Source organism: Loxodonta africana, unplaced genomic scaffold (assembly GCF_030014295.1).
Source record: "Loxodonta africana isolate mLoxAfr1 unplaced genomic scaffold, mLoxAfr1.hap2 scaffold_184, whole genome shotgun sequence".
NCBI lineage: Eukaryota > Metazoa > Chordata > Mammalia > Proboscidea > Elephantidae > Loxodonta > Loxodonta africana.
In genome coordinates, this window is record NW_026974928.1 from 179,163 (window position 1) to 251,251 (window position 72,089).

General features: G+C 39.6%; 1 pseudogene; it reads left to right on the forward strand.

The window, feature by feature from the left end:
* The first annotated feature begins 33,619 nt into the window (after nt 1-33,619).
* LOC135229303 (PC-esterase domain-containing protein 1B-like) lies at nt 33,620-39,438 on the forward strand (annotated as a pseudogene).
* Nucleotides 39,439-72,089: the final 32,651 nt, after the last annotated feature.

Below are 72,089 nucleotides of genomic sequence, written 5' to 3' on the forward strand. Positions count from 1 at the left end.
ATTACAAATATGTATTTCCAGGATATTTTCCTCATCTCAAATAGTCACTCTGTGCCCATTAAACAATAACTCATTGGCCTATTCTAGATACCTAGTATAAATGGAACTGTAAAATAGTTATCAGATTTTGTGTGGCTTCTTTTACTTACATAACGTTTTCGTACTTCATCCATGTCATAACATGCATTACGACTCCACTCTTTTTGATGGCTGACTAATATTCCATTGCATATAAGTATCATATTTTGTATATCGGTTCATCTGTTGACGGAAACTTAAGTATTTCCACCCTTTGGCTACCGTGAATCATGCTTCTATAAACATTGGTGTACAAATACCTGCTTTAGTCCTTCAGTTCATTTCTTTGGAGTTTATACTTAGGTGTGTTATTGCTGCTTGCTATGGTAATTCTGTTTTGTCCATCTATTATGTTGTTACTTATTAATCCAGTTGTGAGGATTTTTGTTTTCTTTATGTTCAGGTGTAGCTCATACTGAAAGCTGTAGTCTTGATTTTCATCAGTAAGTGCTTCCAGTCATCTTTGCTTTCATCAAGCTGGGTTGTGTCCTCCCACTATTGCAGGTTGTTAATGGGTCTTCCTTCAATCCAGATGACACATTCTTCTTCACATAGTCCATCCTCTCAGCTTAGTCAACATACAGATTAAATACATATCATGTAAGGATACAACCTTGATGCATGTGTTTCTGATTTTAAACCACAATCGACACCCATGGAAGCAGCAATCAAGAAATCAAGCAGCTTATTGCCTTGAGCACATCTGCTGCAAAAGTCCTCTTAAAATTTTGAAAATCAAAGGTCATTTTTGAGGATTGAGGTGCACCTGAACCAATCCATGATGTTTTCACTTGCCTTATGTGCATGAGAATGCTGTACAATGAATAAAGAAGGTGGAAGAAGAATCAATAGCTTTGCGGTATGGTTGACAAAGAATATAGAATATCCCGTGGATGGCTAGAAGATCGAACAAATCTGACTTGGAAGATATACAGACCGAATGTTCCTTGACACCAAGGATAGAGAGGGTTTGTCTCATTTACTTTGGACATGATTTCTGTTGGGACCAGTCCCTGAAAAATGACATCATGATTATTAAGATAAAGAAACAATAAAAAATAGAAGACTCTTAGTCTGATGTATTGACACTATAAAGACATCAATTCATCTTCTGTCTTCCTTAATCATTTCCAGCTTTCCCATGCAAAGAGATGATTGAAAATGCCATGGGTTGGGTCAGGCACACTTTAGTTCTCTAAGCATCATCTTTGCTGTTAACACTTTGAAAAGGTCTTTTGCATCAGGTTTGCCCAATGCAATTGATTTCTTGACTATTGCTTCCATGGGCATTGATTGTGGATTCGAGTAAAATGAAATCCTTGACAACATCAATATTTTCCCCATTTCTGATGATGTTGCTTATTGGTCCAGTTGTGAGGACTTTTGTTTTCTTTATGGTGAAGTATAATCCCTACTGAATGCTGCAGTCTTTGGTCTTTTTTAGTAAGTGCTTAAAGACCTCTATGCTTTCATCAAGCAATGTTGTGTCATGCATATTCAGGTTGTTAACAAATCTTCCTTCAGTACTGTTGCTACATTCTTCCTAAGTCCAGCTTATGGAATTATTAGTTCAGCATACAAATTTAACAAATATGGTGAAAGAATACACTGCTGGCCCACAAGTTTCCTGATTTTAACCCACTCAATATCCACTTTTTCTGTTCTAACAGCTGATCTTCTCTCTATATACCAGTTCTGCATGAGCGCAATTAGTGTTCTGGAATTTCCATTCTTCACATCATTATCCATCATTAGTTATGATCCACAGAGTGCAATGCCTTTGCACACTCAAAAAAAAAAAAGTACACATTTTTGCGTTATTCTCTGCTAGCCAAGATCATTCTGACATCATCAATGATATGCCTCATTCCACACCGTCTTCTCAGTATAGCTTAAATTTTTTTTGCATTTCCCTCTCACAGTTCCACTACAACTGGTTTTGAATTCTTTTCAGCAAATTTTTACTTGTGTGTGATCTTAATGATATAGTCTGATAATTTTCACATTCTGTTGGATGACTTTGTTTGGAATGGGCACAAATAAGGATCTCTTCTAGGTAGTTGGCCCAGTAGCTTTCTTCCAAATTTCTTGAAATAAACAAGTGAGCACTTCCAGCATTTCATTTTTTTGTGGTATCATCTCAATTGGCGTTCTGTCAATTCCTGGAGCTTTGTTTTCTACCAATAGCTTCATTAAATAGTAAACGTTTCATTAAATAATAAATATTTCATTAAATGTTAAATGATGCAGGAAGCATCAAAAGAAGATGGAGGGGAGGCGGAGCCAAGATGGCGGACTAGGCAGACGCTACCTCGGATCCCTCTTACAACAAAGACTCGGAAAAACAAGTGAATCGATCACATACATAACAATCTACGAACCCTGAACAACAAACACAGATTTAGAGACGGAGAACGAACTAATACGGGGAAGCAGCGATTGTTTCCAGAGCCTGGAGCCAGCGTACCAGTCAGGTACGGCACAAGCACAGAGAGCTGCTCCACCCCCCTGAACTAACCCCGGGAGGGGGACCAGCCGGTTCCACGGGCGGCGTGGGACGCAGCCGGTAGGAGAAGTGCCCGGGAGGCAGTGACTGATCTTGGAGCAGAAAGAGCAGCATCCGAGCCGGGGAACCATCCCGCAGGGATTTGGACTGGACGCAGCGGATTTTCTGGAAAAACTAGTTTCCCAGTGATGGCTCGGAGACAACAATCCATATCAAACCACTTAAAGAAGCAGACCATGACAGCTTCTCCAACCCCCCAAACAAAAGAATCAAAATCTTCCCCAAATGAAGATACAATCTTGGAATTATCAGATACAGAATATAAAAAACTAATTTACAGAATGCTTAATGATATCACAAATGAAATTAGGATAACTGCAGAAAAAGCCAAGGAACACACTGATAAAACTGTTGAAGAACTCAAAAAGATTATTCAAGAACATAGTGGAAAAATTAATAAGTTGCAAGAATCCATAGAGAGACAACATGTAGAAATCCAAAAGATTAACAATAAAATAACAGAATTAGACAACGCACTAGGAAGTCAGAGGAGCAGACTCGAGCAATTAGAACGCAGACTGGGACATCTGGAGGACCAGGGAATCAACACCAACATAGCTGAAAAAAAATCAGATAAAAGAATTAAAAAAAATGAAGAAACCCTAAGAATTATGTGGGACTCTATCAAGAAGGATAACCTGCGGGTGATTGGAGTCCCAGAACAGGGAGGGGGGACAGAAAACACAGAGAAAATAGTTGAAGAACTCCTGACACAAAACTTCCCTGACATCATGAAAGACGAAAGGATATCTATCCAAGATGCTCACCAAACCCCATTTAAGACTGATCCAAAAAGAAAAACACCAAGACATATTATCATCAAACTCACCAAAACCAAAGATAAACAGAAAATTTTAAAAGCAGCCAGGGAGAAAAGAAAGGTTTCCTTCAAGGGAGAATCAATAAGAATATGTTCTGACTACTCAGCAGAAACCATGCAGGCAAGAAGGGAATGGGACGACATATACAGAACACTGAAGGAGAAAAACTGCCAGCCAAGGATCATATATCCAGCAAAACTCTCTCTGAAATATGAAGGCGAAATTAAGATATTTACAGACAAACACAAGTTTAGAGAATTTGCAAAAACCAAACCAAAGCTACAAGAAATACTAAAGGATATTGTTTGGTCAGAAAACCAATAATATCAGATATCAGCACAACACAAGGTCACAAAACAGAACGTCCTGATATCAACTCAAATAGGGAAATCACAAAAACAAACAAATTAAGATTAATTAAAAAAATAAATAAATACACATAACAGGGAATCATGGAAGTCAATAGGTAAAAGATCACAATAATCAAAAAGAGGGACTAAATACAGGAGGCATTGAACTGCCATATGGAGAGTGATACAAGGCGATATAGAACAATACAAGTTAGGTTTTTACTTAGAAAAATAGGGGTAAATAATAAGGTAACCACAAAAAGGTATAACAACTCTATAACTCAAGATAAAAACCAAGAAAAACGTAACGACTCAACTAACATAAAGTCAAGCACTATGAAAATGAGGATCCACAATTTACTAAGAAAAACGCCTCAGCACGAAAAAGTATGTGGAAAAATGAAATTGTCAACAACACACATAAAAAGGCATCAAAATGACAGCACTAAAAACTTATTTATCTATAATTACCCTGAATGTAAATGGACTAAATGCACCAATAAAGAGACAGAGAGTCACACACTGGATAAAGAAACACGATCCATCTATATGCTGCCTACAAGAGACACACCTTAGACTTAGAGACACAAACAAACTAAAACTCAAAGGATGGAAAAAAGTATATCAAGCAAACAATAAGCAAAAAAGAAGAGGAGTAGCAATATTAATTTCTGACAAAATAGACTTTAGACTTAAATCCACCACAAAGGATAAAGAAGGACACTATATAATGATAAAAGGGACAATTGATCAGGAAGACATAACCATATTAAATATTTATGCACCCAATGACAGGGCTGCAAGATACATAAATCAAATTTTAACAGAATTGAAAAGCGAGATAGATACCTCCACAATTATAGTAGGAGACTTCAACACACCACTTTCGTAGAAGGACAGGACATCCAGTAAGAAGCTCAACAGAGACACGGAAGATCTAATTACAACAATCAACCAACTTGACCTCATTGACTTATACAGAACTCTCCACCCAACTGCTGCAAAATATACTTTTTTTTCTAGCGCACATGGAACATTCTCTAGAATAGACCACATATTAGGTCATAAAACAAACCTTTGCAGAGTCCAAAACATCGAAATATTACAAAGCATCTTCTCAGACCACAAGGCAATGAAACTAGAGATCAATAACAGAAAAACTAGGGAAAAGAAATCAAATACTTGGAAACTGAACAATACCCTCCTGAAAAAAGACTGGGTTATAGAAGACATCAAGGAGGGAATAAGGAAATTCTTAGAAAGCAACGAGAATGAAAATACTTCCTATCAAAACCTCTGGGACACAGCAAAAGCAGTGCTCAGAGGCCAATTTATATCAATAAATGCACACATACAAAAAGAAGAAAGAGCCAAAATCAGAGAACTGTCCCTACAACTTGAACAAATAGAAACTGAGCAACAAAAGAATCCATCAGGCACCGGAAGAAAACAAATAATAAAAATTAGAGCTGAACTAAATGAATTAGAGAACAGAAAAACAATTGAAAGAATTAACAAAGCCAAAAGCTGGTTCTTTGAAAAAATTAACAAAATTGATAAACCATTGGCTAGACTGACTAAAGAAATACAGGAAGGGAAACAAATAACCCGAATAAGAAATGAGAAGGACTACATCACAACAGAACCAAATGAAATTAAAAGAATCATTTCAGATTATTATGAAAAATTGTACTCTAACAAATTTGAAAACCTAGAAGAAATGGATGAATTCCTGGAAAAACACTACCTACCTAAACTAACACATTCAGAAGTAGAACAACTAAATAGACCCATAACAAAAAAAGAGATTGAAATGGTAATCAAAAAACTCCCAACAAAAAAAAGCCCTGGCCCGGATGGCTTCACTGCAGAGTTCTACCAAACTTTCAGAGAAGAGTTAACACCACTACTACTAAAGGTATTCCAAAGCATAGAAAATGACGGAATACTACCCAACTCATTCTATGAAGCCACCATCTCCCTGATACCAAAACCAGGTAAAGACATTACAAAAAAAGAAAATTATAGACCTATATCCCTCATGAACATTGATGCGAAAATCCTCAACAAAATTCTAGCCAACAGAATCCAACAACACATCAAAAAAATAATTCACCCTGATCAAGTGGGATTTATACCAGGTATGCAAGGCTGGTTTAATATCAGAAAAACCATTAATGTAATCCATCACATAAATAAAACAAAAGACAAAAACCACATGATCTTATCAATTGATGCAGAAAAGGCATTTGACAAAGTCCAACACCCATTCATGATAAAAACTCTTACCAAAATAGGAATTGAAGGTAAATTCCTCAACATAATAAAGGGCATCTATGCTTTTATGCAAAGCCAACAGCCAATATCACTCTAAATGGAGAGAGCCTGAAAGCATTTCCCTTGAGAACGGGAACCAGACAAGGATGCCCTTTATCACCGCTCTTATTCAACATCGTGCTAGAAGTCCTAGCCAGGGCAATTAGGCTAGACAAAGAAATAAAAGGTATCCGGATTGGCAAGGAAGAAGTAAAGTTATCACTATTTGCAGATGACATGATTATATACACAGAAAACCCTAAGGAATCCTCCAGAAAACTACTGAAACTAATAGAAGAGTTTGGCAGAGTCTCAGGTTATAAAATAAACATACAAAAATCACTTGGATTCCTCTACATCAACAAAAAGAACACCGAAGAGGAGATAACCAAATCAATACCATTCACAGTAGCCCCCAAGAAGATAAGATACTTAGGAATAAATCTTACCAAGGATGTAAAAGACCTATACAAAGAAAACTACAAAGCTCTACTACAAGAAATTCAAAAGGACATACTTAAGTGGAAAAACATACCCTGCTCATGGATAGGAAGACTTAACATAGTAAAAATGTCTATTCTACCAAAAGCCATCTATACATTTAACGCACTTCCGATGCAAATTCCAATGTCATATTTTAAGGGGATAGAGAAACAAATCACCAATTTCATATGGAAGGGAAAGAAGCCCCGGATAAGCAAAGCACTACTGAAAAAGAAGAAGAAAGTGGGAGGCCTCACCTTACCTGACTTTAGAACCTACTATACAGCCACAGTAGTCAAAACAGCCTGGTATTGGTACAACAACAGACACATAGACCAATGGAACAGAATTGAGAACCCAGACATAGATCCATCCACATATGAGCAGCTGATATTTGACAAAGGCCCAGTGTCAATTAACTGGGGAAAAGATAGCCTTTTTAACAAATGGTGCTGGCATAACTGGATATCCATTTGCAAAAAAAATGAAACAGGACCCATACCTCACACCATGCACAAAAACTAACTCCAAGTGGATCAAAGACCTAAACATAAAGACTAAAACGACAAAGTTCATGGAAGAAAAAATTGGGACAACCCTAGGAGCCCTAATACAAGGTATAAACAGAATACAAAACATTACCAAAAATGATGAAGAGAAACCAGATAACTGGGAGCTCCTAAAAATCAAACACCTATGCTCATCTAAAGACTTCACCAAAAGAGTAAAAAGACCACCTACAGACTGGGAAAGAATTTTCAGCTATGACATCTCCGACCAGCGCCTGATCTCTAAAATCTACATGATTCTGTCAAAACTCAACCACAAAAAGACAAACAACCCAATCAAGAAGTGGGCAAAGGATATGAACACACATTTCACTAAAGAAGATATTCAGGCAGCCAACAGATACATGAGAAAATGCTCTCGATCATTAGCCATTAGAGAAATGCAAATTAAAACTACGATGAGATTCCATCTCACACCAGCAAGGCTGGCATTAATCCAAAAAACACAAAATAATAAATGTTGGAGAGGCTGTGGAGAGATTGGAACTCTCATACACTGCTGGTGGGAATGTAAAATGGTACAACCACTTTGGAAATCCATCTGGCGTTATCTTAAACAGTTAGAAATAGAACTACCATACAACCCAGAAATCCCACTCCTAGGAATATACCCTAGAGATACAAGAGCCTTCATACAAACAGATATATGCACACCCATGTTTATTGCAGCTCTGTTTACAATAGCAAAAAGTTGGAAGCAACCAAGGTGTCCATCTACGGATGAATGGGTAAATAAATTGTGGTATATTCACACAATGGAATACTACGCATCGATAAAGAACAGTGACGAATCTCTGAAACATTTCATAACATGGAGGAACCTGGAAGGCATTATGCTGAGCGAAATTAGTCAGAGGCAAAAGGACAAATATTGTATAAGACCACTATTATAAGATCGTGAGAAATAGTAAACCTGAGAAGAACACATACTTTTGTGGTTATGAGGGGGGGAGGGAGGGAGGGTGGGAGAGGGTTTTTTATTGATTAATCAGTAGATAAGAACTGCTTTAGGTGAAGGGAAAGACAACACTCAATACATGGAAGGTCAGCTCAATTGGACTGGACCAAAAGCAAAGAAGTTTCCGGGATAAAAGGAATGCTTCAAAGGTCAGCGGAGCAAGTGCGGGGGTCTGGGGAACATGGTTTGCGGGGACTTCTAAGTCAATTGGCAAAATAATTCTATTATGAAATCATTCTGCATCCCACTTTGAAATGTGGCGTCTGGGGTCTTAAATGCTAACAAGCGGCCATCTAAGATGCAGCAATTGGTCTCAACCCACCTGGGGCAAAGGAAAAGGAAGAACACCAAGGCCACACGACAACTAAGAGCCCAAGAGACAGAAAGGGCCACATGAACCAGAGACCTACATCATCCTGAGACCAGAAGAACTAGTTGGTGCCCGGCCACAATCGATGACTGCCCTGACAGGGAGCACAGCAGAGGACCCCTGAGGGAGCAGGAGATCAGTGGGATACAGACCCCAAATTCTCATAAAAAGACCAAACTTAATGGTCTGACTGAGACTGGAGGAATCCCGGCGGCCATGTTCCCCAGACCTTCTGTTGACACAGGACAGGAACCATCCCCGAAGACAACTCATCAGACATGAAAGGGACTGGTCAGCGGGTGGGAGAGAGATGCTGATGAAGAGTGAGCTAATTATATCAGGTGGACACTTCAGATTGTGTTGGCAACTCTTGTTTGGAGCGGGGATGGGAGGATAGAGAGAGAGGGAAGCTGGCAAAATTGTCAAGAAAGGAGAGACTGAAAGGGCTGACTCAAGAGGGGGAGAGCAAGTGGGAGTAGGGAGTGAGATGTATGTAAACTTATATGTGACAGACTGATTGGATTTGTAAACGTTCACTTGAAGCTTAATAAAAGTTATTAAAAAAAAAAAGAAGAAGATGGAAGGAATACACAGAGTCATTATACCAAAAAGAATTAGTCGATATTCAACCATTTCAAGAGGTGGCATGTGATCAGGGACCAATGGTACTGAAGGAAGAAGTCCAAGCTGCTCTGAAGGCATTGGCGAAAAACAAGGCTCCAGGAATTGATGGAATATCAATTGAGATGTTTCAACAAACAGATGCAGCGCTGGAGCTGCTCACTCGTCTATGCCAAGAAATATGGAAGACAGCTTCCTGGCCAACTGACTGGAAGAGATCCATATTTATGCCTATTCCCAAGAACGGTGATCCAACGGAATGTGGAAATTATAGAACAATATCATTAATATCACACGCAAACAACATTTTGCTGATGATCATTCAAAAACGACTGAAGCAGTATAATCGACAGGGAACTGCCAGAAATTCAGGCTGGTTTCGGAAGAGGACGTGGAACCAGGGATATCATTGCTGATGTCAGATGGATCCTGTCTGAAAGCAGAGAATACCAGAAGGATGTTTACCTGTGTTTTATTGACTATGCGAAGGCATTCGACTGTGTGGATCATAACAAACTATGGATAACACTGGGAAGAATGGGAATTCCAGAACACTTAATTGTGCTCATGAGGAAACTTGACATAGATCAAGAGGCAGTTGTTCGGACAGAACAAGGGGATACTGATTGGTTTAAAGTCAGGAAAGGTGTGCCTCAGGGTTGTATTCTTTCACCATATCTATTTCATCTGTATGCTGAGCAAATAATATGAGAAGCTAGACTGTATGAAGAAGGGGGCATCAGGATTGGAGGAAGACTCATTAACAACCTGCATTATGCAGATAACACAACCTGGCTTGCTGAAAGTGAAGAGGACCTGAAGCATTTACTAATGAAGATCAAAGACCGCAGCCCTCAGTACAGATTACTGCTAAACATAAAGAAAACAAAACTCCTCAGAACTGGACCTTTTAGCAACATCATGATAAATGGAGAAAAGATTGAAGTTATCAAGGATTTCATTTTACTTGGATTCACAATCAACAGCCAGGGAAGCAGTAGTCAAGAAATCAAAAGATGCATTGCGTTGGGCAAATCTGCTGCAAAGCACCTCTTCAAAGTATAGAAGAGCAAAGATGTCACCCTGAAGACTAAGGTGCACCTGACCCAAGCCATGGTATTGGCAAAGTTACTGCACATAACACTTTGATCCCTTGTGTCATACTCATAATGTTCTTTTGTACACTCTCAAGCCATTTGCCCACCCACTTAATGGAAAAAAATTACCTTCCAGTCACTTTTGCTGAAAGCATTCCTCCTGAGATAGGGAACCAGACAAGGATGCCCTTTATCACCGCTCTTAGTATTGTGCTGGAGGTCCTAGCCAGAGCAATTAGGCTAGATAAAGAAATAAAAGGCATCCAGATTGGCAAGAAAGAAGTAAAAGCATCTCTATTTGCAGATGACATGATCTTATACACAGAAAACCCTGGGGATTCCTCAAGGAAACTACTGAAGGTAAGAGAAGAGTTCAGCAGAGTACTGGGATACAAAATAAACATAAAAAAATCACTTGGATTCCTCTATGCTAGCAAAAAGAACATCGAAGAGGAAATCGCCAAATCAATACCGTTTACAGTAGCCCCCAAGAAGATAAAATACTTAGAAATAAATCTTACCAGAAATGTCAAAGACTTGTATAAAGAAAACTACAATACACTTCTGCATGAAACCAAAAGAGACCTACATAAGTGGAAGAACATACCTTGCTCATGGACAGGAAGACTGAACATTGTAAAAATGTCTATTCTACCAAAAGCTATCTATAGACACAACAAAATTCCAATCCAAATTCCAACGACATTTTTAAATGAGGTGGAGAAACAAAACATCAACTTCATATGGAAGGGAAAGAGGCCTCAGATAAGTAAAGCATTACAGAAAAAGAAGAACAAAGTGGGAGGCCTTACTATACCTGATTTTGACTACTGCCACAGTAGTCCAAACAGCCTGGTACTGGTATGACAACAGATACAAAGACCAATGGAACAGAACTGTCAATCCAGACATAAATCCATCCACACATGAGCAGATGATATTTGACAAAGTGCCCAAAGCAGTTAAAGGGGAAAAGACAGTCTTTTTAACAAATGCTGCTGGCATAACTGAATATCCATCTGCAAAGAAATGAAACAAGACCTATACCTCACTCCATGCACAAAAACGAGCTCAAACTGAATCAAAGGCCTAAATATAAAATCTAAAACGATAAAGATCATGGAACGAAAAATAAGGAACACGTTAGGAGCCCTAACGCATGGCATAAACAGTGCAAAACATTACTAACAATGCAGAAGAAAAAGTAGATAACTGGGAGCTCCTAAATATCAAACACCTATGCTGACCCAAAGACTTCACCAAAGGAGTAAAAAGATTACCTACAGACTGGGTCAGGATGCCCTACTGCCCTTCACCACCACGGGTTGGAAGCGGTGGGCAAAGCACACGGTCTTCATGATGACCCTGTGCAGGAAGTCCACGCCTTCTGCCACAAAGCCACCAGCTATTCTGGTTCTTTCTCAGCAGATCCCAGTGAAGCTGGAGAGAATTCTTGATGGACAGATTTTGTTTTCTTACTTTGAGAACTTTAAATGTGTCACCTTGCTGACTGCACGTTTCCAATTTTTTAATTTTTGTTTGTTTTGTCTGTGGTAAAAATACACATGACAAAACATATACCATCTCAAAATGTACACCTGCAATTTACCTCCATGGGCCCCGATATACATTCAGCCATTAATCTTACTGAGACTCTTCTGCACGACAAGTTGCTTCTCCCATGCTGCACTCAATACTCCCCCTCTGAGTTTTCACAATTTGAGTATAATGAATTTCAGTTTGGTTCCCTTTTGAGGTTACTTAAAGTGTGTTGAGTTTCTTAAATGTGCGTATTCATTTCTTCCTTAAAATGTGATGTTTTTGGTCATTAGTTCTTCAAGTTTTCTTTTGTTCCTTTTGTTCCTATTTTTGTCTTCTTTTTTTCCTATTTTTGTATACTCAATGATGATCCATAGGACATTTAAACAAACAAACAAAAATACTTGCCATCAGGTAAATTCCTACTCATTCTGAATGTTTAGGACAGAGTGTAACATCCCTGTAGGATTTCCAAAGATGTAAATCTTTATGGAAGCAGACTGCAATCCTACTCTTGCAGAGCAGATGGTGGGTTCAAAGTACAGACCGCCCACTCTTTGGCCAAACCCAGAGCCACTGCATTGCATTCTTCCTGCTTACGTTAATTTTTTTTTTCTATGAGCAGAAAATTTTAATTTTATGTCATTAAAAGTGTATTGATTGCTTTTTCTCCTGCTCAAATCTTCTGTTGAGACTCCCCATTAAAGTTTTCACTTTAGTAATATTACTTTTTAGCTCCCAAAAGCTCCCTTTTATATTTTCTATCACTTTCCTAGTATTCTCATTGTGTACATACATAGATTTTTTTTCGCTGTTTCTTTATTTCTTTGTCCATATTTGCCTTTCATTCTTTGAGCATATTTAAGAGTTCCTTTATTTTTCTAGTAAGTTCAATATCAGTACTTACTCAGAGTTTCTATCAATTTTTCCACTGTGAATTACCATTCTTTCCTGTTGTTGTTGTTGTTGTTGTTGTTCTTATCATTCCTTTGATATTGCTGAGTTTTAGCACTTTTAGTGTTAGCTTTGGGAAACAGAGTCTTTGCCCTCCTAAGCATTTGCCCTACTTGCTGTTGGGAGTTGCTTTATTCTTTCATTCTGTAACTTCTCCAAGCCTTTTTTATCTTTTTATGTCATTATGTTGCTGTTGAGAATATGCACAGCAAAATATACAGCTATTCAATAGTTTCTACATGTACAATTCAGAAGCATTCCTCCATTTGGATTCCAACTCATAGTGACCCTATTGGACCAAGAAGGCCTGCCCCGTAGTGTTTCCAAAGCTGTCATCCTTATGGAAGCAGAGAGCCACATCTTTCTCCTGTGGAGCCGCTAGTAGGCTTGGACCACCACCTTACAGTTATCAGCTGAGTGCTAAACCATTGAGACACCTTGGTTCTTATATACAATTGAGTGACATTGATTACATTCAAGTTGTGTAACCATTCACCTTCCTTTTCTGGTCTTCCTCCCCCATTTACACAAACTCACCCCTCCCTAATTTTCCTATCTACTCTTTCAAGTTACTATTGTCAGTTTGGTCCCAAATGTTGTTCTTGTTAGGTACACTCAAATCAGCTCCTACCCAAAGTGACCCCATCTACAACAGAACTAAACACTGCCTGGTCCGGCACCGTCCTCACCACTTTTGCTACGATTGAGCCCATTGTTGAAGCCACTGTGTCAGTCCATCTCGTTGAGGGTCTTCCTCTTTTCTGCTGGCCCTCTGCATTACCAAGCATGATGTTCTTCTCCAGGGACTGATTCCTCCTGACGACATGACACAGTCTCCTCATCCTTGCTTCCAAGGAGCATTCTGGCTGTACTTCTTCCATGACAGATTTGTTCTTTTTTTTTTTTGGCAGTCCATGGTATATTCAATATTCTTTGGGAACACCACAATTCAAAGGTCTCAATTCTTCTTTGGCCTTCCTTATTCATTGTCCTGCTTTTGCATGCATATGAACTTATTGAGAGCACCATCACTTTGGTCAGTGCATGTTAGTCCTCAAGGAGAGATTTTTTTCTAACACTTAAAAGAGATCTCTCGCAGCTGATTTGCCCAAAGAAATGTATCTTTTGGTTTCTTGACTGTTGCTTCCCTGGGTGTTGATTTGGATCCAGGTAAAATGAATTCTTCTACAACTTCAATCTTTTCTTCATTTATTCAGCCATATGTGAAGATTTTTCTTTTCTCTATGTTGACAGGTAATCCATACTGAAGGCTGCAGTCTTTGATCTTCATCAGCACGTGCTTCAAGTCCTCTTCACTTTCAACAAGCGAGGATATATCATCTGCATAACACAGGTTGTTAAGGAGTCTTCCTCCATTCCTGATACCCCATTCTTCCTCTTACAGTCCAGCTTCTCAGATTATTTGTTCAGCATACAGATTGAATAGGTACAGTGAAAGGATACAACCCTGAAGTGCACATTTTCTGACTTTAAACCGTGCAATATCCTCTCGTTCTGTTCAAACTACTGCCTCTTGATCAACTTACAGATTCTTCATGAGCACAACTAAGTATTGCCCCACAAAAATAAAATACTTAGGAATAAATCTAACCAGAGACAGAAAAGATATATATACAAAGAAAACTACAAAACACTACTGCAAGAAACCAACAGATACCTACAGAAGTGGAAAAACATACTTTGCTCATGGACAGGAAGACTCGACTTTGTAAAAATGTCCATTCTACCAAAAGCAATCTATAGATACAATGCAATTCTGACCCAAATTCCAATGACATTTTTCAGGGAGATGGAGAAACAAATCATCAACTTCACACAGAAGAGAGAGAGACCCCGGATAAATAGAGCATTACTGAAAAAGAAGAACAAAGTGGCAGACCTCATACTACCTGATTTTAGAACCTATTATATCAGACGGTGGTCAAAACAGCCTAGAACTATACAACAACAGATACATAGACCAGTGGGACAGAATTGAATACCGGGATATAAATCCATCCACGTATGAGCAGCTGCTAGCAGAAAAAGTCCCAAAATCTGTTAAATGGGGAAAAGACAGCTTTTCTAACAAATGGTGCTGACTTATCTGGATATCCAGCTGCAAAAAAAAAAAAAAGAAAAGAATGAAAGAAACAATACCCATACCTCTCAACATGCATAAAAACTAGCTTAAAAGGGATCAAAGACCTAAATATAAAATCTAAAATGATAAAGATCATGGAAGAAAAAATAGAGACAGCACTAGGAACCCTAATACATGGCATAAACAGTATACAAAACATTACTAAAAGTGCACAAAAACCAGAAGAGAAACTAACTGCGAGCTCCTAAAAATCAAATATGATCATCCAGAGACTGTACCAAAAAAGTAAAAAGATTACTTATAGACTGGGAAAACAGTTTCAGCTATGACAATAGTGATGAGAGTTTGATCTCTAAATCCTATGTTATACCTCAAAAACTAAACAAAAAAAGAGAGACAACCCAGTTAAAAAATGTGCAAGTAGTATGAACAGGCCCTTCACCAAAGAAGACAATCAGGCAGCTAACAGATACATGAGGAAATGCTCAAGATCATTAGCCATTAGAGAAATACAAATCAAAACTACACTAAGACACCATCTCATTCCAAAAATGCTGCCATTATCCACCCCTCCCCCAAAAAAACAACAAGATAATAAATGTTGCAGAGGTTAAGGAGAGGCTAGAACACTTATATGCTGCTGGTGGGAACGTAGAATTGTACAGCCACCTTGGAAGTTGATTTGGCACTTCCTTAAAAAGCTAGAAACAGATCTACCATATGATCCAGCAATTGCACTTCTCAGGATCTATCCTAAAGAAATAAGAGCCTTCACACAAACAGTTATATGCACACCCGTGTTCACTGCAGCACTATATACAGTAGCAAAAACATGGAAGCATCCAAGGCACCTATCAATGGATGAATGGATAATTAAGTTATGGTATATTCATGCAGGGGAATATTACACAATGATAAAACAATGATGAATCCATGAAACATTTCATAACATGGAGAAATCTGGAAGGCATTATGCTGAGTGAAATTAGTCAGTTGCAAAAAGACAAATATTGCAGGATACCACTGTTATAACAACTCAGGACATAATTGAAACACAGAGGAATTTACTTTTTGATGGTTAGAGGGTGGGGAGGGAAGGGAAAAGGGATTCACTAATTAGATAGTAGACAAGGAGTATTTTAGGTGAAAAGAAAGACAACACACAATACAGGAGAGGTCAGCAAAACTGGACTTATCCAAAAGCAAACAGATTTCTTGAATACAACCAAATGCTTCAAAGGCCAGAGTAGCAGGGGTAGGGGTCTGAGAACCATGATTTCAGGGGACATCTAGGTCAATTGGCATAGCAAAATGTATTAAGAAAACATTCTGCATCCCACTTTGGTGAGTGGGGCCTGGGGTCTTAAACGCTAACAAGCCACAACCTAAGATGCATCATCAATTGGTCTCAACCCACCTGGAGGAAAAGAGAATGAAGAACACCAAAGACACAGGGTAATTAAGAGCCCAAGAGACAGGAAGTGCCACGAAAATCCAAGGCACCATCAGCCTGATACAGGAAGAACTGGATGGTGCCTCGCTACCACCGATGATGGCCCTGACAGGGAACACAACAGAGAATCCCTGATGGAGCAGGAAAACAGTGGGATGCAGACCTCAAATTCTTGTAAAAAGACCAGACTTAATGGTCTGACTGAAACTAGAAGGACCCCAGAGGCCATGGACCCCAGACCTTCTATTAGCCCAAGACAGGGCCATTCCCAAAGCCAATTCTTCAGACTATAAGACAGAAAAATGATACCGGTGAAGAGTGAGCTTTTTGGCTCAAGTAGACACATAAGAGTATGTGGGCAGTTCTTGTCGGGAGAGGATATGAGAAGGCAATGGGGGACAGTAGCTGGCTAAATGGACACAGGGAATACAGACTGGAGGAGTGTGCTGTCTCATTAGGGGAAGAACAACTAGGAGTACATAGCAAGCTGTACATTAATTTTTATATGAGAGATTGACTTGTTTTGTAAACTTTCTTTTAATGCGCACACACACACAAGTTATGAATAGCAGATTAATATTGTCTTCTTTAGTGCTGGAAGGTGAGATCCTCAGGTTGCAAGGCACTCAAAATACAACTGGGAGAGAGTTGCCTCCTTAAAGTTGAGTGAACCTTATGGATGTGGATGGAGTCAAGCTTTCAAGGCCTTCATTGGCTGATGTGCCGCGACTCAAAATGAGAAGAAACAGCTGCAAAAATCCATTAATGATTGGAATGTGGAATGTATGAAGTATGATTCTAGGAAAATTGGAAATTGTCAGAAATGAAATGAAAAGTGTAAACATTGCTATCCTAGCATTAGTGAGCTGAAATGGTCTGGTAGTGGTGATTTTGAATGGGAAAATCATATGGTCAACTATGCTGGGAACAACACATTGAAGAGGAATGGTGTTGCATTTATCATCAAAAAGGACATTTCAAGAACTATCCTGAAGGACAATGGTGTCAGTTATAGGACAATATCCATACACCTACAAGGCAAGTCAGGTCATATGGCTGTTATGCAAATTTATGCACAAACCAGTAAGGCCAAAGATGAAGAAACTGAAGAATTCTACCATATTCTGCAGTCTGAAATTGATCAGACACGCAATCAGGATGATTTGATAATTACTGGTGATTGGAATGTGGAAGTTGGAGACCAAGAAAAGGATAGGTAGTTGGAAAATACGGCGTTGGTGATAGAAACAAAGCCGGAGATTGCATGACAGAATTTGGTAAGACCAATGAGTTCTTCATCGCAAATACCTTTCCTCAACAACATAAATGGTGACCTTACCAGGTGAAACACACAGTAATCAAATTGACTGCATCCGTGGAAAGAGACAGTGGAAAAGCTCAGTATCATCAGTCAGAATAACTCCAGAGGCCAGCTTGTAACAGACCTTCAAGTGAACATACACAAGTTCAAGTAACTGCTGAAGAAAATTAGAACAAGTCCACCTGAGATAAAGTATGACCTTCAGCATCTTCCACTTAAATTTACAGACAATCTCAAGAATAGATCTGACACGTTGAATGATAATGACTGAAGACAGAGGAATTGTAGAATGACATCAAAGATATACATGAAGAAACAAGATGTCATTAAAAAGACAGGAAAGAAGGAAAAGACCAAAATGATGTCAGAAGAGACTCTGAAACTTGCTGTTGAACACGGAGTAGCTAAATCAACAGGAAGAAATGACGAAGCAAAATAACTGAACAGAAGATTTCAAAGGGCTGCTCAAGAAGACAAAGTAAAGTATATAACAATATGTTCAAAGACCTGGAGGTAGAACATCAAAAGGGAAAAACACACCTGACATTTCTCAAGCTGAACGAATTGGAGAAAAAATTTAGGCCTCGAGTTGCAATAGTGAAGCATTCTGTGGGGACAATACTGAACTATGAAGGAAGCATTAAAAGAGGATGGTAGGAATACACGGAGTCACAATACCAAATAGAATTAGTTGATATTCAACCATTTTGAGAAGTATCATATGATTAGCATGTGATAGTTCTGAAGAAAGGTATCCAAGCTGCATTGAAAGCACTGGCAAAAAAGAAAGTTCCAGGAATTGACAGAATACCAGTTGATATGTTTCAACAAATGGATGCAGCACTGGAAGTGTTCACCCCTCTATGCCAAGAAATTTAGAAGACAGCTACCTGGCCGACTGACTAGGAGTAATCCATATTTATGCCTATTCCCAAGAAATATGATCCAACTGAATTCTGAAATTATAGAAGAACATCATTAATTTCACATGCAAGTAAAATTTTGCTAAAAATCATTCAAAACAGGCTGCAGCAGGATTTCGACAGGGAACTGCCAGAAATTCAAGCCAGGATCGGAAGTGGGTGTGGAACCAGGATATCATTGCTGATGTCAGATGGATTCTGGCTCAAAGCACAGAATACCAGAAAGATATTTACCTGTGTTTTATTAACTATGCAAAGACATTCAACTGTGTAGATCATAAAAAATTATGGATAACATTGCGAACTTCAGAACACTTTATTGTGCTCATGAGGAACCTGTACACAGATCAAGACACAGTCATTCTAAAGAACAAGGGGATACTGTGTGGTATAAAGTCAGAAAAAGTGTGTGTCAGGATTGTGTTTTTCCACTATATTCATTCAATGTGTACGCTGAACAAAGAAGCCGAAAAGCTGAACGACATGAAAAAGAATAGTGCATCAGGATTGGAAGAAGATTCACTAATAACCTGTGATATGCAGATGATACGATTTTGCTGAAAGTGAACAGGACTCAAAACACTTATTGGTGAAGGTCAAAGATCATAGATTCAGTATGGGTTTTACCTCAACACAAAGAAAAAAATCCTTCCAACTGGACCAATAACCAACATCATGATAAATGGAGAAAAGATTGAAATTTTCAAGGATTTCATTTTACTTGGATCCATAATCAACACCCATGGAAGCGGCAATCAAATGGTGGATGCATTGAGCAAATCTACTGCAAAATACCAATTTAATGTGTTGAAAAGCAAAGATGTTACCACAAAGACCAAAGCGCGCCTGACCTAAGCCATGGTGTTTTCATTCACCTCATATGCATGAGAAAGCTGGATGATGAATAAGGAAGACCAAAGAAGAATTGACAATTTTGAATTGTGGTGCTGATGAATAATATTGAAATTACCATGGACTGCCAAAAGAACAAACAAACCTGTCTTGGAAGAAGTACAACCACAATGCTCCTTAGAAGCGAGGATGGTGAGACTACGTCTCACATACGTTGGATATGTTATCAGGAGGGATCAGCCCCTTGACAAGGCCATTGTGCTTGATAAAGTAGAGAGCCAGTGAAAAATAGGAAGACCCTCAGCAGGATGGACTGACTCAGTGGCTGCAGCAATGGGCTCAAGTATAAGAATGATTCTGAGGGTGGTGTAAGGCTGGGCAGTGTTTAGTGCTATTGGGCATAGGGTCCCTCTGAGTCAGAAGCAACTCGAGGGCACCTAATAACAACATTGTAAATGACTCCCACACGTGTGTTATTTTCTCATACTGTATTGTCATCCATGTTGCTGTAATGCTAGAAGCTCTGCCACCAGTATTTCAAATACCAGCAGGGTCACCCATGGTGGACAGGTTTCACCTGAGCTTCCTAAGACAAACTAGGATAAAGGACCCGGTAGCCTACTGCTCAACATTAGCCAGTGAAAACTATATTAAGGGCAAAGGAACATTGTCTGATATAGTGCCGGAAAATGAGCCCCTCAGGTTGGAAGACACTCAAAATAGGACTGGGGAAGAGCTTCCTCCTCAAAGTAGAGTCAGCCTTACTGACATGGATGAAGACAAGCTTTGGGGGCCTTCATTTATTCATGTGACACAACTCAAAATAAGAAGAAATCCCTGCAAACATCCATTAATAATAAGAATGTACATTAATAATCAGTGTACAATGAATGACTCTAGGAAAATTGGAAGTTATAAAAAATGAAATGGAACACATTAACATTGATATCCTAGGCATTAAAAAAAAAAAAAAAAAAGAGAGAGCTTAAATGGACTGGTAAAGGCTATTTTGAATTGACTATTATATGATCTACTCTGCTGAGAACGACAAATTAAAGAGGTATGGCAGTGCATTCATCATCAAAAAGAATATTTGAAGCTCTAACCTCAAGCACAACGCTGTCAATGATAGGCAAATATCCACAAACCTACAAGGAAGACAAGTTAATATGACTATTTTTCAAATTGAAACACCAACCACTAAGACAAAAGATAAAGAAATTGACAGTTCGTACCACCTTCTGCAGTCTGAAATTGAACAAACATGCAATCAAGATGCATTAATAATTACTGGTGATTGGAATGCAGATGTTGGAAACAAAGAAGTAGACACAGTAGTTGGAAAATACGGCCTTGGTGATATAAACAATGCCAGGGACCGCATGGCCTGACAGAGCTTTTCACGACCAATGACTTCTTCATTACAAGTACCTTTTTTCAACAAAATAAACATCATGTATACCTGTCAATCTCACCAGAATAAATACACAGGAATCAAAATGACTAAGTCTGTGGAAAGAGACTATGGAAAAGCTCAATTCAGTCATAAGAAACACGGGGATGACTCCGGGAAACATCATCCATTGCTCATAAGCAAGCTCAAGCTGAAGCTGAAGAGAATCAGAAGAAGTCAACAACGGCCAAAGTATGAACCTGGGTATATCCCACCTGAACTTAGAGGTCATCTGAGAATATATTTGACTCATTAAACACTAATGACCAAAGGCCACACAGACAGTGGGATGACATCAAGGGCATGAAGAAAGTTGAGAATCCACTAAAAAGTAATGAAAGTAAAAGACCAAAATAGATGTCAAAAAAGGATCTGATCCTTGCTGTTGAATGTGGAGTAAATAAAGTAAAAGGAAGAATTGATAAAGTAAAAGAGCTGAAAAGAGGATTTAAACGACAGCTAGAAAAGACAAAGTGAAGTATTATAATGAAATGTGCAAAGACCTGTTGTTAGGTGCTGTCAAGTTAGCTCCAACTCATAGTGACCCTGTGCACAACAGAATGAAACACTGCCCAGTCGTGAGCCATCCTTACAATCCTTGTTATGCCTGAGCTCACTGTTGCAGTCACTGTGTCAGTCCAACTCCTTGAGGGTCTTCCTCTTTTCCGCTGACCCTGTAATCTGCTGAGCATGATGTCCTTCTCCAGGGACTCTTCCGTCCTGGCAACATGTCCAAAGTATGGAAGATGCAGTTTTGCCATCCTTGCCTCTAAGGAGCATTCTGGCTGTACCTCTTCTAAGACAGACCTGTTTGTTATTTGGCAGTCCATGGCATATTCAATATTCTTCACCAATACCTCAATTCAAAGGCATCAATTCTTTTTCAGTCTTCCTTATTCATTGCCCAGCTTTCACATGCATATGACGCGATTGAAAATACCATGGCTTAGGTCAGGCGCACCTTAGTCTTCAGGGTGACATCTTTGCTTATCAACACTTTGAAGAGGTCCTTTGCAGCAGATTTACCTAATGCAATGCATCTTTTGATTTCTTGACTGCTGCTTCCATGGATGTTGATTGTGGATCCAAGTAAAATGAAATCCTTCACAACTTCAAGCTTCTCTCTGTTTATCACGATGTTGCTCAATGGTCCAGTTGTGAGGATTTTTGTTTTCTTTATGTTGAGATGCAATCCATACTGAATGTTGTGGTCTTTGATATTCATTAGTAAGTGGTTGAAGTCCTCTTCACTTTCAGCAAGCAAGGTCCTGTCATCTGCATAACACAAGTTCTTAATAAGTTTTCCTCCAATCCTGATGCCCAGTTTTGCTTCGTATAGTCCAGCTTCTTGTATTATTTGCTCAGTATACAGATTAAATACTTATGGTGAAAATACACAACCCCAACGCACGACTTTCCTGACTTTAAACCAATCAGTATTTCCTTGATCTGTCTGAACAACCACCTCTTCATCTATGTAAAGGTCCCTCATGAGCACAATTAAGTGTTCTGGAATTCCCATTCTTCGCACTGTTATCCATAGCTTGTTATGATCCACACAGTCAAATGCCTTTGCATAGTCAATAAAACACAGGTAAACGCCCTTCTGGTATTCTCTCCCTTCAGCCATGATCCATCTGACATCAGCAAGGATATCCCTGGTTCCACATCCTTTTCTGAAACCGGACTGAATTTCTGGCAATTCCCTGTCGATATACTGCTGCAGCCATTTTTGAATGATCTTCAGCAAAATTTTGCTTCCATGTGATATTAATGATATTGTTCTCTAATTTCCACATTCAATTGGATCATCTTTCTTGGGACTAGGCATAAATATGAATCTCTTCCAGTCAGTTGGCCAGGAAGCTGTCTTCCATATTTCTTGGCATAGATGAGTGAGCATATCCAGCGATGCATCTGTTTGTTGAAACATTGCAATGGATATTCCATCAATTCCTGGTGCCTTGTTTTTCACAAATGCCTTCAGAGAAGTTTGGGCTTCTTCCTTCAGTACCATCGGTTCCTGATCATATGCCACCTCTTGGAATAGTTGAACTTCGACTAATTCTTTTTGGTATAATAACTCAGTGTATTCCTCCCATCTTCTTTTGATGCCTCCCGTGTCATTTAATATTTTCCCCATGGAATCCTTCACCATTGCAACTCGAGGCTTGAATTTTTCTTCAGCTCTTTTGGCTTGAGAAATGCCGAGTGTGTTCTTCCCTTTTGGTTTTCCATCTCCAGCTCTTTGCACATGTCATTATAATGTGCGTTTACTTTGTCTTCTAGAGATCCCCTTTGAAATCTTCTGTTCAGTTCTTTTACTCCACAAATTCTTTCTTTTGTTTTAGCTGCTCAATGCTCAAGAGCAAGTTTCATAGTCTCCGCTGACATCCATCTTGGTCTTTTCTTTCTCTCCTGTCTTTTCAATGACCTCTTTCTTTCTTCATGTATGATGTCCTTGATGTCATTCCACAACTCGTCTGGTCTTCAGTCACTAGTGTTCAATGCATCAACTCTATTCTTCAGATGATCTCCAAATTTAGGTGGGACACACTCAAGTTCATATTTTGGCTCCAATGCACTTGTTCTGATTTTCTTCATTTTTGGCTTGAACTTGCATATGAGCAATTGATGGTCTGTTCCACGGTTGGCCCCTGGCCTTGTTCTGATGGATGATATTGAGCTTTTCCATTGCCTCTTTCCACAGATGTAGTCAATTTGATTTCTGTGTGTTCCATCTGGTGAGGTCCATGTGTATAGATACCATTAATGTTGGTGAAAGAAGGTATTTGCAATGAAGAGGTCATTGTTCTTGTAAAATTCTATCATTCGATCTCTGGCATTGTTTCTATCACCAAGGCCATATTTTCCAACTACTGGTCCTTCTTTTTTGTTTCCAACTTTTACATTCTAAAAAAATTTCTAGTTGCCAGTAATTACCAATGCATCTTGATTGCATGTTCAATCAATGTTGGACTGCTGTAGCTGATAAAAATCCTTTATTTATTCATCTTTGGCCCTAGTGATTGGTGCATAAGTTTGGATAATAGTCATATTAACTCGTCTTCCTTGTAGCTGTATGCATATTATCCTACCACTGACAGCGTTGTATTTCAGGATAGATCTTGAAATGTTCTTTTTGACCATGAATTCAACACCATTCCTCTTCGAGTTGTCATTCCCAGAATAGTAGGCTATATGGTTGTCCGGTTCAAAATGGCCAATACCAGCCCATTTCAGCTCACTAATGCCTAGGATATCGATGTTTATGTGATCCATTTCATTTTTGATGATTTCCAGTTTTCCTCGATTCATATTTCATACGTTCCAAGTTCCAATTATTACTGGATTTTTGCAGCTGTTTCTTCTCATTTTGAGTTGTGCCACATCAGCAAATAAAGGTCTCGAAAGCTTTACTCCATCCATGTCATTAAGGTGGACTCTACTTTGTAGAGGAACTCTTCCCCAGTCATCTTTTGAGTGCCTTCCAACCTGGGGAGCTCATCTTCCAGCACTATATCAGACAATGTTCCGCTGCTATTCGAAAGGTTTTCACTGGCTAATGTTTTTCAGAAATAGAATGCAGGGTCCTTCTTCCTAGTCTGTCTTAGTTTGGAAGCTCAGCCGAAACCTGTCCTCCATGGGTGACACTGCTGGTATCTGAACACCAATGGCATAGCTTCCAGCATCACAGCAACACGCACGCCCCCACATTATGACAAACTGACAGACATGGGGGTGCAAAGACCTTGAGTACAAAAGCCAAAAGGAAAGAACATACTCACCATTTCTCAAGCTGAAAGAACGGAAGAGAAAATTCAAGTCTTAAGTTGCAATATGTATACTGAGCAAATATTTGAGAAGCTGGATTATATGAAGAAGGAGGGGACATCAGGATTGGAGGAAAAAAATATTAACAACATGTGTTATGTAGATGACACAACCTTGTTTGTTGAACGTGAATAGGACTTGAAGCACTTATTAAGATCAGAGACCACATCCTTTAGTATGGATTACACCTCAATAAAAACAAAAATATCCTCACAACTGTACGAATAAGCAACATCATGATGAATCGAGAAAAGTCTGAAGTTGTCAAGCATTTCATTTTACTTGGATTCACAATCAACAGCCATGGAAGCAGCAGTCAAGAAATCAAAAGACACATTGCATTAGACAAATCTACTGAAAAAAACCTCTCTTAAGTGGTGAAAATAAAAATTTTTACCTTGAGGACTAAGGTGCATGTGACACAAGCCATGGTGTTTCCAATCACCTCATATGCAGTGAAAGCTGGACGATGAATAAGGAAGACAGAAGAAGAATCGATGCCTTTGCATTTGGCTGTTGTAGAAGATAATCGACTATACCATGATGTCAAAAGAATGAACAAATCTGTCTTGGAAGAAGTACAACCAGAATACTCCTTAGAAACAAGGATGGCAAGTCTACATCTCACATACTTTGGACATATTTTCAGGAGGAATCAGTCCCTGGAGAAGGCCATCATGCTTGGTTATAGAGGAAGACCCTCAATGAAATGGATTGACTCAGTAGCTGCAACAATGGGCAAAAGCATAGCAACAATTGTGAGGATGGCACAGAATTGAGAAGTGTTTTGTTCTATCTATGAGTCAGTATTGACTAAATTTGCCTAGCAACAAGTTGCAATTTTGAAAGATTCTATGGGGAAAATATTAAATGACACAATGCATCAAAAGAAGATGGAAGGAGTACAGAGAGTCATTGTACCAAAAAGAATCTGTTGACGCTCAGCCCTTTCAGGAAGGACTATGTAATCAAGCACCGAAGGTGCTGAAGGAAGAAGTCCAAGCTTCACTGAAGGTATTGGTAAACAAAGAAAGAAAGAAAAAAACAAGGCTCCAGGAATAGACAGAATATCAAGTGAGATGTTCCAAGAAATGGACCCAGAGCTGGAAGCACTCACTCATTTATGCCAAGAATTTGGAAGATAGTAATCTGGCCAACCAACAGGAAGAAATTGATATTTGTGCCCAATCCAGAGCAAGGTGATCCAACAGAATGCAGAAATTATCAAATAATACCATTACTATCACACACAAGTAAAATTTTGCTGAAGATCTTTTGAAACCAAATGCAGTAATACATCAACAAGGAACTGCCAGAAATTCAAGCTGCAGACAGAAGAGGACATGGAATGAGGGATATCATTGCTGATGTCAGATGGATCCTGGCTGAAAGCAGAGAATACCTAAAACATATCTACCTCGGTTTTACTGACTGTGCAAAGGCATTCAACTGTATGGATCATAACAAATTATGAATAACATTACGAAGAATGGATATTCCACAACACTTAACTGTTTTGAGGAGGAAACTACATAGACCAACATACAGTCATTTCAATAGAATAAGGGGATACTGCATAGTTTTAAATCAGGAAGGTGCCTTAGGGTTGTATCCTTTCACCATACTTATTAAATCCACATGCTGAATAAAAAATCCATGAAGCTGGACTCTATGAAGAAGAAAAGGGCATCAGGATTCGATGAAGACTCATTAACTACTAGCGATATGCAGATGACACAACTATGCTAGCTGAAAGTGAAGAGCACCTGAAACACTCATAATATCAAAGACTACAGCCTTCAATATGGATTACACCTCAATTTAAAGAAAACAAAACCCTCACAAGCAGACCAGTAAGCAATGTCATGATAAAACAAGAAAAGATTGAATTTGTCAAGGATTTCATTTTACTTGGATCCACAGTCAATACCCATGGAAGCAGCTGTCAAGAAATCAAAAGAACTGTTGCACTGGGCAAATCTGTTGCAAAAGACCTCTTTAAAGTGTAAACAAGCAAATACGTCACTTTCAGGTCTAAAGTGCTCATGACCCAAGCCATGGTTTTTTCAGTCCCTCATGTACATGCGAAAGCTGGACAAAGAATAAAGAAGACTGAACTGTTGCATTTGAATTGCAGTGTTGGCAAAAAATATTGAATATACTGTGGATCCCTAGAAAAAGGAATAAATCTGCTTGGGAGAAGTAAAACACAGCCAGAATGCTCCTTAGAGGCAAGGATGCTGAGACTTCACCTCATGTACTTAGGATATGTTATGGAGGGACCAGTCCTTGAAGAAGGAAATCATATTTGGTAAAGTAGTTGTCATTGTTGTTAGGTGCCATCTAGTCAGTTCCAACTCATAGTGACCCTATATAAAACAGAACAAAACACTGCCTGGACCTGTGCCATCCTTACAATTTGTGTTATGCTTAAGCCCATTACTGGAGCCACTGTGTCAGTCTATCTTGTTGGGGGCCTTCCTTTCATAACAATTGTGGATAGCGTTGTAAAGTACGGGGATTTTAGAACATTTAATTTTGCTAATGTGGAACCTGTACATAGACCATAAATCAGTTCCTCAGGCAGAACAAGGGAATAGTGTGTGCTTTAAAATCAGGAAATGTATGCATCAGGGTTGTATCCTTTCACCGGACATACTCAATTTATATGCTGATCAAATAATGTGAGAAGCTGGACTATCTGAAGAAAAGTGTGCCATCAGGATTGCAAGAAGACTCATTAATAATTTGAGAGAGGCAGATGATACCGCCTTGCTTACTGAAGGCAAAGTGGACTTGAAGCACTTACTGGTAAAGATCAAAGACTACAGCCCTCAGTATGAATTACACTCCAACATAGTGAAAAGAAAAATCCTTACAATCGGGCCAACAAGCAACATCATGATAAACAGAGAAAAGGTGGAAGTTGTCAAGGATTTCATTTTACCTGGATACACCATCAGTGCCAGCAGTCAGTAAATAAAATGATGTATTGAACTGGGCAAATCTTCTGCATAAAGACCTCTTTAAAGTGTTGAATAGCAAAGGTGTTACTTTTTCGACTAAGGTGCACCTGACCCAAGCCACGGTATTTTCCATCACCTCATAGGCATTCAAAAGCTGGACAATGAATAAGGAAGTCTGAAGAAGAACTGATGCCCTTGAGTTATGGTGTTGGAGAAGAATACTGAATATACTATGAACTGCCAGAAGGATGAACAAATCTGTCTTGGGAGATGTGCAGAGTGTTCCTTGGAAGCAAGGATGGAAAAATTTCATCTCATGCACTTTGGACATGTTATCGGGGGGAAGAACATCATGCTTGGTAGAGGGCCAGCAAGAAAGAAGAAGACCCTCGACCAGATGGATTAGCACAGTGTCTGCAAACAATGGATTCAAACATAGCAGCCACCTAAGGTACAGCAGCAGAGCCCACCCACCAAAGTGCTTTAGGAATAGAGACATACCTACCTCACTGGCACTTGGGGGAAGCCTGTCAGCATCCTGCCCCCCCGGAGTATGAACCCCTGCTGCTACTAGAATCTGGTGTACAAAACTATCACCAGTACTTCTCTAGGTGGAAATGTAACAGTCTGTTCCACACACTTGATGCCCCAAAATCAGATTCTACTGAAGAATAGTGAATGGACTCTTAGGTTTACATATCTGGTAACAGCCCAAACCAGCTAGTAATAGGACATAAGTGAGTCAAGGGCTACAACATTCAAGACAGTGCAATCTAGTAGCCCATCTACGTACATTGAAAGAAAACAAAACAAGATAAGACTCAGTGACCAAATATAGATTAAATCACTGCAACATCTTAGTGATGGCTCAGAGACAGCAGTCGATATCAAAACACATATAGAAGCAGACCATGATTGCTTCTACAACTCCCCAAAGTAAAGAATCAAAATCTTTTCCAAATGAAGATACAATCCTGGAATTGCCAGATACAGAATAAAAAACAAACTAATTTACAGAATTCTTCAAGACATCAGGGATGACCTCAGAAATGAAATAAGGCAATTTACAGAAAAAGCCAAGGAACACACTGATAAAGCAGTTCAAGGTCTCAAAAAGATTATTCAAGAACATAGTGGAAAAGTTAATAAGCTGCAAGAATCCATAGAGATACAGCATTCAGAAATCCAAAAGATTAACAATAAAATTACAGAATTAGACAACGCAATATGAAGTCAGAGGAGCAGACTCGAGCAATTAGAATGCAGAGTGGGAGCTCTGAAGGACCAGGGAATTGACACCAATATAGCTGGAAAAAATCAGATAAAAGAATTAAAAAAAATGAAGAAATCCTAAGAATCGTGTGGGACTCTATCAAGAAGAATAACTTGCATGTGATTGGAGTCCCAGAACGGGGAGGGATATCAGAAAACATAGAGAGAATAGTTGAAGATTTGTTGGCAGAAATCTTCCCTGACATCATGAAAGACGAAAGGATATCTATCCAAGATGCTCATCGAACCCCATTTAAGACTGATCCAAAAAGAAAATCACCAAGACATATTATCATCAAACTTGCCAAAACGAAAAATAAAGAGAAAATATTAAAAGCAGCCAGGGATAAAATAAAGGTCTCCTACAAGGGAGAATCAATAAGAATAAGTTCAGACTACTCAGCAGAAACCATGCAGGCAAGAAGGCAATGGGATGACATATACAGAGCACTGAAGGGGAAAAACTGTCAGCCAAGGATCATATATCCAGCAAAACTCTCTCTGAAATATGAAGGTGAAATTAAGACATTTACAGATAAACACAAGCTTAGAGAATTTGTAAAAACCAAACCAAAGCTACAAGAAATACTAAAGGGGGAAATTGTTTGATAAGAAAAACAATAATATCAGACACCAGCACAACACAAGGTCACAGAACAGAGCATCCTGATATCAACCCAAATAGGGAAATCACAAAAACAAATTAATATTAATTTTAAAAAGAAAAAAACACTCAAAACAGGGAATCATTGAAGTCAATATGTAAAAGATCATAATAATCTAAAAGAGGGACTAAATACAGGTGGCATAGAACTGCCATATGGTGAGGGATACAAGGCGATATAGGACAATACGAGTTAGGTTTTTACTTAGAAAAATAGGGGTAAATAGTAAGGTAACCACAAAGAGGTATAACAACTCCACAACTCAAAATAAAAACCAAGAAAAACATAACGACTCAGCAAACATAAAGTCAGATACTATGAAAAAGAGGAACACACAATTTACGAAGAAAAATGTCTCAGCACAAAAAAGTAAGTGGAAAAATGAAATTGTGAACAACACACATAAAAAGGCATCAAAATGACAGCGCTAAACACATGCTTATCTATAATTACGCTGAATGTAAATGGACTAAAGGCATCAATAAAGAGACAGAGAGTCACGGACTGGATAAAGAAACACGATCCGTCTATATGCTGCCTACAAGAGACACACTTTAGACTTAGAGACACAAACAAACTAAAACTCAAAGGATGGAAAAAATATATCAAGCAAACAATAAGCAAAAAAGAGCAGGAGTAGCGATATTAATTTCTGACAAAATAGACTTTAACGTTAAATCCACCACAAAGGATAAAGAAGGACACTACATAATGATAAAAGGAAAAATTGCCCAGGAAGATAAAACCATATTAAATATTTATACACCCAATGACAGGGCTGCAAGATACATAAAACAAACTTTTTCAGAACTGAAAAGTGAGATAGACACCTCCACAATTATACTAGGAGACTTTGACACACCACTTTTGGAGAAGGACAGGACATCCAGTTAGAAGCTCAATAAAGACACGGAAGACCTAATTACAACAATCAACCAACTTGACCTCATTGACTTATACAGAACACTCCACCCAACTGCTGCAAAGTATACTTTTTTTTCTAGTGCACATGGAACATTCTCTAGAATAGACCACATATTAGGTTTTAAAACAAACATTTGCAGAATCCAAAACATTCAAATATTACAAAGCATCTTTTCAGACCACAAGGCCATAAAAGTGGAAATCAATAACGCAAAAATTGTGGAAAAGAAATCAAATACTTGGAAACTGAACAATAACCTGCTCAAAAAAGACTGGGTTATAGAAGACATTAAGGAGGGAATAAAGAAATTCATAGAATGCAACGAGAATGAAAATACTTCCTATCAAAACCTCTGGGACACAGCAAAACCAGTGCTCAGAGGTCAATTTGTAATGATAAATGCACACATACTAAAAGAAGAAAGAGCCAAAATCAGAGAACTGTCCCTACAATTTGAACAAATAGAAAGTGAGCAACAAAAGAATCCATCGGGCACCAGAAGAAAACAAATAATAAAAATTAGAGCTGAACTAAATGAATTAGAGAACAGAAAAACAATTGAAAGAATTAACAAAGCCAAAACTGGTTCTTTGAAAAAATTAACAAAATTGATAAATCATTGGCCAGACTGACTAAAGAAATACAGGAAAGGAAACAAATAACCCAAATAAGAAACGAGATGGGTCACATCACAACAGACCCAACTGAAATTAAAAGAATCATGTCAGATTATTGCGAAAAAGTACACTCTAACAAGTTTGCAAACCCAGAATAAATGGATGAATTCTTAGAAAAAACTACCTACCTAAACTAACACAATCAGAAGAACAACTAAATAGACCCATACCAAAAATGAGATTGAAACAGTAATCAAAAAACTCTCAACAAAAAAAAAACCCTGGCCCGGATGGCTTCACTGCAGAGTTCTACCAAACTTTCAGAGAAGAGTTAACACCACTACTACTAAAGGTATTTCAAAGCATAGAAAATGATGGAATATTGCCTAGCTCATTCTATGAAGCCACTATATCCCTGATTCCAAAGCCAGGTAAAGACATCACAAAAAAAGAAAATTACAGACCTATATCCCTCATGAACATAGATGCAAAAATCCTCGACAAAATTCTAGCCAATAGAATTCAACAACATATCAAAAAAATAATCCACCACGACCAAGTGGGATTTATACCAGGTATGCAAGGCTGGTTTAATATTCGAAAAGCCATTAATGTAATCCACCACACAAATAAAACAAAAGACAAAAACCACATGGTCTTATCAATTGATGCAGAAAAAGCATTTGACAAAGTCCAACACCCTTTTATGATAAAAACTCTCAGCAAAATAGGAATTGAAGGAAAATTCCTCAACATAATAAAGGGCATCTTTTTATACAAAGCCAACAGCCAACATCACTCTAAATGGAGAGAGCCTGAAAGCATTTCCCTTGAGAACGGGAACCAGACAAGGATGCCCTTTATCACCACTCTTATTCAACATCGTGCTGGAAGTCCTAGCCAGGGCAATTAGGCTAGACAAAGAAATAAAGGGTATCCGGATTGGCAAGGAGGAAGTAAAGTTATCACTATTTGCAGATGACATGATTTTATACACAGAAAACCCTAAGGAATCCTCCAGAAAACTACTGAAACTCGTAGAAGAGTTTGGGAGAGTCTCAGGTTATAAGATAAACATACAAAAATCACTTGGATTCTCTACATCAACAAAAAGAACACCGAAGAGGAAATCACCAAATCAATACCATTCACAGTAGCCCCGAAGAAGATAAAATACTTAGGAATAAACCTTACCAAAGATGTAAAAGACCTATATAAAGAAAACTACAAGTACTACTACAAGAAACTGAAATGGACCTAGTTAAGTGGAAAAACATACCTTGCTCATGGATAGTTAACATAGTAAAAATGTCTATTTTACCAAAACCCATCTATACATACAATGCACTTCCAATCCAAATTCCAATGACATTTTTTAATGTGATGGAGAAACAAATCACCAACTTCATATGGAAGGGAAAGAAGCCTCAGACAAGCAAAGCATTACTGAAAAAGAAGAAGAAAGTGGGAGGCCTCATTCTACCTGATTTTAGAACCTATTATACAGCCACAGTAGTCAAAACAGCCTGGTATTGGTACAACAACAGGCACATAAACCAATGAAACAGAACTGAGAACCCAGGTATAAATCCATCCACATATGAGCAGCTGATATTTGACAAAGGGCCAGTGTCAGTTAATTGGGGAAAAGATAGTCTTTTTAACAAATGGTGCTGGCATAACTGGATATCCATTTGCAAAAAAATGAAACAGGACCCATACCTCACAAAAACTAACTCCAAGTGGATCAAAGACCTAAACTAAAGACTAAAACAATAAAGATCATGGAAGAAAAAATAGGGACAACTTTAGGAGCCCTAATACAAGGCATAAACAGAATACAAAACATTACCAAAAATGACGAAGAGAAACCAGATAACTGGGAGCTCCTAAAAATCAAACACCTATGCTCATCTGAAGAGTTCACCAAAAGATTAAAAAGACCACCTACAGATTGGGAAAGAATTTTCAGCTACGACATCTCCGACCAGTGCCTGATCTCTAAAATCTGTATGATTCTGTTAAAACTCAACCACAAAAACACAAACAACCCAATCAAGAAGTGGGCAAAGGATATGAACACACACTTCACTAAAGAAGATATGCAGGCAGCTAACCGATACATGAGAAAATGCTCTCGCTCATTAGCCATTAGAGAAATGCAAATTCAAACTATGATGCGATTCTATCTCACTCCAACAAGGCTGGCATTAATCCAAAAAACACAAAATAATAAATGTTGGAGAGGCTGCAGAGAGATTGGAACTCTTATACACTGCTGGTGGGAATGTAAAATGGTACAACCACTTTGGAAATCTATCTAACGTTTTCTTAAACAGTTAGAAATAGAACTACCATACAACCCAGAAATCCCGCTCCTCGAAATATACCCTAGAGAACTAAGAGCCTTCACACAAACAGATATATGCACACCCATGTTTATTGCAGCTCTGTTTACAATAGCAAAAAGCTGGAAGCAACCACGGTGTCCCATTAACGGATGAATGGTTAAATAAATTGTGGTATATTCACACAATGGAATACTACACATTAATAAAGAACCATGACGAATCTGTGAAACATTTCATAACGTGGGGGAACCTGGAAGGCATTATGCTGAGCGAAATTAGTCAGAGGCAAAAGGACAAATATTGTATAAGACCACTATTATAAGATCTTGAGAAATAGTATAAACTGAGAAGAACACATACTCTTGTGGTTACAAGGTGAGGAGGGAGGGAGGGTGGGAGAGGGTTATTTACTGATTAGTTAGCAGATAAGAACTACTTTAGGTGAAGGGAAGGACAATACTCAATACACGGAAGGTCAGCTCAACTGGACTGGACCCAAAACAAAGAAGTTTCTGAGATAAACTGATTGCTTCAAACATCAGTGGAGCATGGCGGGGGTCTGGGGACTATGGCTTAAGGGGACTTCTAAGACAATTGGCAAAATAATTCTATTATGAAAACATTCAGCATCCCACTTTGAAATGTGGCGTCTGGGGTCTTAAGTGCTAACAAGTGGCCATCTAAGATGCATCAATTGGTCTCAACCCATCAGAATCAAACGAGAATGAAGAACACCAAGGTCACAAGATAACCATGAGCCCAAGAGACAGAAAGGGCCACATGAACCAGAGACTTACATCATCCTGAGACCAGATGAACTAGATGGTGCCCGGCCACAACCGATGACTGCCCTGACAGGGAGCACAACAGAGAACCCCTGAGGGAGCAGGAGATCAGTGGGATGCAGACCCCAAATTCTCATAAAAAGACCAGACTTAATGGTCTGATTAAGACTAGAGGAATCCCAGCTGTCATGGTCCCCAAACCTTCTGTTGGCCCAGAATAGGAACCATTCCCGAAGACAACTTATCAGACATGGAAGGGCCTGGACAATGGGTAGGAGAGAGATGGTGATGAAGAGTGAGCTACTTGTATCAGATGGACACTTGAGACTGTGTTGGCATCTCCTGTCTGCAGGGGAGATAGGAGGGTAGAGAGGGTTAGAAACTGGCAAAATTGTCAGAAAGGAGAGACTGGGAGGGCTGACTCATTAGGCGGAGAGCAAGTGGGAGTATGGAGTAAGGTGTATATAAGCTTATATGTGACAGACTGACTTGATTTGTAAACGTTCACGTAAAGCTCAATAAAAATTATTAAAAAAAACATAGCAGCCATTTTGAGGATGGCGCAGGGACAGGCAGTGTCTCATTCTGCTGTACACAGAGTCACTATGAGTCAGAATGGACTAAACAGCACCAAACAACAACAACAAAGATGGTAGTGTGGATACATATCCTGTTATGTAATCTTCAAAGAGTATTACAATCAGACAGCTAGAAAACTTATCTAAGGGAAAATAAGAGGCCAAAGTTCATACCAGCAGGAGCCTGCATTAATATCATAGCAAGAAACAGGTCATGGTTATTGCAGCCAGGAAATTAGCATCTATATCCAACTGAAGAAGAACTCAAGATATGTATACTTGGAAACTAAATCCACATCCCAATAGGAACCCTGGTGGCACAGCGTTTAAGAGTTACAGCTGCTAACCAAAAGGTCAGCAGTTCAAATCCACCAAACGCTCCTTTGAAAACCATGTGGCAGTTCTACTCCTTCCTATAGAGTTGCTGTGCATCAGAAACCACTTGATGGCAATAGTAATGGGCAGCAGTAAATACGGCATATTTATTACAGTCAAGAGGTTAGCATGCATACCCAAAGAAAAACACGATGGGTTAAAACAAGCTCTAAGACTAAATATTTACCTAGAATATAGTAATAATATTGAAGTCAAGGTCATTACAGCCATAAAGTTAGCACTTATAGCCAAAGAAATAAGAGGTCAGAATTAATAAAACCTGGAATTCATCCAAATCCTAACATAAAGTGAGGGGCACAATGTTACAACCTCCATATACAAGGAGAAAGGAGGTTAGGGTTCAAAGAATCATGAGCCCAAAATCATATTTTAATAAGAGATACATTATGCTTCTTAAAGCCAGGAAGCTACATTCACATACTACTTAAGAGAAGATCAGGGTTCATAAAGCCCTGGTCTGACTCAAATTGTGCTAAGAATTGTGTTATGTTTCCTACAAGCAGGTAAGTAGCAACCACGTTCATGGACAAAAACAGATTAGGGTTCATAAAGCTAACAGCCTACATCCATATTTTAGTGAAAATGGCCCATGGTTCTCATGGCCAGGGAGCTAGAATCCATATCCTATGAAACGTAAAGACAGAGTTTAAAGAATGCAAATCCGAGTAAAAATCTGAAACTGGATCTGAGTATTAAACAGGCCGTGGTTGTTAGAGTCAAGAAACTCCTATGTTGGGAGACTGAAGGTCAGGGTTCATTGAGCCAGAAAAATGCATCCATAAAACATAGCCAAGGGAAAAGGGGGCCACAGTAAGTACAGCCAGATAGGTAGTATTCATATTCATGATTAAAGATGGTCAGAGTTCATATGAAAGGAAATTTGCCTTAATAACCTACTTAAAAAAAGATACATGGCTTGTGAGGCCTGGAAATTAGCATCTATACCCAGAGAAACATGAAGGCAGGATTCATAAAGAAGAGCTTTAACGTATGTACTAGTGAGAAAAGGGTCATTTAAACAAAGCTAGAAAGGGAATATCCATAACCTTAAAACAATATCTATGTCTTTACTAAGATATTGACATAATAGTAAAGATTATGTCATGGTTGTTACAAAAAAGAAGTTAGCAACCATATCCAAAGGAAAAAGAATAACAAAAAAGATCAGGTTTCACAGAGCCAGGAGCTTGACCCATATTCTGGTAATGAAATAGTCAAAGGCAGTATGGTTAGAAAGCTAGCATCCTATTCAAGCAGACAAGAGGCCAGGGTTCACAGAGCTTGTTCCATGCACATATTTTTTTAATAAGGAATATGACGTGAGTGTTACAGCCAGAATCTGCTAATAGAGAAGTTCATGATTCACAGAGCCAAGAGACTAAATCAACACCCTATGAAGTAATGGGGCATGGTTGTTACAGAACCATGCCCCATACTGGCATCTATATTAAAGAGAGGGAAGGGAAGGGTTCTTTTATCAAAGTTGATGTCAATATCCTGTTGAGAATTAGGCCTTGGATTTCAGCCAGGAATCCAGCACCAGTATGTAAAAACAAACAGTTGTATGTAAGGGATAAGGAAATCATGCTACATCTTAGTAAGAATTAGGAATGGTGCTTTCAGCCAGGACGTCAACATTTATATTCAATGGAGAGGAAGTCATTGTACGTGGAGCAAGTACTGACCAGTACATCTGGCTCATAGCAACCCCAGATATTGCAGAGTAGTAATGTACTCCACAGGTTTTTTTGTTTTCTAAGTTTATGCCCTTTGGGAAGTAGATAGCCAGAACTTTCACTTGAGGGGCCTCTATGTGGACTCAAACTGTCAATCGTTCTGTTAGCAGTCATATGTTTAATGGTTTGGGCCACCCAGAAGATAGTGTCATAATTTAAGGAGTGAGCATGTTAAAATTAACAGATCTAATGGCTGGTGGAGCCACTGTGGAAAAGGGTCTGAGCATTTCCCAAAGCAACGATTGTTCTACCACCACACCAGCAGACAAGTGCAGCTCAGGGCTTTTACTGAGAGCTGGAGCTCTCTTTTTGCACAAGTCCACCTACAAAAGTGTAATAGGAGCCTAATTTGTAAGAGCCAGAAGTTGCATACTAAGCTTACCCTGCTTGAACCACACCAGAGGCCGTTTGTTAGTGCAAAAAGGTGGTGGACGGCAGGAGTTCTACACTGGACACCCCGGGGGGATCCCCAGAGAAGCAGAATGACTGCCCAGAAGGTGGTGCCCAGGAAGGGTAAAACGTCCACCTACGTTACATACCGTAGGGTTCCTTTGCTTCGATTCTCCAAAGGGCAATGCTGGATAAATGCAGAGGAGCTGTGTGGTGGCCAGGCCTCAGCTCAGGAGCACTGGGTGTGCAGATGGAAGCGTGAAGGGTGGACTGCTTGGGGATACCATCATGGCCAGTACCTTGTGGGTATGGATTCCCACACCCCGGTTGTAACACTGTGTTAGAAGGGGTCTCCAGACTTTACCCTGGGACAAAGACAGTGATCAGGTCATGGGATGTGTTCTTGTCATTTCTCAGGAGGGCTGGGGTACTCACAATGGGATTGGGAAGAGAGAGACAAAACGAAAACAAAAACGAAAGCACCGTGGAACTAAGATGAGTATGTTTTCCTGAGTATTCTCGCCTACACTGCCTGGAAATCCTGGGTGTGGATCCACCACCGACTGGGCCACGGCCCTGGAAGTGGCCTGGTTCTTCCAGTGGACAGACTTTCTCCCAGTGCCTGGAGCACAGGTGGTGGCTGAGGCGGAAACAGCCTACAACCATCCAGACCAACAGCATCAGTGTCAGCACCGCTGCCCTCCACCAAGGGGAGCCAAGCCAGGCACAGGGGGAGGGCCATGGGTTCAGAGGTCACACCGTGGGCCTAAGGATTGGCAGAACGCTTTCAGGGCCCCGGACGCTGCCCCCTTTCTCCTCCCCGTCCAGGCCCAGGCCAGTCCAGCGGCATTAAACAGCCCCCGTCTGCCCGCCCGGCCGCCCCACAACCGCCAGCCAGCCAGCCTGCCTGCCTTCTCTCCGTCTCTGGCAGCAGCCCCTCAGCCCTCGGTCCAGAGCTCTTTCGGGACCCGCCCTGAGGGAAGGCAGGAGCTAGGCCACCTTCACCCAGCCACCATGGTCCACGTGAGGGCGTCCGAAGTCCGGCAGCTGCGGCACAACAAGTTCGTGGTCGTCATGGGGGACTCGGTGCAGAGGGCCGTGTACAAGGACCTGGTGCTCCTGCTGCAGAAGGACTGCCTGCTCTCAAGCAGTCAGCTGAAGGCCAAGGGCGAGATGAGCTTCGAGCAGGACAGGCTGCTGCACGGCGGCAGGTGGGGCCGTATGCACAACGGGACCCACTACCGCGAAGTCCGCGAGTTCTGCTCCACACACCACCTTGTGCGCTTCTACTTCCTCACGCGCGCCTACTCCCGGTACGTGGAGAAAGTCCTGCTGGAGCTGCTGAGGGGCGAGCACGGCCCAGACGTGGTCATCATGAACTCCTGCCTCTGTGACCTGTCCAGGTATGGCCAGGATTCCATGTGGAGCTACAGGAGGAACCTGGAGACCCTGTTCTGGTGCCTTCGCTAGGTCCTGCCCGAGTCCTCTCTCGTGGTGTGGGACACTGCCATGCCAGTGGCTGAGACGGTCTCGGGGGGTTTCCTCCCGCCTGAGGGCATGCCCCCGACCTCGTGCCTGCGGGATGATGTGGTGGAGGCCAACTTCTACAGCGCCGCTGAGGCCAGCAGGCTCCGCTTCAACGTGCTGGACTTGAATTTCCACTTCCGGCACTCCGGCAGCACAGGCAGGCAGATGGCGTGCACTGGAACCAACACGCTCATCGAAGGCTCTCGCAGCTGCTGCTGGCCCACCTGGGCGACATCTCGGGCGTGGACCTGCCCTGCGACAACCCGGTGGGCAGGTGGATCTGGGAAGGCCCTGGGAGCCGTCTCAGAGGGCCCGCGGACGACAGACTGCTCCAGCACCACTGAGGTGAATCCAGTGAGGTAGGCCCCGCCTCGACGCCCGCCTAGACCCGCGTGCCCTATCGCTTAGTCGCGGAGACCCCCTATTTCCCTGCCCCAGGTTCCCAGGTGCTTCCGGCGGCACCGCCATGGCTCCAGTTTGCCCTGGAACCAATCCCTGCAGCGCCAGTCATGCTCTGGCGACCCCTCTGCACTGCACACTAGGTATGGCGAGGAAGCAAACCTGACAGCTGGCCGGCTGCCCCGCAACGCCGGAATACATACGGCCTCTGATAAGCACCAGCGCCGCGTGGTTCACCGGGCTTCTCCGCCTTACCCTCCAGGTACCCCCCGCAGAGCCACAGAGGTGCAGGGGGACGGACCGCAGCCACCAGTATGACCAGTGCCAAGACTTCGGTAACCACCCCCCCACGTAGGTCGTCCTCTCCCCTTTGAACCCTTGCCTGGGGGATGGCCTAGGCATGCAGGTCTGGAACACCTCCAGCCACCCCTCCACCCCTCTCAGCAAGGACAAGCCTTACTCGCTGCGAGTTGGGGAAAGGAACAGATATCAGACGTGCACACTCACGGTTGTCTCCTCCTTGCCTTGATGCACAAACTAACTGCGAATTAAAAAAGTGCGTTCAGAAACACAGTGTCTGTCTCTGCGAAGGCCTTGTGGGGCTGCGCCCTGGCAGTGTGTCCATAATGGATCAGTGTAGCCTGTCACTCCCATTATGTTCTGGGTGCCTTTCGGGGCAAGGAGCAGGGCGCCCAGACGCCTCCTCGGGGGCTTCTGCTGCTTTCAGGGCCAAAGAGGCAATCAGGCGAAATCCATTCCTTCCAATTACCTGTAGTTTCTGTAGAAGAGTTATTTGTTCAGAAAAGCCCCGAGGTTGAGCTGCGCTTCACCACTTAGCAAGATCCAATGCTCAATTCAGCGACCTGAAATTAAGTGCCTCTCAGGCCTCTCAAGGCTGGTGTAAAAACAAGCCTCCCAGACCTTTTTCTATACTATTAAAGTGAATTAATTTATTTGCACACACTTGGGAGACTCTGAGAGCTTTTCCAGAGGTCGGGGGTTTCCTTGGCAGAGGAACCAGCTTCTCTTTCCTCATATGAGGAACAATGCGCCTTAAAGACAAACGGGGATGGAAGGTAGCCAGGGAGGAGATGGGAATCAGAGTGATCTCAAGCATGCTAAGAATGAATGAGCAAATCCAGGGCTGGTTACGGAAAAGGAGAAATGACACATTTTGGGCTTGAAATGATTTAAAGTATTGTTAAAGGAGGTGTCAAAAGTTTGGTGTAAGAACCCCTACAGTACGTCAAACTGACAGACATGTGGGGGAAGCCAAGCATGCGCATATGCTTATATACAGAGCCCTGGTGGGGCCCTGGGTAAGCATTGCGCTGCTAACGAAAAGGTGGGCGGTTCACATCCACCAGCCCCTCCTTGGAAAACCTATGGGGCGCTTCTACTCCGTCCTATAGGGCTGCTATGAGTTCAACCTAACTCAATGGCACCTAACAACGACAGACATAAACATACATACATAGATTTATATATATATATATATATACACACACATATACAAAAAAGGAAAAAAAACCCACTGCTGTTGAGTCAATTCTAATTCATAGTGACTTGAGAGGATTTCCAAGGATGTAAATCTTTACAGAAGCAGACTGCTGCACCTTTCTCCCAAGGAGCTGCTGGTGCTTTCAAACTGCCGACCTTTCATTTAGCAGTTGAGTGCTTTAACCACAGTGCCACCAGGGCTTCTTATACATATACACACACATATATATATACACACGTACATAAAATATACATGCATACAAATGTATATCCTGTCGTGTCACGCAGGAACTCCACCTATGTCACCTAAAAAAACAGAAACAGTTGCCAGTTGACACTGACTCTTGGCAAACCCAGGGTAGAACTGCCCCACAGTGTTTTCTTGGCTGTAACCTTCTTGGAAGCAGAGTGCCGGGCCTTTCTTCCACAGCAGTGCTGTGTGGGCTTGAACCACAAACCTTTAGGTTGTGCCAGAAGGAAACTTTGAAACTTTAATCCAAACTTGCATAAAAAAAAATTCATGTAATTCTATTGTTATTGGAAAAAAAAATTGTTTAGAAACAAAGAATTGCATTGATAAAAGCATCTTGAGAATGTAGGGTCTATTCTGATTATTACAGTGAACAAGCAGCCCTCTCGGGTGGCCAGGGAGCCGGGGGCCACGATTGTATTTAAGTCTGTGTGAGAACTGTCTCTTTTTTCCTTTTACAGACATTTACTTTCCTCTTTTCTCAAAAAGTCTCCTAGATATGCCATTCCTAATGGCAACATTTTTATTTCACCTCTCAGGAACACAGCCTCTAACCGTGAAGCCCATCATAATGAAAAATCTCGCAAAACACGTCTGCAGCAGGTGATATGCTTTTCTTCATTTTGGCTGTAGAATTTTTCTACAGAAAATTGAATTTGCTCACTTAGAATTAAAATGACCCTGCAGATCATGTTTAATTTTTCCAGCATGAATAAACCCAGCCTCTGTCTTTTTCCTCTGTCTCTCTCTCTCCCTATCTATATGCACACACACACACACACACACACACACACACACACACACTCCAGACTTACATATAAGTTTCCTCATTGGTCAGACATTTTCAAAGTCTTTGAATCTTGCTTTCCCTGTGTAGATGGCTCTAGCAGATTCTAAAGCAACCAGGCCTTCCTGCATTGCTAGCGGGAGTGTAAAATGCTACAGCCACTGTGCAGAACAGTTTTGGCTGTGCCTCAAAAAGTTAAACATATGATGACCCCAAGATCCAGCAAACCCAGTCCTAGGCATGCACCCAGAAAAAGCCAAAACAAGAATGCAAACAGAACCCTGTAAACCAATGTTCACTACAGAGCTTTTCATAACAGCCGAAAGACAGAACTGCCTAAGTGTTCATCAACAGATGAATGGATAATCAAAATGTAGTCTCCCCTGCCCTTGCTGGCCCTCTACTTCACCAAACATGATGTCCTTCTCCAACAATTGACCCCTCCTGATGACGTGTCCAGGCAAGCAAATTGGACAATGTTCTGTGTTGATCTATATGGTTTTTCACTGGTTCATTTTTGGAAGTAGATGGCCAGGCCTTTCTTCCTAGTCTGTCTTAGTCTGGAAGCTCTACCAAAATCTATCCACCATGGGTGGCCCTGCTGTTATTTGAAATACTAGTGGCATAGCTTCCAGCATTTCAGTAACACCCAAGCCACTACAGTAGGACAGACTGATAGATGGGTAGTAGACTATTCTGTACACACATCCTTCCTCAGACTATACTACCTATTCACGACCTTCAAGCATTTCCTTTGTTAGTCTCTCTGAGTGGTTTTGTTCTTCCCCTTGGCATGTTCTTGAGAACCTTCTGCTCTCTCGTCTAGACCCGTTACATGCTCCCCCTTCCAGGACACCTTTCTGACCGTCCCCAGGAGATTTAGCAGCATTGTAGATGGCACGCTTGTATTCCAGGTGGCATGCACTGTACATTTGGAAAGCCTAGCTCCCCTGCTAGACTTTTACCCCTTCCTGTTTATTTCTGTACAGTCTTCTAGTGCATCCCAGAATATGGTAGGCTCTGAGTCAAGGTTTGTAGAATGAAGAATTATTAATACAAATTAAATAGCAGACTGATGATAAATCATGCTGTTGAATGTCAGTAGTGAAAAGCTTACATAATTATTATGCTTGGTAACCTTGGTGGCGTAGTGGTTAAGAGCTGCAGCTGCTAACCAAAATGTTGGCAGTTTGAATCCTTAGGGTCGCTATGAGTGGAATTGACTGGACTGCAACAGGTTTGGTTTCTTTTTGGTTAGCAGTGAAGGACCTCTGGAGGCATAACAGTTAAGCACTCGGCTGCTAACAAAAAGGTTGGCAGTTCAAACTCACCATGTGGCTACAAGGGAGAAAGGCCTAGCTATCTGCTCCTGTGAAGACAATTGTTATTCAGTGCCGTCGAAGCACTTCGGACTCATAGCGACCCTATGTGCAACAGAAAGAAACACTGCCAGTCCTGTGCCATCCTCACAAACGTTGTTATGCTTGAGTCCATTGTTGTAGCCACTGTGTTAATCCATCTTGTTGAGGACTTTCCTCTCTTTCACTGACCCTCTACCTTACAAAACACGTCCTTCTCCAGGCACTGGCCCCTCCTGATAATATCTCCAAAGGAAAGATGACAACCTAGGAAACCCAATAGGGCAGTTGTATTCTCTCACATGGGGTTCCTGTGAGTTGGAATCAACTCCAAAACACCCAATAACAACAGCTTAGCAGTGAACCAAAAGTTGAGCACTTTTCTTTGGGGCTAAAGGATCCTGTTGAGAACAAAAGCAGAAAAAGACAATGAAATTTGAATATTGATGGGGCATTAACTGGCTGAGCCTAAGCAGGCAGAAGAGGACTGGCTGAGAGAAGCACAAGGCAACCCCAGGGGGGAGTAAAAATCAACCCTCCAGTCTGTAGAGGTAGAGCTAATTTTCTGTAAGTGATACTGTGAGTTGCAATATCAACGGTAAGCACAAAGAGCTTCCACTAGAGTCTTGGACCTTTGAGGATGGGGGAGATTTATGACGTGCTCTATTTTTTTTTTTTTTTTCTAAGGTGAAGGCTCTGTGGGTAAATTAGGTCTGGAAATTGTCCTCGGATGTCACCCTGGCTGGTTTTGAGTTGGGTCTTTGACAAAAGTAGTACTTTATCCAGAAGAGTTGCTTACAAGGGCAATAAAAACCATTTGAAATAACTCCAGGTCAGTTCTCTAAATTGGCCTTTCGTAACCTTCCTACCAGCTTAAAGTTCCAGGAGGAAATGTTGACATTTCCAGCATTGAACTAAGAGAATCTCAGCTCCCTCAATAGTTTACCAATTAATTTGTTACTTCAAGGGCTTCATAGGAGTCTCTGAGTGGTGCAAATGTTTACATTCTTGACTAGTGGCCGAAAAGTTGGTGGTTCAAATCAACCCAGAGGTGCCTTGGAAGAAAGACCTGGCAATCTGCCTCTAAAAGTTCACAGCCATTGAAAACCCTTTGGAGGCCAGTTCTTCACCATGATTCGGAATGATCTGAGGGCAACTAACAACAAGAAGGGCTTCATAAACTGTGCAAGCTGGGTATTATCATTATTGTTGTCATAACAAATTACCACCCACTTAATGGCTCCAAGTGGAGTCCCTGAGTGGAGCAAATGGTTAAGCATTCAGCTGGTAACACAAAGGTGGGAAATTCAAGCCTACTCAGAGGTGCCATGAAATAATGGCTTGGTGATCTACTTCTGAAAAACCAGCCACTGAAAACTCTATGGAGCACAGTTCTACTCTGATACACATGGGGAGCCATGAGTCAGAATCCACTGGAAAGCAAAAAGTTTTGATATTTTTTTTGATTCCTAATATCTATGGAGTCCCTGGATGGTTTAAACAGCTAAGGAAGTTGGATGCTAAATCAAAGGCTGGAGATTTGAGTCCACCCAGAGGAACCTAGAAAAAAGGACTGGTAATCTACTTCTGAAAAATCAGCCACTGAAAACCCTACAGAGCCCAGTTCTACTCTGACACACATGGGGTCACCATGAGTCAGGCTCGACTCCAGGGCAACTGGTTTGGTTTTTGTTTTTAGAGGTTACCTTAGTTATCTAGTGCTGCTATGAGAGAAATGCTACAAGAAGATGGTTTTAACAAAGGGAAGTTTATTCTCTCACAGTCTAGTAAGGGATAAGTTCAAATTCAGGACATTAGCTCCAGGGGAAGGTTTTCTCTCTCTGTAGGCTCTGGTGGAAGGTACTTCTCATCAATCTTCTCCTGGTCTTGGAGCTTCTTATCACAGTAACCCCGGGTCCAGAGGATGCACTCTACTACCAGCTTTGCTTTCTTGGTGGTATGACTCTCTGCTCAATTCTCTCTTTTATATCTCAAAGGAGATCGACTCAAGAAACAACCTCATCTTATAGATTGAGTCCAGCCTCACTATAGTAACTGCCTCTAATCCTGCCTCATTAATATCATAGAGGTAAGATTTACAACACATTGGAGAATCACATCAGATGACAAAATGATGGACAATCGCATAATACAGGGAACCATGGTGTAGCCACGTTGACACATATTTTGGGGGAGCATCACAATCAACATCCATGGAAGCAGCAGTCCAGAAATCAAACGATCAAATGATGCATTGCATTGGGCAAATCTGCTGCAAAAGATCTCTTTAAAGTGCTAAAAAGCAAAGACATCAATCTGAGGGCTAAGGTGTACCTGACCCAAGCCATGGTATTTCAATATATTATCTTACATAACCATCATAAGTACATACTCCATTGTTTGCATTTTGTTGGTAATGTTTTCACATTCTTTTTTGGAATCCCTTTTTTTTGTGTCTGGTCTTCAGCAATGCTTTCTAAGGCATCTAGAATCTTAGCGTAGGATTTCAGACTTGCACTTGTTGCTACAATATGTGCATTCCAACAAGTATTAGAAAGACGTTTTAATACTCAGCCATTGTCTAAATATGTTTTAAAAACTGTCCATTGGTAAGTAGAGGAGGCAAAAAATATGTAGAGTAACTGAACAGTAGAAAAAACTCAACTATATCTGGACAACCATCTACTGAGCTATGTCCTACAAGATTAAGTGAATGAATAGAATGTGGCTAGAAAATGGCATATTCATTACGTTCTAAAACTTTCTGTTGCATATCTTTATAATACCCTGACATACTGGCAGAATTGTCATAGGACTGGCCTCTGCACTTAGAAAAACTGATTTTGTAAACTTTGCATACATAGTGAAGTACTTGATTTGCCACTCCTTCACTGGTATGAATTTTTAAGCTAGTAATTGTAACAAATCACTCAATAGGTTTTTCCATCTCTTGTAGATATGTATCTTAAAACAATACTTAGCTGCTCTATATGAGAAAGATCATGAGTGGAATCTACTGATAAACTGAAGGATTGAGCTATACTTATTTTGCTGAAAATAGTTGATCAAACTTTATCACTTTTTACATTTATTAATTTCTCACACATTTTTGTAGACATACGATGGGTTGCTTTCCTGTGTTATTATATTTTGAGATCTGACCTACTAAAAGTGCATCAAACTGAACAACAAGTTCAAGTAAACCCCCAAAATTTCCATTTTGTGGTAACCCAAACACTTCATTTCTTCTTCAAAACGGTGGTCCGAATTCAGCGATTGTTAGAATGACAACAATAATGCATTGCAAAATGAGTTTCCAGTATTGACAATCTTCGTTAATTTATGTTTCTAGTCCATGAGTTAAGCCAAAGCCATGTCTTCAGTTTAAATACGACAACATACAACTTCTGTGCATTGAACTGTTTTCATGTTTATCGATCATATTTGAGTTGTGCCAGTTGCTAAATCCACTCTTAGCAAATCAGGAATTAAATGATTTAGGACTGAATAGTTTGCAAACAAAACAATATGCAGAACCCACTGATGGAGAAGACGGTAGCCACTCCCTCTCATAATTTCTACTACTAGCTTTGCACCCTAGAAATATCTTCTGGCTACAGATATTTGTTTACCACCCAGAAAATTTTGGCATGAATTTTCAAATGGACCACTGTGATGCTGACAATCACTTGGCCTTCTTTCATTCTGATAATTTACATCATTACAAGAAAAGTTATTCCCCAAAGTAGGATCTGTGTTTCTGTTATTTTCGTGGTCTGCAGATGCAACAATTTCAGATGCTAAGATCGTTTCACTTTCTACACCATTATTAATTTTTTACTACCTCAAGGAATGCATGCAGAATTTGGAACAAATTCTGTTACAGTTGTATTGCTATTTGTAATTTCAGAACCATTGGTGCAAGTACAATGATCTGCACCCACTAAACTCAAGTGTTCAAGGAAAGAACTCTCTTCTCCTTCATTATGTTTTAAAAAGGGAGTTAATTCTGGAATTGTCTTTAGGGATTCACAAATTATTTTCTTTTCATCTTCTCAGGTTTTCATTTTTTGCACTCTAGTTAGATGTTGCCATTTCATTTTACATGGTATATCCATATTATGGCATTTAAAAAAAATTTCTGTTCTGCCACTATTGTTGTTAGGTGCTTTCGAGTAGGTTCTGACTCACAGGAACCCTAAGTACAACAGAACGAAACACTGCCCAGTCCTGTGCCGTCCTCACAATAATTGTATACTTGAGCCCATTGTTACAGCCACTGTGTCAGTCCACGCTGTTGAGGGCCTTCCACTTTTTTGCTGACCCTCTACTTTACCAAGCAAGATATGCTTCTCCAGGGACTGATCCCTCCTGATAACATGTCCATAGCCAATACATTTAAATAATGGAAAATAAGGAAAATTTATGAAACCAGTAAAATTTATAAAATAAAATTTACGTTCGAATTTGAAAGTTAACACAAAATTTTATGTTTGAAAATGAGTAAGTAAAAAAAGAAATTTTATTTGGACCATGTAATTTCTTCTTCAGTTGTGAGGTAATTAAAAGGAATAGTGTTTACAATGTAGTGAGAAATAATTTTATTAGTTTATCCTATGATGTTTGTCGCCAGGCCCTTCATAGAACACCACGGGTTTCATTTTGAAATACTTAAAAATTTGTGCACTCTCTTTCTGGTCTTTGATGCCATGTCTTCAAAGTTAATTGGACTATTGCCAATATCCGTCAGCAGTGAGAGCAATCTCAAAGACCTTGACACAAATTCAAGGGTATACTCAATCTTACGACACGTTTTGGCTCGCTTTGCACAGGACCAGACGAGCCACGTCGTGAGTCACGGTGAATGTGAGGCTATTTATACCTGACTGATCTGAAATGAAAAGGAAAATATAATTACTATCGTATGCAAGATTTATAAAATGTGTATTTTTTTCTTTGCAAAATTCTTCAACACCCATAATGGATATAGCAATAGCAGCATCTCTCAACTGGAAAGTTTGTTTTGCAAAGTCATAACGATATCAGTTTCTTAAAATAAAGACAGAATATGGGTTTTTGTGTGAGAAACTGATTTGATTTGTAAACTTTCACTCAAAGCACATAAAAATTATTAAAAAAAAAAAGGTAGAAATAGAACTACCATACGATCCAGCAATCCCACTCCTTGGAATATATCCTAGAGAAATAAGGGCCTTTAAATGAACAGATATATGCAAACCCGTGATTATTGCAGCACTGTTCACAATAGCAAAAACATGGAAGCAACTGAGTTGCGCATCAACAGGTGAATGGATAAATAAATTATGGAACATTCACACAATGGAATACTATGCATTGATAAAGAACAGCAAGGAATCTGTGAAACATTTCATCACATGGAGGAAACTGGAAGGCATTATGCTGAGTGAAATTAGTCAGTTGCAAAAGGACAAATATTGTATAAGACCACTATTATAATAACTTGAGAAACTGTTTGAGCCGAGAAGAAAACATTCTTTTGTTGTTACGAGAAGGGGGAGGGAAAGAGGGTGGGAGAGGGGCATTCACTAACTAGATAGTAGATAGGAACTACTTTAGGTGAAGGGAAAGACAGCACACAATACAGGCGAGGGCAGCACAACTGGACGAAACCAAAAGCAAAGAAGCCTGAATAAACTGAATGCGTCGAAGGCCAGTGTAGCAGGGGCAGGAGTCTGGGGACCATGGTTTCAGGGGACATCTAAGTCAATTGGCATAATAAAACCTATTAAGAAAACATTCTGCATCCCACTTTGAAGGGTGGCATCTGGGGTCTTAAACGCTAGTGAGCAGCCATCTAAGATGCATCAATTGGTCTCAACCCACCTGGATCAAAGGGGAATGAAGAACACCAAGGACACAAAGTAATTACAAGCCCAAGAGACAGAAAGGGTCACGTGAACCAGAGACTACATCATCCTGAGACCAGAACTAGATAGTGCCTGGCTACAACCGATGACTGCACTGACAGGGAACACAACAGGGAACCCCTGAGGGAGCAGGAAAGCAGTGGGATGCAGACCCCAAATTCTTATAAGACCAGACTTAATGATATGGTTGAGACTAGAAGATCCCCGGTGGTCATGGCCCCCAGGCCTTCTGTTGGCCCAGGACAGGCACCATTCCTGAAGCCAACTCTTCAGACATGGATTGTACTGGACAACGGGTTGGAGAGGGATGCTGGTGATGAGTGAGCTTCTTGGATCAGGTGGATACTTGAGACTATGTTAGCATCTCCTACCTGGAAGGGAGATGAGAGGGTGGAGGGGGTTAGAAGCTAGTGAAATGGACATGCAACGAGACAGTGGAGGGAGAGAGTGGGCTATCTCATTAGGGAGAGTAATATGAAGTGTGTAGCAAGGTGTATATGGGTTTTTGTGTGAGAGACTGACTTGATTTGTAAACTTTCCCTTAAAGCACAATAGAAATTATAAAAAAAGGAAAGTCCAGGGGAGCATCTACCACGGCCTCCACCAGATTGAGTCCAGTAAAGCTAGATGGACCCGGCAACCACCACTGACTGCTCTGACGGGGATCACAGTACAGGGGTCCAGGCAGAAATGAAGAAAAATGTAGAACAAAATTCTAATTTGAAAAAAAATCACCAGACTTGCTGGCCTGACAGACTGGAGAAACCCTGAGAGTATGGCTCTCAGACACCCTTTTGGCTCAATAATGAAGTCACTCCTAAGGCTCACCCTTCAGCCAAACATTACACAGAGCCATAAAACAAAATGAGACTGAAGAGGAGCACCAGCCCTGGGGCAGGAAATGGAAGTCAGGAGGGGACAGGAAAGCTGGTAATAGGGAACCCAAGGTTGAGAAGGGAGAATGTTGACAAGTCATGGGCGTGTTAACCAATGTCATAAAAGAATATGTGCGCTAAATGTTTAAGGAGAAGCTAGTTTGTTCTGTAAGGCTTCATCTGAAGTTTGATAAAAAGAAAATCGCAGCCTTGGAAACACTATGGGGCAGTTCTACCCTGTCCTACACGGTAGCTATGAGTCAGAAAGGACTAGATGGCTGTGGGTTTGGTTTTTTTGTTTGTTTGTTTCTGGCATCTTTCTGGGAAAAAATGTGGGCAGGTAGTGGGGGCAGCCAATGGGAGAGTGAAGCAAGAAAAACAAGGAAGCAAACGCTTCCCATTACAAAAAAGAAAAAGGTTTTGGCCCTTCAATAATCCCGTTGTTCCATTATAACACTAGGTAACAGTTCAGATTTTAATTATGTGCTTGCTTTCCCAAAGGGGACGTAGTTGTTATCTATAATTACACAAGGTTTATCTTTTATCAGAGGAGGCTGAGTGGTACAAATGATTTGCCATCAGCTGCTAACTTAAAGGAAACTTGGTGGCTCAGTGGGTAAGTGCTACAGCTTCTAACCAAAAGGTTGGTAATTCGAATCCACCAGGCACTCCTTGGAAACTCTATGGGGCAGTTCTACTCTGTCCTATAGGGTTACGATGAGTCAGAATCGACTCAATGGCAACAGGTTTGATTTTTTATTTTTTGGCTAACTTAAAGAGTGGCTATTTGAACTCACCCACAGGTTCTGTGGAAGAAAGGCCTGTGATCTACTTTGGTAAATATTACAGCCAAGAGAAGGCTGTGGAGTAGTTCTACTCTGTAATATATAGGGTCTCCATGAGTCGGGGGATGACTCGACGGCAGCCCACAATGACATCTACATATCTTTTATCTTCGTTCCTTGAATGCTCCTGTTGTTGCTAGCTGCCGTCGAGTTGGCCCCCAACTCACAGGGATCCCAAACACGGCAAAACAAAGCGCTGGCTGGTCCTGTACCAGCCCCATGATGGGTTGCAAATGGAGCTATTGTGATCCACAGGGTTTTCACTGGCTGATTTTTGCATGCAGATTGCCAGGCCTTTCTTCCTAGTCCATCTGGTCTGGAAGCTCCTCAGAAAACTATTCAGCATGACAGCAACACTCAAGCCTCCACTGACAGTCAGGTGGTGTCAGCCTTCCTTGGACACGCAAAGCAAAAGTCAGAACTTGATTTTTGTTAAGTTCTTGTTTTCGATGACAAGGGCAATCAGTGGGGGTCTTTCACAAATAAAAGGATGTGACTGTGATACGGCTCCGAATATCATGCGGCTAGAAACCCTGGTGGCATGGTGGTTAAGTGCTACGGCTGCTAACCATAGGGTCCACAGTTCTAGCCTCCTGGATTATGACAGCATAAATTTCTCTTCATTAGAGACATTCACTTGTGGTATTTCTGTTGTAGCAGCACCAGATAACTGAGATAGCTGCTAACCAGAAGATTGGTGGTTCAAGTCTACCCAAAGGCACCTAGGAAGAAAGTCTAGTCAATCTACGTCTGAAAGATCAGCTATTGAAAACCATATGGAATGTGGTTCTACTCTGAAACACATGGGGTCACAATGAGTTGGAAATGACTTCGCAGCAACTAGCCCACACACACATACACACACATACACACACATACACACACACACCTGTGGGCATCAATTCCAACTTGTAGACCCTATAGGACAGAGTAGAACTGTGTCATAGGGTTTCCAAGTAGCTGCTGATGGATTTGAAGGACCGACCTTTTGGTTAGCAGCCGAGTTCTTAACCACTGGGCCAGTACTTCACAAATTTAGTCTTCTCTGTGTATGCTATGCCTCCCGTTCAGACATAACATAGTATTCAGACTGAGCACTCTCTGTCCCAGCTTCTAGTCTTGGCTTACTTGTTCTTCTTCTGACGGCATTTCATTCATTGTTCACTGACTTCATGAAACAATGTTTTTCACTGGCCAAATCTTATCATAGCTCTAATGGGCCAGGATACAGGCTTCTCCTGATTCACACAGCTGCAGGGCCTGGCAAACCCAAGGTCGAAAGGCCAGAGAGCAGGGCTCTGGATCACAGGCTGCAGAGGGTGATGAATGCCAAGATCAGCTGGCAAGACAGCAGGTAAGTTGCTAGCTCAAGTCACAAGAGCCAGAGATCAGACCAACAGGAGGCAGCTGAGGGATTCAGAGTGAGCGAAAACTTTGAGCCTTGCCAGGAAGTCTACCTAGACTGGATGCAGGCCACATTCCCAAGGAAACTCCCTTTCCACTAATCAGCTGCTCACCGCAGATCCCACCATGGAGGTGATCATGTTATATCGAATCTCATCATGGAGGTGATCACATCATCGTACGACTGCCCAACTACGTCATAACTGCCAAACCACTGAAAGTCATGGCCCAGCTAAGGTGACACACAACTTTAACCATCACACTAATAGAGTTGGTAATTACCATCTCTAAAACACTTTTCTGTACTACTTACCCTCATACAGCATCCTTGAATACGCGAACCACCGATAGTTCAATTAAAAATTGATCTACTAAATGACAGAAATTCTTAGATTATCTTTGATATCAAAGCTCATCATGGAGGTGATGACATCATCACTGTTGTTGTTCTGTTATTAGGTGTGGTCAAGTCAGTTCCAACTCACAGCAGCCCTATGCACAACAGAACCAAACACACTGCCTGGTCCTGCACCATCATTACAATTGTTATTATACTTGAGCCCATTGTTGCAGCCACTGTGTCAATCTACCTCATTGAGGGTCTTCCTCTTTTTTACTGACCCTGTACTTTGCCAAGCGTGATGTCCTTCTTCAGGGATTGATCCCTCCTGATAACAAGTCCAAAGTATGTAAGACGCAGTCTCGCCATCCTTGCTTCTAAGGCGCATTCTGGTTGTACTTCTTACAAGACAGATTTGTTTGTTCTATTGGCAGTCCATGGTATATCCAATATTCTTCTCCAACACCACAGTTCATAGGCTTCAATTCTTCTTTGGTCTTCCTTATTGATTGTCCGGCTTTCACATGCATATGAAATGATCGAAAATACCATGGCTTAGGTCAAACCCACCTTAGTCTTCAAGGTGACATCTTTGCTTTTCAACACTTTAAAGAGGTCTTTTGCTGCAGATTTCCCCAATGCAATGTGTCTTTTGATTTCCTGAGTGTTGTTTCCATGGGTGCTGATTGTGGATCCAAGTAAAATGAAATCCTTGACAACTTCAATCTTTTCTCCGTTTATCATGATGTTGCTTCCTGGTCCACTTGTGAGGATTTTTGTTTTCTTTATGTTGAGGTGCAATGCATACTGAAGGCTGTGGTCTTTGATCTTCATTAGTAAGTGCTTCAAGTCCTCTTCACTTTTAGCAAGGAAGGTTGTATCATCTGCATATCACAGGTTATAAATGAGTCTTCCTCCAAACCTGATGCCCCGATCTTCTTCATATAGTCCAGCTTCTCGTATTATTTTCTCAGCATACAGATTAAATAGGTATGGTGAAAGAATGCAACCCTGGCACACACCTTTCCTGACTTTAAAATACTCAGTATCCCCTTGTTCTGTCCGAACAACTGCCTCTTCATCTATGTACAGGTTCCTCATGAGCACAATTAAGTGTTCTGGAATTTCAATTCTTCGCAATGTTATCCATAATTTGTTCTGATTCTCACAGTCGGATGCCTTTGAATAGTCAATGAAACACAGGGAAACATCCTTCTGGTATTCTCTTCTTTCACCCACGACCCGTCTGACAACAGCAGTGATATCCCTGGTTCCACATCCTCTTCTGAATCTGGCCTGAAATTTGGGTAGTAACCTGTCGATATACTGCTGCAGCCACTTTTGAATGATCTTCAGCAAAATTTGTTTGCATGTGATATTAATGATATTGTTCCATAATTTCCACATTTGGTTGGATCATTTTTCTTGGGAATAGGCATAAATATGGATCTCTTCCAGTCAGTTGGCCAGGAAGCTGTCTTCCATATTTCTTGGCATAGACAAGTGAGCACTTCCAGTGCTGCATCTGTTTGTTGAAACGTTTCAATTGATATTCCATCAATTCCTAGTGCCTTCTTTTTTGCCAATGCCTTCAGAGCACTTGGACTTCTTCCTTCAGTACCATTGGTTCCTGATCATATGCTACCTTTTGAAATCATTGAACATCGACTAATTCTTTTTGGTATAATGACTCTATGTATTTCATCCATGTTCTTTTGATGCTTCCTGCGTCATTTAACATTTTCCCCATAGAATCCTTCACTATTGCAACTCGAGGTTTGAATTTTTTCTTCAGTTCTTTCAGCTTGAGAAACGCCGAGTGTGTTCTTCCCTTTTGGTTTTCCATCTCCAGCTCTTCGCACGTCATTACAATATTTTACTTTGTCTTTTCAAGAGACCCTTTGAAATCGTCTGTTCAGTTCTTTTACTTAATCAATTCTTCCTTTTGCTTTAGCCGATGTTGGAGAGCAAGTTTCATAGTCTCCTCTGACATCCGTCTTGGTCTTTTCTTTCTTTCCTGTCTTTTCAATGACCTCTTGCTTTCTTCATGTCTGATGTCCTTGATGTCATTCCAAACTCATCTGGTCTTCAGTCACTAGTGTTCAGTGAGTCAAATCTATTCTTCAGATAAACTCTAAATTCAGGTGGGATGTGTTCAAGGTCATATTTTGACTCTCGTGTACTTGCTCTGATTTTCTTCAGTTTCAGCTTGAACTTGCACATGAGCAATTGATGGTCTGTTCCATAGTTGGCCCCTGGCCTTGTTCTGACTGACGATATTGAGCTTTTTCATCGCCTCTTTCCACAGATGTAGTCAATTTTATTTGTGTGCATTCCATCTGGCAAGGCCCATGTGTATAAAGAAGGTATTTGCAATCAAGACGTAATTGGTCTTGCAAATTCTAACCCCTATGCTTATAAATGAAATCCCATCTAAGGATAGGGTTTTCTTTGTTATGTGAATAAGGTCATATCAGTGTAGGGTGTGTCTTAAACGAATCACTTCTGAGACATAAAAAGAGCAGATGTGGTACACAAACAAGCACAGATGAGGAAAGACAGATGTCATGTGGAGATCCCCAAGGAACCAGGTATAGAAGCTGAAAGAGACAAGGACCTTCCCCAGCACCAGCAGAGAGACAGCCTTCTCCTAGAGGCAGTGCCCTGAATTCAGGCTTCTAGCCTCCCCAACTGTGAGAACACAAATTTCTGTTTGTTAAAGCCTCCCACTTGTGGTATTTTTGTTACAACAGCACACGGAGACTAAGACAAGGGTGAACAGGGAAATAATCCAGCTGCTACAACAATGCGGGGCGAAGCTGTCGTAGACATAAGGGCAGGGAGCATCTGTGGAAGCTTGCAAAGGACGTGCACGCTGGACACAGGCAAGGGAGAAACATCCACACAAGCTCAGGGTGAATGTCAGTTATATGAAGGAAAAAGGGGAGAAGGAGAGCTGTCTCAGGGAGAAGGTGAGAATGTTTGTGTGCTGGGGAACCTCACATGCAAACCCTGAGAAGCAGGATCTTAGGGTGCAAGGGGAAGCCCTGGTGGCACAGTGGTTAAGCTGCCAACCAAAAGGTCAGTGGTTCAAATCCACCAGCCACTCCTTGGAAACCCCATGGGGAAGTTCTACTCTGTCCTACAGGGTCACTATGAGTCAGAATCGACTCAGAATGGGTTTTTTTTATGGCTGAAAACATGATGTTGAGGGAAGTGAGATGAGCCCCAAGGAGGACAAGCTCGTTACAGCCAGACAAGGGGTAGTGGATGGGGAACACCAACAGATGTGTCTAAGGGTGTAAACTTTGACTCCTGGAAAAGCAGCTAGAAATACAGCTGTCCAGAAGTAGTCACTGCATGCTTCTCTGGGCGAGAGGTGGGGGTGTCTCAGAGTCCCTGAGTTCCTACTGAGATTGTGATGTCGCTAACTGAGCTGAGTAAGCTGTCTTGATGCTCTCCGTGTATCTAGCTGAACATTAGGTGAAAGCTTCATTAGGTGGCGATAATATGATTTTGTTGTTTTTGTTGTTAGTTGCTGCTGAGCTGCCTCCGACTCATGGTGACCCCACATATGACAGAATGAAATGCTGCCCATTCCTGTGCCACCTTCATCATCACTGGTATGTTGGAGTCCAACGTGAAGGCTACTGTGTTACCCCATCTCATGGAGGGGCTCCCTCTTTTTGGCTGACCCTGTACTTTACGAACCAGGATGTTCTTTTCCAGTGACTGGACTTTCCTGATGACGTGTCCAAAGTAAGTGAGCCAAAGTCTCTCCATTTCACTTCCAAGGAGCAGGCTGGTTGGATTTCTTTCTAAGACTGATTTGTTCGTTCATATGGCAGTCCACGGTATGTTCAATATTCTTCATCAACATGACACACAAATGCACTGATTCTTCTTCTGACTTTTTTTTTCATTGCCCAGTGTTCGCACACATATGAGGCCATTGAAAAGACCATGGCTTGGGTCAGGCACACCTTAGTCATCAAAGTGACATCTTTGCTTTTTTAAAACTTTAAGACTAGGCAAAACAAATCAGCAGCCCTTACCAGACCCAAGCTTTAGGCCACACTGAACCTCATTTCTGCAATAAGGAGGCCAGGAGACAAACCAAGAAACCTGTTGCTGTCAAGATGATTCCCATAACAACCCTGTAGGACAGAGTAGAACTGCCGCATAGAGGTTCCAAGACTGTAATAGTTACAGAAGTGGACTGCCACATCTTTCTCCTGCTCAGTGGCTGGTGGTTTCAAACAGCCGAACTTTTAGTTAGCAGCCAAGCATTTAACCACTGTGCCACCAGAGCTCCCTCCAAGTGAAGGGCAGCAAGTTATAATTGTTAACAATGAGAAGGCAGTTACCATGTGCCAGGACTGGTTTGTGTTAGTCAGGCTAGGACAGAGATGGTGCAGTAACAAACAAGCCATCACAACTCAGAGGGGTAGCATGTTGTTATGGATAGAATATGTGTCAACTTGTCTAGGCCGTGATTCCCCAGTATTGTGTGGTTGTCTACCATTTTCTCATCTAATGTGATTTTCCTATGTGTTGTAAATACAACCTCCATGATGTTAATGAGGTGGGGTAGGTGGCAATTATGTTAATGAGGCGGGACTCAATTGCAAGGTTGGATTGTGTCTTGAGACAATCTCTTTTGAGATATAAAAGAGAGAAGTTAGCAGAGAGACATGTAGACCGCATACCACCAAGAAACAAGAGCATGGAGAATAGCACGTCCTTTGGGCCCAGCGTCCCAGTGCTGAGAAGCTCCTAGAGCTGAGGAAGATTGATGACAAAGACCTTTCCCCAGAGCTAACAGAGAGAGAAAGCCTTCCCTTGAAGCTGGTGCCCTGAATTTGGACTTGTAGCCTCTTAGACTGTTAGAAAATAAACTTCTGTTCATTGAAGCCACCTGCTTTTTACAGCGGCACTAAGTGACTAAGACACATGGTAAGTCTGTTCACTTGAACCATCCTCATACTGCAGCCTACAACACGGCGGAGCTCCATTTACTAGTAAATCTTTCCATCTAAGTTGCGATAGCCACCCAAGATAAATTGCATTTCAAGATCTGCATCTTTGGCTTGCATTTAACGCACAATACATGTTGTTATCACTGGGTACCATGGAGTCAATTCCGACTCATAGTGGCCCCGTGTGACAAAATAAGAATCACCCCACAGTGTTTTCCAGGCTATAATCTTCTACAGAAACAGATCGACAAGTCTTTTCTCCAGCAGAGCTGCTGGGGAAGGTCACACTGCTAACCTTTCAGTTAGCAGTCGAGTGCTTCACCGTTGCACCACCAGGTTCCTTCAGAGTGCATAGTACGTCGTTAAAATAAAACATTTTACTCCGAGGGCATTGTCTGAACCTGCGCTGCTGAAGTGAGTCCTAGATAACTACATAATGGACAAACCCAAACATTCAAAAGGCAAGACACTCCCTGATCACACAGTTTTGCCGCCATACGTTTACTTCAGCTATTAGTGCAATTCCTTTGTCTTGGAAATTAATTTATTTGCATTTATTTTTAAATGAGTGTTTCATCCTTCTCTGCAGCTAAGAGTATCTAGATGTTCCAAGTAGCAGGCCAGCCCTGGTGTAACAGCTTTATTTATTCAGGGAGGCTGGTCAACCTGTCCAGTTGTACACGCAAAATACAGGGTATCAGCCTGGAGGAGGCTCAAGAACTAATTTAACCTCAAACTTAATTCTTTTAATAATGTATCAGTCACAGACCCTTAAAGCACCCTCATCAAATGAAAATATACAGCTTTGGCTCAGATTTAATTAATTTACACAGCATTCATTTTACCTTAATGGACACCTATGGAGGCAGAGTGAGTACTGATGAATATACATAAATTGCACTCCAATTTTCTCTATCACTAAAAAATAAAGCCATAGGAATGAAAAAAGAAATCACACACTCATTAAATATATGTGGTGTTTTCTTCCTACAATGCAGCAGGGCTTGGGAAGGGGACTGTGGGAAGCAAGAAAAAGGGAGAAGAAAAGAATGTAATATTGCTAAACACCTACGTTTTGGAAATTGGAGTTTGGAAAGAAAGGTGTTGTCTACACAGCTCTGTCTGTTTTTGAATACTTTGTTATGGATTGGATTATGTCCCCCCCCAAAAATATGAAAGCTTGGCTCCTGGACATGTGGATATGATTCTGTTTGGAAATAGCTTATTCCTTTCTTACGTTAATGAGGTCATACAAGAAGATTGGCCAACTAGCTTGCTAAATTTAGACACATCATCAAGAGAGATCAATGGCTGAAGGACAGCATTGTGTTTGGTGAAGTAGAGGGCCAGCAAGGGTAAGGGAGACCCTTGGTGAGATGGATTGTCACAACAGAACAAGGATGGACTTGCAAATGCCAGTGATCATGAGGATGACTCAGGACCAGGCAGCATGTTTTTCTGCTGTACATAAGATCTCACTGAGTTGGAGTCAACTCAAGGGCAGCTATCTTTATCTCCTACCTACCTAAATATCCATCCATCCGTCCATCTGTCCATCCGCCCATCCGTCCATCTGTCCATCCACTATCCACCTATCATCCATCCATCATCCATCCATCTATCCTTTCATCTGCCTGTCCATCCATCTATCCATCCATATATCTGTCTAAAATCTGTCTGATCTGTAGTGTTTCCAATGGTTGTGACCTTTCAGAAGCAGATCACCAGGCTTGTCATCTGATGCACCTTGGGTGAGTTTAAATCGCCAGCCTTCCAGCTAGTAGTGGGGTTTAACGATTTGTGCCACCAAGGGACTCCTAATAAGAATACTGGACACGTTCAATCTTAAATATTCGTCTTAAAAGAAATCCTGTAAAACCTTGACCTTTAGCTCCCAGGGGTTAATTTCAAGTGTTTCAAAAATTTATACAAGAAATATCCCCAAGAATAAACAACGAGGCTGTGATTTTGCTAAGTTCTGTATATGCATCCAGGAATAAAGGACCATGGTCCCCCACCACTTCAGTTTGAATGACGTCTTCCTCACAAATTCTAATAACCCTTATTTCTAACAGAATTAGCTTTGTAAACCAATTTGTCACCCTGGGCACAAAATATCACCCCTCATTTATAAAAGGATTCTTCCTTGAGGGGACAGTGGTGGTTCGGTGGTAGAATTCCCACCTTCCATGCAGGAGACCTGGGTTTGATTCCCAGACAGTGAACCTCCGGGTAGCCATCACAGGATTTCAAATACCAGTAGGGTCACTCGTGATGGACAGGTTTCAGTGAAGCTTTCAGACTAAGACAGAGTAGGAAGAAAGGCCTGGTGATCTACTGAAAATCAGCCAATGAAAATCCCGTGGATCACAATGATCTGATCCCATTGTACATACAGTGGCCGTGAGTCAAGGGCCAACTCAAAGGCAGATAATAACAACAATATTTGAGGAGTCCCAGCTACTTTTATGGAGCTTTGGTGGCATACTTGTTAAGAGCTACGGCTGCTAACCAAAAGGTTGGCAGTTCAAATCCACCAGCTGCTCCTTGGAAACCCTATGGGGCAGTTCTACTTTGTTCTACAGGCTCGCTATGAGTCGGAATCCACTCAACGGCACCTCACAACAAAAAGAAGCTGCTTTTAAAAGATCCTTGTCTCATCTTGAGTCCTTTTCAGATTCATTTCCAACTTTCCGTCCTTTCTCATGTTAGATCTGCTAGAAAATGTGCCTACCTCAGCATTTTCAGATCACTTCTGCACAGTTGTTTTTACTAAGCAGTGTTCTTTGTATGTATTTTTTATACGTTTTTCATAAATATTTAGGCTCTATGTTAGCTCTAAGCATTCTTCACATATCAACACCAAATTTGAAGCCGTCAGATATTCAGTAAATGTTGATGGACATTATATACTTTGGGTGCAGTCCTGATGTTCAGTTTGGGAGAAAGTAAACATCACCTTCCAAATGCATTCTTTTTCTCCAATTTAAGGTCTTAGCAACTGACATGATTAGTGTAGAATAAGTAATTAAGATTGATTGAGTTAGTTAATAGTCATGAAAGCACCAATGTTTTCTGTTAGAAAATTAAGCAATTTAGTTTGCTTTTGATCATCACTGATGACTATAGAAGTGCATATCTCCAAGGGGAAGGGTTCTAAATATTCATCAATGTGCTGAATCATTTAAGCTGAAATTTGGTTTACTGATAAGTGATGCTTAAATAATACAGAAATAAACATGTAGCATTATTAGGAAAATTGAAAGAATGTTTCTGTTGGAGTTATTACATCAAAAGAAAATGTTTTAACTAAAGAAAATGACTAGTCACTGTCTAAATTCCTGAGGCATGTCTAAAAATCCTGCAACAATGAAAACACTGAGTGGTTATTAGGTTTGAGCTGCAGTGGAGTCTGGCATAGAGTCAGGGAAAGAAAACAATACAATTTAAACACTATCGCAAAGCCCTTGCTTGGAATCTATCCTAAGGAAATCATCAGATTTAGAGAAAGATTTATATATGAGCATCTTCATTATAGTTTTATTTATAATAGTGATACTCTGAAACAAGTCCAAGTACCCAACAGCATAAAACAAGTTGAATAAGTTCTAGAGTCATATCCAGCCACCGAAATTCATGCCTATGGTTCACCACTTTGCCACATACAAGAGGGAGGCCTTGGCCCTAGGCTGGCTCTGCTAGAGCTCCACGACCTCAGGTATTTTCCCCGACCTTTGACCCATGCCCTCGTGAGTGTGTGATCTCTACTTATAGTTCTCCTCTGACCACTGTGAATCCGCCACCTGAGGACACGTGAGCGTGGAAATCAACATCTATCACTGGTTGCAGTGTCACAGGTCACTAGGTGTCTAGGCTCAGGCTGACCTTGGCTGTCTTCTGCCCAGGCCAGGAGCCTAATCCTTCAAAGGCAATGAGGACACTTGGTCACTGGCCGACATCCTTTCTTTCATCCAAACAGTGGTCTCGATGAGGGTAAAGAGGCCAGGTAGGTCAGGTGAAGGCTGGGTGCGGGGCGTAAGGTTTTTTTCCTAATCAGCATGGAGACAGCCACCGGAAGGCTGGGCGGAACTTCTGACGGGGACGGGTTACAAACACTGAGCCAATAGGAGAGGTCCAGCCTAACCCGCCGGTTCCGCAGAGCCCTCCACTTTACCCATGGATACACAACGGCCCCTTCTGTCTTTGGCCACAAAATGGAGGGCACCCAGGGAATATCTTCACAGTAGGTAACCGTTGATGTGGACAGGTTCGACACACTGGGATAGCAGGGAAGTATCTCTGTTCCACTTATGCTAGAATATCAGTATTCAATGCACCCTTCCTCAGCATCTATGGCCCCTCTCTGTATGTGGTCATTCAGAGAAATCTATTCATTCTACCTCTGAGACACATCACAAGTACGAGGGGCCTGAGAGAGAGCCTAGAGATGAAACGGAGGAGGCTTCTGGCTGTACCACTTTCCCATGGACAGACAATAGCAGGTAGTCTCTCTGGAATGTCTTAGCTCTTGTTGATTGACATGAGGAATAAAGTAGGGTGGACCCTGGCCAGTTGTAGCTTGGGGGAAATGCAAGTTCTCAGGCGAGGAATAATTCCTCTGCTGCTTTGTATGGTGAAACTGCCCCCCACAACGGGAAGGGCAGAGAACATTGACCCACACCTGCCAGGGGCCTTTCCTGGGACGAAAGATCCCAACCTAGTCTCAACGTCGTCACCCTCTCAGCACACACCTTTCCTGCACACATAATCCTGCCTTTTCCGTCAGTGTCTCATCCTACTAGGAAAAAAAGCATTCCGCTCAAAAAGACAATGCCAGGAAAATCGAGGAGACACTGCCATTTTCCAAATTTTTGCTTTCTACCCATCTCTGCCTCCGGTCAAAAGCTGCGTATGTGGCCGGGCTCCGAAGGCAAGGCCGAAATCCTGGCAGCCTGGGCCCCAGCAGTCCAATGGTTTATGGATGTGGGGACACGGATGACCTGTTTGCCACATATAGAAAATGAACATTTTATATAGAACACATAGTATGGAATAGGAAATATAGAATATAGAAGAATATAGAATATTGAACATAGAACATATAATGTAGAATAAAAAACATAGATTAGGAAATAAAGTATAAATGACGCAGAACATAAAATATATTTTATAGAATATAGAAGACAATAGAATATAGATTGTAAAGTACAGAATTCACAATATAGAGGAAAACAGAATATAGAAGAATATAGAATATAGGACAAATATAGAATATGGAATACAGAAATATATAGTATATAAAAAGATAGAATATGGAAGAACATAGACTATAGAATAGAGAATATAGATGAATTTAAAATAAAGAATGTAGAATATATAATAAGTAATACAAAATATGCAATATAGAATATAGAACAATATTGTATGAAGAAAAATATAGAACATCGAATATAGAATACAGAGTATGGAATATAGAATATACAAAAATACAGAATGTAGAAAAACATCCAAGAACACAGATCATAGAATACAGAAACTTTAAAATATAGAGTATGATACATAGAACACTGAGTATACAATACAGAATATAAAAGAACTTTGAAAATAGAAGGATATAGTGTATAGAGGATTTGGAATAAAGAAAAGTATAGAATATACGTTATAGAAGAACATAGCATAAAGAATACAGAATATAGAAGAAAATAGAATATAAATTCCGAATATAGAATACAGAAGAATATAAAATGTACAATGTAGAATAGCAATTATAGAATGCAAACTATAGAATGAAGAATATAAGAGAATATAAATTACAGAATATAGACTATAAATTATACAATATACATGATTATGGAAAATACAATGTAGAATGTAAAATGTAGAATATAGGAGAAAATGGAATACAGAATATACAAGAATATGGAATGTTGAATATAGTATCAAGAATATGGAATATAGAATACACAAAAATATAGTATATGTAAAATATAGAAAATAGAAGATTGAATATAGAACACAGAATATAGAAAAATCTAGAATACAGAATCTAGAAGAATATAGAATGTAGAATTTAGAATACAGAATGTAGAATATGGAAGATTTTAGAATATAGAACATAGAATATACAGTATAGAATACAGAATATGGAATATACAACCTAGACTATAGAAAAATATAGAAATAGAATATAAAAGAATATAGAACATAGAAGAATATAGAATGTAGAATAGAGAATACGGAATAGACTATACAAGAGAATATTAGATTATAGAAGAATATAGAGATTAGAAGGCAGAATGTACAATAAAAATATAGAAGATAGAAGAATTCAGAAAAATTTAGAACATAAAATGTAGAATATAGAAGAAAATAGAATATAAAATTTAGAATGGAGAACATGGAATATGGAATAGAGTACAGAGAAGAATAAAGAATATTGAAAAATTTAAAATATAGAATGCAGACTGTAGAATATTGAATATAGAATTTAGAATGTACAATATAGAATATAGCAGATAGAAGAATATAGATTATAAGTGAAGAATATAGAATAAGAATGTAGAAGAGTATAGAATGCAGAACATAGAAGAATGCAGAATGTAGAATATAGAATAAGGAATATAGAATGTGGAATACAGAAGAATATAGTATATAAAAATATAGAATATAGAACATTGATATGGAATATAGAATACAGAGCATGAAACAGAGAAATAGAAAAAACATAGAATAGAGATAAATATAGACTATAGAATAGAGTATGTACAAAGTAGAATTCAGAATATAAAATATAGAACATAGAATATAAAGGAATATAGATTATAGAATATAGAAGATTCTGGAATATAGAATGTAGAATTAAATATAGAATATGCAAGATGGAATATAAGAGAATATAGAATGCAGAATATAGTATACAGAATATGCAATATGGAATATAGAATACAGAAAATTATAAAATATATAGACTATAGAAAAAAATTGAATATAGAATACAGACAATGGAATATAGAATAATATAAAATATAAAACAGAATAAAAATATACATAATGTATAGAATAAACATTACAGAATATAGAAGATTACGGAATGTAGAATGTAGAATGTAAAATACATAATATACAATATAGAAGAATATATGATACAGACTATGGAAGAATATAGAATACAGAAAATTATATAGAAAAGTATAGAATACAGAAAAAGAACACTGAATATGCAACACGGAGTATGGAATATAGAATACAGAAGAATATAGAATACAAAATATAGAATATGAAATAAAGAACACAGAATATAGAAGAATATAGATTAAAGAATATAGAAGATAATGGAATATAGAATATAAAATGCAGAATATACAATATAGAAGAATATAGAGTACAGAATATAGACGAATATAGAATGAAGAATGAAGAATACAGAATACAGAAAAATATAGTATGTAGAAAAATATAGAACATAGAAGAATATGGAAGAATATAGAACACAGCATATGGAAGAATTTAAAATATACAATGCAGAAAGTAGAATATGGAATATGAAATGTGCAATATAGAACATAGAGGAATATTGTATGTAGAAAAATACAGAATATAGAACATCGAATAGAGTATGGAATATAGAATATAGAAAAATATAGAATACAGAAGAACATAGATTATAGAATGTAAAGACTTCAAATATAGAATATGGAACACAGAACACTGAAGATAGCATACAGAATATAAAAGAACTTTGAAAATAGAAGAATATAGTGTATAGAGGATTTGGAATAAATAAGGATATAGAATATACATTATAGAAGAATATAGCATAGATAACAGAATATAGAAGAACATAGAATATATGTTTAGAATATAGAATACAGAAGAATATAAAATGTACAATGTGGAATACAGATTACAGAATGCTAAGTATAGAATGAACAATAAAGGAGAATATAGATTATAGAATATAAAAGATTGTAAATTATACAATACAGAAGATTATGGAATATAGAATGTACAGTGTAAAATATAGAATGTAGGAGAATATGGAATATGGAATATAGAAGAACATAGAATGTTGACTATAGTATCAAGAATATGGAATACAGAATACACAAAAACATAGTATATGTAAAAATATAGAAAATGGAAGATTGAATATAGAACGTAGAATACAGAAGAATATAGAATACAGAATGTAGAATATAGAAGATTTTAGAATATAGAATGTAGAATACACAATATGGGATGTAGAATACAGAAGAATATAGTATAGAGAAAAATACAGAATATACAACATAGAACATCGAATATAGAATAGAGAGTATGGAATATAGGATATAGGAAAATATAGAATATAGAAGAACATAGAATTTAGAATGTGGAATATGGAATATAGAAGAATTTGGAATATAGAATATTGAATATACAATACAGGGTATTAATAGAGAATATAGAAAAGTATAGAATAGAGATAAATATAGAATATAGAATAGAGTATGTACAAAGTACAATACAGAATATAAAATATAGAATACAGAACATAGAATATAGAAGACTATACATTACAGAATATAGAAGATTCTGGAATATAGAATAAAAAAATTTTTTTTAATAGAAGATGGAATATAAGAGAATATAGAATGTAGAATATAGTTTACAGAATATACAATATGGAATATAGAATACTGAAAATTATAACTGAAAATTATAAAAAAATATAGACTATAGGAAAAAACATTGAATATAGAATACAGACAATGGAATATAGAAAAATATAGAATGTAGAATATAGAATGTAGAATACAGAATATAAAATATAGAATAAAAAATACATAATATAGAGAATATACATTCTAGAATATAGAAGATTATGGAATATAGAATGTAGAATGTAAAATACAGCATATACAATATAGAACATATGGTACAGACTATAGAAGAATATAGAATGTAGAATATAGAATACGGAAAATTATACAGAAAAATATAGAATATAGAAAAAGAACATTGAATATAGAACACAGAGTATGGAACATAGAATACAGAAGAATATACAATGTAGAATACAAAATATAGAATATGAAATAAAGCATAAAGAACACAGAATATAGAAGAATATAGATTATAGAATATAGAAATAATGGAATATAGAATATAGAATGTAAAATACAGAATCTACAATATAGAAGAATATAGAATTCAGAATATAGAATATAGAAGGAAGAATGTAGAATATGGAATGTAGAATACAGAAAATTATAGTATATAGAAAAATATAGAATATGGAAGGAAAAGAATTTAGAATGTAGAATACAGAACATAGAATATGGAAGAATTTAAAATATACAATGTAGAATATAGAATATGGAATATAGAAGAATATTGTATGTAGAAAAATATAGAATATAGAATACAGAGTATGGGATATAGAATATACAAAAATATATAGAAGAACACAGATTATAGAATACAGAGAATTTAAAATATAGAATATGGAACACAGAACACTGAAGATAGAATACAGAATACAAAAGAACTTTGAAAATAGAAGAATATAGTGTATTCTATATTTTACATTCTACATTCCATAATTTTCTATATTTTATAATCTGTATTCTATAGTCTTTATTCTATATTTTATATTGTTTTCTGTATTCTACTTTCTATATTCTAAATTCTGTATTACATGTTCTTGTATAATTTATATTCTGTATTGTATAGTCTTCTACTGTGTATACTCTTCTATAATGTATATTCTATATTCTTCTGTATTCTATATTCTAATTCTTCTATATTCTCTCTTCTTCCATATTGTGTATTCTACATTCTACTATATTCTTTTTCCTGTATTTTCTATAGCCTTCTCTATATTCTTCTATATTCTAAATTTAATTCAATATTCTTCTATATTCTGTATTCTATATTCTTCTGTAATGTATATTCTATAATCCATATTCTTGTTTATATTCTTCTGTATTCCATATTCTTGTATATTCTATATTCTACTATTTTCTATATTCCTTTACATTCTGTATTCTATCTTCTGTGTTCTGTGTTCTATGTTCAGTTTTCTTCTATGTACTATTTCCTTCTATATTCCATATTCTATATTCTAAATTCTTCTATATTCCACATTCTAAATTCTATGTTCTTCTATATTCTATATTTTCCTATATCCTATATACCATACTCTCTATTCTCTATTCGATGTTCTATGTTCTATATTTCTCTATACTATATTCTTCTGTATTCTATATTCCATATTGTAGTTTACATTTTAAAATCTTCTATATTCTACATTCTATATTAAACATTTGAAATTTTTCTATATTCTATATTTTTTTATATTCAATCTTCTATTTTCTATACATTTACATATACTATATTTTTGTGTATTCTATATTCCATATTCTTTATACTGTATTCAACATTCTATATTCTTGCCTGCGGGACCCTGTTCAGGCCTATTCTTGCCTACAGGGCTCCTCTATTCTGGCTTCTTCTTGCCTGTGGGATTCTCCGTTCGGGCCTGTTCTCCCCTGCGGGACTCTCCCTTAGGGCCTATTCTTGCTTGCGGGGCTCCTGTATTTGGGCCTATTCTTGCATTTGGGAATCTCCGTTCGGGCCTATCCTGGCCTGCGGGACTCTCCCTTCCGGCCTATTCTCGCCTGTGGGACCTTCTGTTAGGGCCCATTCATGCCTATGGGACACTCTGTTCGGGCCTATTCTTGCCTGTGGGATCATTCCTTCAGGCCTATTCTTGCCTGCAGGACTCTCCGTTAGGGCCTATTTTTGCCTGCGAGACTCTCCCTTCCGGCGTATTCTTGCCTGCGGGACTCTCCGTTCCGGCGTATTCTTGCCTGCTGAACCTCCGTTCGGGCCTAATCTTGCCTGCGGGAGCATCCTTTCTCCTCCTTTTGCCTGCGGGGCTCTTCTATTCGGGCCGGCTGTGCCTGCGGAGCTCTGATATTCGTGTGTGTTCTTGTGTGGCGGGTCCGCTATTCGGGCCTGTTCTTGCGTGCGGGGCTCCTCTATTCGGGCCTGTTCTTGCCTTCCGGATTCTGTTGGGGCCTATTCTTGGCTACAGAAATCTCCCTTCTGGCCTATTCTTTCCTGCGGCACTCTCCGTTCAGGTCTATTTTTGCCTGTGGGACCCTGTTCAGGCCTATTCTTGCCTACAGGGCTCCTCTAACCTGGTCTGTGGGAATCTCCGTTCGGGCCTATTCTTACCTGCAGAACTCTCTCTTCGGGCCTAATCTTGCCTGCGGGAGCATCCTTTCCTTCCTCCTCTTGCCTGCGGGGCTCTTCTATTCGGGCCTGTTCGTGCCTACGGAGCTCCGTTATTCAGGCCTGTTTGAGCCTGCGGGCCTCCGTTATTCGGGCCTGTTTGAGCCTGCGGGCCTCCGTTATTCGGGCCTGTTTGAGCCTGCGGGCCTCCGTTATTCGGGCGTGTACGTGCCTGCGGGGCTCCAGTATTTGTGCGTGATCCTGTGTGGCGGGTTTTGCTATTCGGGTGTTCGTACGTGCGGGACTCCTCTATTAGGGCATGTTCTTGCCTTCCGGATTCTGTTGGGGCCTATTCTTGGCTACAGAAATCTCCGTTCTGGCCTGTTCTTGCCTGCGGGACTCTCCGTTCAGGTCTATTTTTGCCTTCGGGACCCTGTTCAGGCCTATTCTTGCCTACAGGGCTCCTCTATTCTGGTCTGTGGGAATCTCTGTTCGGGCCTTTTCTCGGCTGCGGGACTCTCCTTTCAGGCCTGTTCTCGCCTGCGGGACTCTCCATTCGGGCCTGTTCTCGACTCCAGGCTTCCCTGTTCGGGCCTATTCTTGCCTGTGGAACTCTGTTCGGGCCTATTCTTGCCTGCGGGGCTCCTCTCTTCAGGCCTATTCTTGCCCGCGGGACTGTGTAAGGGCCTTTTCTTGCCTGCCGGGCTCCAATTCGGGCCTATTCTTGCCTGCGTGAGTCCCAGTTTGGGACTATTCTTGCCTGCGGGACTCTCCTTTCAGGCTTCCTCTTGTCTGCAGGGCTCCTCTATTCGGGCCTCTTGGTGCCTGTGGAGCTCCGTTATTCAGGCCTTTTTCTGCGTGCGGGGCTCCGCTATTTGGGCCTGTTCTTGCCTGTGGGGCTTCTCTATTAGGGGATATTCTTGCCTGCGGGACTCTCCGTTAGGGCCTATTCTTGCCTGCGGGACTCTCCATTTGGGCATATACTTGACTGCAGAACTCTCCGTTCGGGCCTGTTCTTCCCTGCGGGACTCTCTGTTCGGGCCTGTTCATGCCTGCGGGGCTCTCCTTTCGAGACTGTTGTTGCCTGCAGGACTCTCCTTTCGGGCTTCGCCTTACCTGCGGGGCTCCGCTATTCGGGCCTGTTCGTGCATGCGAGCTACCCTACAGGACTATACGATACAGAATATAGATTATAGAAGAACATAGAATACAGAATTTGGAATATAGAAAATAGAATGTAGAATACAGAATATAAAATATAAAATGAAGAGTATTGGTTACAGATTATAGAATATAGAAAATTATGAAATGTAGAATGTAAAATATAGAAGAATATAGAATGCATACTATAGAAGAATACAGAATGTAGAATATAGGATATAGAATATGGAACATAGGATATACCATACAGAAAAACAGTATATAGAAAGATAAACAATATAGAACATAGAACTTTAAATATACAATATAAAATACAGAGAATGGAATATAGAACCTAGATTATGGAAGAATATAGAAATAGAATATAAAAGAATTTAGAATGTAGAGTATAAAATATAGAATATAGAAGAATTTAGAACGTAGAATATAGAATATGGACTATAGAATATAGAGGAATATAGTATATAGAAGAACATAGAAGATACAATACAGAACATAAAAGAAAAAAGAATATAGAAAAATATAGAGTATAGAAGAATAAGGAATATGGAAAATAGGAGAATGTAGAATATAATTATAGAAGAATGTAGAATATTGAAAAATATAGAATACAGAATATAGGAAAACAGAGCATAAATTTAGAAGATATAGGATATAGAATGCAGAATATAGAAGAATAAAGAATATAGATGACAGACTACAGAATATAGACGATAGAATGTAGAAGAAAATAGAATATTGACAAACGGAATATAGGGTATAGGATATACAGTATTGAAGAATAGAGAATAAAGTAGAAAAATACAGATGACAAAATATAGAAGAATATAGAATGTAGAATAGAGAATACAAGAGAATAGATTACAGAAGAATAGAGATTAGAAGGTAGAATATACATAAAAATATAGAATTCAGAAAAAAATTAGAATATAAAATGTAGAATATAGAATATAGAAGAAAATGGAATGGAGAATGGAGAACATAGAATATGGGATAGGGAATAGAGAAGAATAAAGCATATTGAAAAATTTAGAATATAGAATGTAGACTAGAATATTGAATATAGAATTTAGAATGTACAATATGGAATATAGCAGGTAGAAGAATATAGATTACAACAGAAGAATATAGAATGTAGAAGAGTATAGAATACAGAACATAGAAGAATATAAAATGCAGAATGTAGAATATAGCATATGGAATATAGAATGTAGAATACAGAAGAATATAAGATATAAAAAATACAGAATATAGAACATCGAATATGGAATATAGAATACAGAGTATGGAATAGAGAATATAGAATAGACTTAAATATAGAATGTAGAATAGAGTACGTACAAAGTAGAATAAAGAACATAGAATACAGAAGAATATAGAATATTCTCGAATATAGAATTAAATATAGAATATAGGAGATGGAATATAAGAAAATACAGAATGTAGAATATAGTTTACAGAATATGCAATATGGAATATAGAATACAGAAAATTATAAAATATATAGAATATAGAAAACAACATTGAATATAGAATATAGACAATGGAATATAGAAAAATATAGAATTTAGAATACGGAATGTAGAATACAGAATATAGAATATAAAATATAGAAAAAATACATAATATAGAGAATATACATTATACAGTATAGAAGATTATGGAATATAGAATGTAGAATGTAAAATACAGAATTTACAATATAGAAAAATATATGATACAGACTATAGAAGAATATAGTAAAGAATGAAGAATATAGAATACAGAAAATTGTATAGAAAAATATAGAAAAAGAACATTGAATATAGAACACAGAGTATGGAATATGTAATACAGAAAATATAGAGTATAGAAAAATATAGAATGTAGAATACAGAATATAAAACAAAGGGTAAAGAACACAGACTATAGAAGAATATAGATTATAGAATATAGAAGATAATGGAATATAGAATTTAAAATACAGAATATACAATATAGAAGAATATAGAATACAGAATATAGTAGAATATAGAATATAGAAGGAAGAATATAGAATATGGAATAGAGAATACAGAAAAATATAGTATATAGAAAAATATAGACTAGAAGTATATGGAAGAATATAGAATTTAGAATGTAGAATATAGAACACAGAGCATAGAATATGGAAGAATTTAAAATATACAATGTGGAATGTAGAATTGGAATAT